Below are 72,089 nucleotides of genomic sequence, written 5' to 3' on the forward strand. Positions count from 1 at the left end.
ATGATGTGAGAGAAGGATCACCGATTGTGACTTTAGCTTCTTTTTTATTATTTTGAATCACATTCTGACCTTCTATAGATAATTCAAAAATAAAATCAGTAGAACTTTCCTGGGCAAAGCATACATCCTATTACGCATAACTTTTATCGAAACAAAGGATAAATCCTCAGCTCTAGCACAATCCCAATCCACACCCACAAACACACCATAGATATTCCCTAAACTATGAAAAATATCAATGTTCCCAGCATGAAGAGGAATACCGCTCATTCTAATCCAAATAGCACTCTTTAAGAAAAAGAAAGCATGGAAACTCTTCTTCCAAAAGTCTAAACTCAACAATTTTCCCCTAATTCTCTTTATTCTAATACTAAGAGCCCTATGAACTTCGCAATCAGATATGAGGATGAAGACAACACTATCATTCCCAATATTTTTAACATAATGTTCATAGTTCAGATTCCAAACCTGCTTAGTCCAATCTCCCAAACCAAATAGATCATTAGAAGGGGGAGAAAGAACCAGCTACCACATTAGAGGCTTGAAAAGAAGACTCACCTCTACCAAACTCACATGTCTATCTTATATTAGTAAGGTGTAGTTTGCATAGATATTTTAAGGCATCATCTAATCGAAGAACTATAATTAAGAGAGCCTTTTTCGGTAGGATCTATATGATCCGATCTACCTTCCTGTTTATAGAGTTGGTTCTTATCCTGAGTCAAAAGCTTTTGAAGAAATGATGGGGGGTGATTGTTCAAATTATATGTTCTACCCTATTTTTCAATATTAGCACCTCGATGCATCAATGGGTCTGATCAGAACAATTGGGTTGCGTCATCGTACTCTCTTACCTGACTTGTACTAGTAGAGTGAGCAAGTAAACTTCCCAAGGGACCCTACCCTCCATCGATAGTTGATTCTCCCAAGAACCGTTACATGAACCCTTGGGTAGAGTGGTCCACATCTCTATTGGTACTACCAGCGAAGGTCCCTCCTTTAATATAATATAAGGGTGTAGTCTCCATAGAATATATTATAAGGGTGTAGTCTACATTGGTTTGGTCTAAGAAAGGTGATGACCTGAAACTTTCCCTTAACCCGTTCTATGCCCAGGTAAAGAGGCTGGGTTGTGTTAGGTAAGCAGCCAGCATAAAATTTTGATAAAACTTATCATGAATCTTGAACCTATACCGCACTTTCGAAATCTTGGGTCGATAATCTTGGAAAATAGAGAGATTGATGAAGATATCGCGCACAAAATTAGTGCTGAGGGGCGAAGTAGAGATGTGCAATTAGAATTTTATATGATCTCTGCATATTAATGAAATTGAAGGGCAAGTTCTATAGAACAGTTGTGAGATCTGCTTTACCCTATGGAGCTGAATATTGGGCGAACAAAAAACAATATACCCATAAAATGAGTGTAGTGGAGCTAGGGATGTTTAGATGGATAAGTGGCAAGACAATAAGGGATAGAATTCAAAATGAACTCATTCGGGAGAATTTAGGTGTGGCACCAATATGCGATAAGACGAGACATAGTAGACCTAGGTGCGCTGGCTGTGTAGCGCCAACCAAGTACAACACCTGTTAGGAGGAGTAATTTAGTTCAAATGGAAAAATTTAAAAGGGCAAGGGAGAGACCCAAAAGGACGTGTTTGGAAGTAGTTCGGAAAGATATGGAGACTTATGATCTCATTGAGGGTGTGGCTTTTAAAAGAGCAGAATGGCAGATCAAGATTTGTGTAGCAGGCCAATTAATTGGGAAAACGCTATGATGATGATGGTGATGAGTCTGCATAGGTTGCAATCTTAAAAAATTAAATCAATGTGTACCTTCAAATTTTGTTACGAGATGCAATTTTGGTGTCAAAAATTCTTAAGGTGGGGTGAGAATCTATGTTTATATTTAACTATAAATTTTAAACTTTAAAAATAGTTCAAATCGAGCAGATCTATAAATGCATAAAAATATTGAAAATAAATGGTTTAGATAATATATTGTAAGGTGTACTATTTGTAAGACTTGAAATTTTTCTTCATAACTATATATCTTGATGTTGAGATTATCAAATAGATATTTTTCTAACATCAAAATGACATTTCTCGAAGGATTTTAGAGGAGTACCTTAATTATAAATTTTAACGTGTCAATTTTATATAAATTATTGCCATATATAGAAAGCTGCAGTTGAGAGCTGGACAATATTGAAAGAATAAAAAGAGAAGGCAAGTGCCCTAGAAATAAGGGGATTTTGTCTACGAGTATTTTATTGCAATATAGTTATTGTAGGAGATATATATATAATATTTGAGTTTTTCTTTTTCCTAATTTAAAGATAGAAAATTGTCTTTTTCTTTTTTTACTTTTCTTATTGAAAACATTAAAACTATAGTTAGCAAGTCAAGGAATAATAAAATATCGGCAGACTAAAATATCAGTAATAAATCAGTTTTATTTCAAAAAGGAGGTAAAAATGGGATTAAAAATACGAATTGCCAAAAAATAAGGTAAGTTGTAGAATCGTAAAAATTTCGGATTTGGTTCAAAAAACAAAGTGAAAAAATCAGATATTCAAAGATGTGACACAATAAAATTATTATATTAAAGCATTAACCAATAATTTTATACCCTTACTAGTGTTATTAAAGTAATACTTGAAATTTTTTTGTTGAAACTTCCAATAAATCCAACAATGATGCTTATTATGTTGTCACAACACAAAACATAGTATAGATTTATTGAGAGCATAAACTGAAACAACAACAACAATACTTAACGTTAGAACTAAATAGTAAATAACAAGAACTGTAAACCAATGTAGATGATTTTTTTAAAATAAAAACAATAAAAAATGCCCTCAATATAGGATTGGAGTTAATTAAAAAAAACGCAAAAGCCCAAATATGTAAATTAGTGGTTCATCCAAAATGCTATGTTATACACACCAATGAAACAAAGACAAAAAATAATATATGAAATTAATCAAACTTCTCTACGCATAAAAAAGCAACAAAACGCTTAAGCAAATTTGAAATATGCACTAAATTCCCAGCTACTTAAATCTTTCGTATTTTTATTTTTTGACAATCTCATACTGAAATATTTTGTATTATTGAATCTCTATCTCTTTCTCTTTATAAGGACGCTATGGATTTAAAGACAAAAATGGATTTAATCGTCTTCTAATTCTACCTATTATTTTGAGATATACGATTGTTTTCTTCTTCTTATTTTCGGGGGGAAATATATTGCTTGTATTTTTACATAAACTTTTTTTAAGGGAACTCTTTGGTGAAATTTTTTATGGATGTTTTTGTTAAATCAAGATTCTTAATTACTTGCATTGTTAATGTACTTATCTCTAAACCAAAATTCAAAATTCAATAATATTAAGTTAATGAAGAAATAAAGTTGGGAAAAAGTTTTTTTGGAAAAAGATAAAATAAGAATTTATATCAATTCCATTAAAAAAAAATGACTTTTTGAAGATCTTTTTAAAAAATTGAAATTCTTAATGGATTTCAAAAAATCAGAATTTTTTAAAAATAAATCGTGTTTTAAACGGAGGCTTGCTAACTAAGATTAAAACAATTGATCACTGCAAAAAAAATCGTCTTTTAAACGGAGACTTGGTAACTATGACTAAAATGGGGAGAATCATCTAGAGTGCCCATTTTTTAGGAATATGAATATTGCGTGTTGCCACGTTTAGAAATTCATTTTTTTTTGGGAGCTTGGAATTTTAATAGGAGAGTTTTCATTACTTTTAGATATATATAGGTACAAGGATTATCTATGTACTCATGCTAGAGATAGAAGCCTCGCATCTACAATAATGCATATCCTTGGGTTCCACCTATAATCCACTACACCTTCGGAACGTATACATCTAGTGGGTTGATTTGATGAGTTAAGAAAGAGCACCTGCTAAGACAATGGGTTATGGGCTTTGTTCAGTTAATTTAAGAAAATAACACAAGGTTCTAGGACGAGCAGAGAATGGAATGCCCAACCGTTCAAGTTTTAGTTCCTCTAGGATTCTAATTTCTCTCTAAATATACATATTTTTATAGGGCTCTAGATCAATTTAAAATAGTAAAATAAACATAAAAATAAATTTTGGTATTTTTTAGAAATTTAGATAATTTTCCTATAGAAAATTTTTTTAGACAATTTTGATATCTCCAACGACCGCCGGCACACCAGTGCACCAATGGCCGTAAAAGGCGGGGGCCCCACTTGCTTCCTTTTGACCTCCAGACCCACATTACCCTTCCCTATTGCCGACCCCCCTCCAGTGTATACTCTCCCTCTCCATACCCCCTGTTGGCTCTCATCATAAACCCAATTTCATAAGGCCACAGGCCGAGTAGGAGGCAACATGCTGCCAAATTCATGAAGGGACGTGGATCCCTCAACAAGGGATCCTGACGTACAAAACAATCCCACGAAACCCCTTTGCTAAGAAATTTAAAAATAATAGAAAAATAACTCGAAATTTGGCACTGATTGGCCCCCGGCCCAAGACATTGGTGGTGTCGTTGACAAAGCTTCCGATGACAATGTTGGTCCCAGGTCAGTTGTGCCATCCACTGGTTCCAGGTCACCAGTGTTGTCCACATGCCGGTCCTCAAGTTAATTGTCCCATCAATACTACCGGTTCCCAAGGCATCAGCAGTGACAATCCCGGCAGGTCCAATTGGGTGTTTTTTGACAGACACACGCACACTGAGAGGTTGTCTCAGAGTCCAAAGTTAGACGCAGGAAAGAAGAAAATGTCAGATGAAAAGTGGAGCTGTAATTCTGCAAACGGCCATTTAATCAGCTTCGCATCCAAACATTCAGTGTTCCAATACTGAGAGAGAGAGAGGGAGAGAGAATGCATTTGGAATCAGCAAAGCACAAGATAGATGGTCCACGAATAAGAATGTTCAATTAAGTTGGGGAAGGTGGTATAATTCGAGAACAAAAAGCATGATGCTCCCTCAAGTAATTTTCATTATGGGAGTGCCTTTTGCAAACAAACTTGTCTCCCGAGAAATTTGCAATATGGGGGTGTGACTCTTGCATAGCCACCCAATAAAAGGAAAAGAATAAAAGAGTTACATGCAAAAACAACGCCTATCACATTTCCTCTCAGCTATTCATGCCAAAAATCTTCATGACTTTCAAAATCCATGATACGAGAGTGTGTTCAGTGAGAGCCACCCAGAAGGGCACGGCTGACAATACCAGTGGCTTCAATGTAGCGGTCCACACATCTAGAAATGCAACTGCTTTCGCTCCCGCTTAGGCTTGAACCAGGCTTTGTGACGCACTTTGCAAAGCACTTGCTTCCTACAGTCTGAAGGAGTTCTCATTAAACAAGAGAATGCACCAATGCAAGGTTGATTTTGCCAACATAAATATGATTTGACCAGACAAAAAATTACAGAACTGGAAATGGAAGACGATGTTCCCACATAATCAGCACTAAAGTGAGCACCAAAATTACAACATTTCAACAACATATTCCAAACATGAAATCAGACACTGGTTGAAACTTCCTAGCCATGCATGTGCCTCAAGTTGTGGGGTTTGCGTTATAATGTGTGTGTGTGTGTGTGTGTGTGTGTGAGAGAGAGAGAGAGAGAGAGAGCATGAAGCAGATGAAAAGAAAACTCCATTACATCTCCAATAAGGGATGCATTTGGTAAGACCACCGATTTGCTTGCTGCCTGGCAAATGCATCTTCCCTCATTTATCAGAAGCAACACTCGCAAATAGAAATCTAGTTCCAGGTACATGAGCAAGGTAACAAAAATACCTGAGGAGAGAAATCATTAGAAGTAAATATATCGAGAAAAGATCCCAGATATGGGAAGAAGAGGGAAGAAACAGCAAATGCTCAAGGGCATAGAAGGAATCGCAAAGGGAAATGGAACATTTCAATAGAGGTAATAAATTTGCTATGAATAAATTTTGCTGTGAATATTGCAATTTAGATTTCAAAAGATGTGGCACGGAAACTCTTAGTTGCAGAAACTCTTTGCTAGTGAATGCACAAGCTGGAAACTTGAACAATTATGAAATTGATGAGCTGCTAAACATAACAAGGTTAATCAATACCAATATCTCAGGGCGATTCTGGGGTAATAGAGAAGTGAAAAAGGAGATGGTAGGCCAACTTGGATTTTGACTCTCTTGTTGACTTCTAAATATAAGATTATGACCATAATCACAAGCCAAATATGACATCTTGAATTCCCTCTGTGCATCATTGGCAGGGAAGCATATAAGACAGGAACTCCACTAGCCCTTGAAATTTGCCAAGTATTTTCAGTTTGCTCCAGAGTACTTGGGTTTTGTAAAAAAATGGCTATACCAGCAAAGGAACCGGGGGTGAGATCCTCCTGTGATTGCACATTTTTGCAGGTACTTGTGAATCTTGACTAACCTAAATAATTGCGCATTTAGTGACATTCAAAACAAAAAAAATACAAGAAAGAGTTTAGAAAAGATATCCTTGTTGAAATGCTGCAGGATTTTGCTATTTGAACGCTACAGGGCCAGAAATGTAATGTGTGAAAGTTCAAAATCCATACATGAAGACATGGTGCAAAGGATGGATATAATGAGAGGATTCAGATCAAAATTTCATCAACACCTTAGATTGCAATGGACACTTCATGCTCTCTCCTTCAATTGTTCCAACTAAATGTGTGAACTATACCACTCCTTTGTACATTCATATATAGTCTTCCTAACTGAAAATGCCAAGCATTCATCTGATATGGCTTCATGCCATGAGTGAAGGAGAAAGTGGATTGTAAGGAAACAAAACTATGATTAAGATCAATCATACATAGTTGTAATTTCTTTTAAACTGATTTCATTCTTAAACCGAATAATATTTCATATCAAATACATACAACTGGGAAGAGTAAACAATCAACAATCAACAATCAACTTTAAACAGGTTGAGAGCCAGTCGATTGCCCAATCCAACCACACCAGTAATTTATAAGGCATACTGGACAGCCACTATGTTTAATGGTACCCGATATTTGTAATCTATCCACTAAATGAGCTCCCAGAAAACCAAATGCATGCTCCCCAGACATAAAATTCCCAAATAGACTAAAGATATTTCAATCATACTCTCATAGCTTTCAGACTCAGAAGAAATTACAGGATCATGCCCTCTGGCGAAAACAGCAGAAAAATCCAATATAGTGAAGCAAATTAGCATACCAACTACCACTACGGGTTTTGATGTATAATTTCACCTTGCAAACTTTCCTACAGCTACAGCTACTTCAGAAGAAACTTAAGAAAAACATCATACTCAAATCCGTCTGTTCCAGGCAAATTGAATAATAAGGGGAGCTGCTAAATTCAAGTGGAACAAAACCAAGGAGCAGTTGTTCAACCAAAAGCAAGAAACAAGCTGGTTATGTGAACCCAAATTAGGTATTCCACAAATTCTTCAAATAAAGAACATGGAGGAGTGCATAAATTCCTTAATATTTTTATCAACAATATTTTCATTAATGATCATGGTACTTTACATTAACCCCTACTATTGGATGACATATCACCAAGAAAAACCAGATTTGTTGGCAAAGTTACCCACATCCAGTAGCTTTTATATTGGAAGCCCATAGAGACGTCCAACTGGAATGCGAAATTGTCTTTTTTTCCTTTTTTTCCCTCATGGAATGAGATCATTGACAATAGAAATAAACCTTGAAAATCATGTGGAGAATCAAGACCAGATTATAGAGTTCTAGGGCTTTGGAGTGGCGCCAAGCTAAGATAAACTCTTTTTACCATATTAAAGCGCATAAAAGTCTCATGGTGATGATCGTTGCCTATAATCAATCACCTATATATGGAGCACAACAATTCCCATCAAATGCATGGGATGATTGCTTTATATTGGTCTCAAATATTCCACCCATCAAATGAGTGGAATGATTGTTGTATATTAATCTTAAATATTCCATTAACCATCAATAATTCAAAGACCCAGAACTTTTCATGATAATTAATCATCCCAAACCTTTTGTCCTAAAGGTTTTCTCATGAACTATAATCAGAGAACAAGGAGAGGAATAATGTGCTGAATCCCCTCCAAATCATTCCCAATACAAACCATATAATTTTCATCCAACAACAAAGGCAACATGAAGAAACGAGAAGAATAAAAACAGCCATAGAATTCAGGACATAGACTGAATAAATCATAACATGCTTAAGGTGCCTAATTCAAATCAAATAGAGCCTTATGTGGCTCTTAAATGCAAAGGGAATCATGCAGGTAAAAGAAAGCCTTTAGACTTAGTAATGTATATATCCCCTGAGAACAAAGGAATTTCCCAAATTGAGAGGAAAAATGTGGCTTTTCTAGTTATGATCAAAGAAGGAATGATGATCCATTCCAACTTATTCGAGTTGATATCCCCCATTTTCTGATAACCCATCATAGATTCCAGAGAAGAAACCAGAAAAGTTGTGCACTGGAAACACGCGAAACAAGAGATGTACACAAGAAAGGTAGAGAGATAAGGGGTGATGCTATGGGGAGAAGAGAAACAGAAAACAAGAGGAATTGGCGACGAAGGGAGACAAACAGAAGGAAAAGGATAACAATAAGGCTGAAAGTCAATGTTCAGGAGCTATGACCCAAAATTCCATATTCGAATGTCCTTGTTAACTAACCTAAGGGTGGCAAAAGGACCTGCTGGAAAAAAATAAAGTTCTCATCCAGAAGGCCAGCAAAGAGCCAAAGTCACAGATTCACATATGGAGCACCAAGTAACATTGAGTGTACCAACCTTGAAAAGAAAGAACCCCCAACAAAGAATGTCAGACAACAATATCAAGCCAACCAGAAGATGATTTAGACCGCTTCTTGAAGGAATAACTTTCCACCGAGATGTCAGTTTGGGTGATCCAAAGCACCTATCGAAGATCACTTAGAAATAAGGCTCTTATCTCCAAGGGATTTTTGTCAATAGCGTTTTGAGCTTCAAATCCTGGTTGAAAGACTGCTAGGAAAATCAGTGAGAAATTTTATGTTCCTTAGTCTGTTAGATTTCTTTCTTCCATTTTTGTTAGTCTGTTAGATTTCTTTCTTCCATTTTTGAGTCCTAGAAACCCTAGGGTAGGGAACAACGGCAATCTTCTAGAAAGACCAATCTTCGTCAATAGCGTTTTGAGCTTCAAATCCTGGTTGAAAGCCTGCTAGGAAAATCAGTGAAAAATTTTATGTTCCTTAGTCTGTCAGATTTCTTTCTTCCATTTTTGTTAGTCTGTTAGATTTCTTTCTTCCATTTTTGAGTCCTAGAAACCCTAGGGTAGGGAACAACAGCAATCTTCTTGAAAGACCAATCTTCTAGAAGATTGTGGGCTCCAATTATTACTAAGTCAAAAAAAGCAAAAGAAAACTATTTCTTTCCTTATTTTGCAAGTTAGTTTCATAATTTTCTGCAACTCTAGCGAGGTTATTTTCATGTTTTGTTAGGGTCCAGTCTCCTAAAACTGTGAAGGAAGTAGCTGCCTGATTTGAAAGAATCTAGAAGCTCAAGAAGTTTAGGAAAGTAGAGATTCTTAGTCCTAAATTAAGTCGAACAAAGTGAAACCCATGAATCCCTATGGCCAAATCAAATCGAGTAATAAAAATCGGGTTTTCAATTGCGGTGACAACCACCATTAGAGGAAAGGTTCTTCACCTCTTTTTTCCGAGGGAGTGATTCTACAAATCTAGCTTTGGTTTGGGAGAGTCTCCCCAAAGGTTAGAGCCGAGCCGCTCATCATCTTTTGGTAGGGAGATTCCCCAAAAACTCAGTTTGTGGCTTAAAGAGGTTTTCCCCACCATGCTTGAAGTCCTTCTAATTTCCCTCTAGTATGGGACTTCCTTCCAAAACTATCCAGGTACTTATCGAAGTTCTCGACCCTTCTTCCATCCCTTCCTCACTCTACATGGAGGTCGAGGGTGGCATCACCTCCTTCGCCCCACCACCTTCACCGGGTAGACCACAGCACAGGCGCAACTATGGACCACAACCAATGGACTGTGGTCTCATGAGGTCGCAAGCCTTTGCCGCATCGCGACCATCCCAATCTTGTGGCCCCAAGGGAAACATCTAACCCTACTCAGGTGGACCACCCTTCTCCTGCTTACCTCACTTCAAACCTTCACATTAACACCATTTCCCTCCCACCATCAACGGCTACGTGTCACCCTACCCTTGCCCTCACACAACTGCCTCCTAACAATCAACCGCCTTCCTCCCGTGGGCCAGCTGGCTCTCAGGCAGTTGACCACCCACCCACTCTCTTTGTAGCCCCACCACGTGACCCCCCCATCTTCTCTTCACCATGTTTCCCCTTCTTTAACTCCTCATCGACATGTCATCCCCCCGATGGAGACCCATCTCCTGCAACCGCCACTTTGCTACACCGGCACGTCATCCGAGGCTACCCATCTTTCCCCCTCTCCATTTTGCAACATCCCAATCATCTGCTCACTTGAATCTCCCCTCGATGAAGTGGGCCAACCAGCACTGCAACTCTCCTCCTTTCCCTCCACTTTGCCTCAAGTGCCTTCTCCCACCCTCTCCCCTATTCAGCTAACCCCTTCTCCACCTCCTCCTCCTTCCTTCTCCGCCACTCCCCAACCTTTCCCCCCTAGCATTCCAACCTCTTTCCTTCATCCCCAACAGCCCAAGCCCCTCTAAGCCTCACTCCTCTACTATCTCGTCAGAGACCCTCCCTCTTTGCCCATCGCACCTCCTTCGCAACTGCAACCTCGACCACACCCTTCAGGCAGACTCCTCCCATTCAGTGCAACCACCGTATTCTACTCCACGCCCCAGTTGCAACCAACTGCAAACGACTATCTACGGGACTTGTTGTCCCACTTTTGCCTCCAGTTTAACATCGCCGCCGCTCAAGTCTTGCACACTGAGAATACAAAGCCGACTTCCCTGATCACAGAGGCACCTTCCTCACGCCAAGAGCCTAAGACCTCTCCCCCTCTTGATAGGCCTCGCGCTCTCCTCTCTCTTGCTCCCCCCCCCCCCCCCCCTTAAAAAACTCCCCCCACCTTCATTTCCCTTCCCGCCTTTCCTTGGGGTTCCTATCCCCTTCCACCCTTCTCGAACTATTATCCATTCCCTAACCCTAACCAATACCCAGTACCCCCCTTCCGGCTGCTCTTACCCCCCACCCCACCCCAATCCCCACAGTTCCTCTCTTCTCCCTTCTCCCCTCCCAATCCTCCCCTTCTCTACTTCTGGCTTCAATACCCACCCCCAACTCATCCTCCATCTCGCCTCTGCTTCACGTTTGTCAGTGGACTCCGACTTTGTTACTAAGTCTGATCATGCCCAGGGCAATGTTAATCAAGTGATGTGAGTGACGGGTTTCAAATTCGAAGGCCCTAAAGAAGCCCTTCAAGACTTTTTAAGAGTGAATCCTCTCCCTCATCTCAAAGTCACTCGAAGAGGTAATCGTGAACTCTCAAACCTAGTCTTTGGAATCAATTACGACCATTCGGCCAATCCTAAGTCGTCAGCTCACCCCCTCTCTTCATCCCTGGGAGGTTCTCCCCCAAGACGATCATCCAGACGAGCTCTTACCCCCCTTTCCCCTTTATCATGTTAATACTTTCCTCGAATGTGCGTGGGCTCGGTAACCCCACCAAGCCCAGTGCCATCCAAGATACCTCCACCCTTCGTGCATCGGCTCTCCTAGCCCTCATGAAGACTAAACTTTCAGCCCCCCCTCTTTTTCAAGTACAGCAAGTATGGGGCCGCAGGCCTTGCCAATCGGTTGCTCTGCTGGCATCAGGGGCCTCGAGAGGAATTAGGGTTATTTGGGACCCCTCTACCTATTCCGTCATCAATTCCCACTCAGCCATTCACTCCATCACAATTGTTCTTTCCAGAATCTCAGATGGCTTCTAGTGGAGTTCTCGGCCATCTATGGTCCAAACTCCGATGCCCTCAAGGAACAACTTTGGGAGGAGCTAGACCTTGTTGCCACCTTTTCCCCACTAGTTTGGTGTCTAGTAGGTGACTTTAATGTCACCAGATTCTCTTTTGAAAGAAATTCCCGATCCAGGGTTACCGCCGTTATGTCCCGCTTCTTGAATTTCATAGCTCGAAACCACCTCATCGACATCCCCCTCTAAGGGGCCCAATACACCTGGTCCAACCACTCCTCTGTTCCCTCACTCTCTAAGCTGGATCGATTCCCCTCAGCCCCAAATGCGACACAGCCTTATACTCCTACATACTCAACTACCCGTAGGGCCCAAAACCTTTTTGGTTCAAGTTGACATGGCTCGAGAAATCCGACATCTAACAACTCATTTCTTTTTGGTGGCACTCCTACCCCATAGTCTCTAGTAGGGCTGGGTACCAATTCCAGATAAAGCTCCAACTTCTTAAGGCTTCCCTTAAAAAATGGAGTAAAACCTTGCCCAACAATCTTCAAGCCCAAAAAAGCCCTACTCTTCTAGGCATCCAATATTGGAACCAGTTAGAGGAACTTAAACCTCTCACGATAGGTGAAAGAACCCTCAGATCCAACCCGAAACTTGAGTACCTCTCTCTCCTCAAGAAAGAGAAAATCTTTTGGTACCAAAGGTCAAGGGTAAAGTGGCTCGAGTTTGGCGATCTGAACACTTCATTCTTCCATAACATCGTAAATTGCAGAAGGCGGGACAAAAGAGCCATTCCCGAATTTTCTCAAAGGCTCTTCTCAGCTCCCCTTGACTCAAAACCCATAATGGGAGATCTTTCCTTTTTGACCCTCCCTTCTGTGAGGGCCGAATGGCTAGAGTGACCATTCTCTAAAGAGGAAATACTCAAAGCTATCCAAGACCTTGGCAAAGATAGGGCCACGAGCCCGGATGGCTTCCCAAACACCATTTTCAGCACCTTTTGGAGCTCGTTTCGACAGGATATCCTTGCGTTCTTTTAGGAATTCTGCAACATGGAGATAGAGCACAAGGCCCTTAATGCCACATTCATTACTCTTGTCCCAAAGAAAGACGGACCTAAGGAAATCAAGGACATCTACCCGATAAGCCTCATAAACAGTTCTTACAAAATTTTGTCCCAGGTGCTCACCTCTCGCCTTAGAGAAGTCATCAAACTAGTGCTCTCCCCACAGCAGGGTGCATTTGTGAAAGACCGACAAATCCTAGATGGGCCATTGATGGCTCACGAATGCATTCACTCGACGCCTCTTTCCAAAAAAACGGGGCATAATTGTTAAGCTTGATTGGGAAAAGGCCTACGACCATGTCAACTGGCTGGTCCTCGACAAAACCCTTCACCGAATGGGCTTTGGACAGCAGTGGAGATGGGTCATGGGCTGCATATCCAGCCCTTATTTCTCAGTCATGACCAACGGAACCCCTAGGGGCTTTTCTCCCTCATCCCCTATGCCAGGGTGCCCCCCTCTCCCGTTTCCTCTTCACCATAGTGGCCGAAGTGTTTAGCCACTCCATTACCATTCTCTTTAGTGCAGGCCTAATCCAAGGATTTAAGCGTATAACTCATGACCCCACCATCATACACTTAGAATATGTTGCCGACACCTTGATATTTTGCAATGCATCCTCTCAAAAAACAAACACCCTCTTCCTTTTCCTTAAGTGCTTTGAGTGGGCCACCAGCTGCAAGGTTAACAAGCGTAAATCGAAGATGATAAAGGTAGTTGATCCCAAATCAATTCAATCTTTTGCCGAGAGTTGGGGCTGTAGCACTGATATCCTTCCCTCAACATACCTCGATCTCTCGCTTTGCATTGGCAAACCTAAGCTCAGCTCTTGGGCACACATCATCGAGCAAAGGCTTGCTGCTTGGAAAGGTCGATTCCTCTCCCCAGCCGGTAGCTACTCTAATTAAAGCTACTCTATCTGGCATCTCCATATATCAAATGTCCCTTTTCAAGAAACCGGCAGCAGTCTTAACCCGCCTGAACCCCCTTATGAAGAACTTTCTCTAGGAAAGGAAAGGAGAGAAGCGCAGAATTCATATGTTCACCTCGCCATCTTGGCGAATTCGACATTCAAAAGCTCAAAGTTAACAACACTGCCCTGTTGGGCAAGTGATGGTGGCGCCATGCAACCCAATCCAACCACATTCGGCAGCAGGTACTGCTGCAACCAGTCCACTTCCTGGCTGCCTTCTTGCAGAGCAAACAGCAGAGCTTTGGGTGTGGCACACTCTTCTTAACACCCTCAATGTGTTCAAACAGAACACCCATCGGGCTGGTACTTGTAACAAATTCTGGTTGGATCCGTGGTTAGGACCCTCTCCCCCTTATGAATCTTTTCCCCTCCCTTTTCCTGTCAACCCTTAATTGGCAGGAAATTGTTGCTGAACTCTTCGACATCCAAGGATCGAACAGAGTGTGGTGTCCTATCTTTAGGAGGCATCCTTCAGACAATGAAGGTCAAGAATTCCTTGAACTCTCAGCACTCCTGGAGACCACCTTCATCCCCCTCCAGGGCAAGGATAGACTCATTTGGTGCCCATCACCCTCTGGCCTGTTTTCGGTGTCCTCCTTTTACCAAAAGCTTATCCAACCCCCCCACTTTTCCCTTGTACCCCAGATCTGTTACTGTCAAGGGTTAGTTTCTCTTGCTGCCCCTAAGATTCAATTTTTCAATTGGATTTCCCTCCACCAAAGGTTCCTCACTGCAGACCGATTATAGAGGAGAGGCCTAGCGTTACCCAACCGGTGCATTATCTGTTTCGATGCCAAGGAAACCAACAATCATTTATACATCCACTGTCCTGTCCCCTCCCTTCTCTAGAGTCTCCTACTCTGCCTATTCCATTGGCAATGGGTTACCCGCAATCTATCCCCTGGCTTTTTCCTCTCTTCACCCTTACCCTTTGCCTAAACCAGGTATTCTCCTCTCGACAACAGATGTTTTGTTTGATAAGATCAAATATCTGGTTATCTTTTTGGCTTCTATCCATAAGCTCCTCAAGGGAATCCGCCAAGAATGGCTACCCCTTCTACACCTATTTCGGCCCAGGGTCCTCGTGCCTCTCGCTAGAATCCTCTTGACCCGGTGCCATCAAGCGGAATTTTGATGGTTGCTCCCTAGGCAACCCCAGGCCGGCTGGCCAGCATTGGTGGTCTTTTGAGGAACTACGAAGGTCAAATCCTGCTTTCCTACTCCAAACCTATTGGACACTTCGATTCCCAATCGGCTAAAGCCCTTACACTACTTGAAGGCCTAAGACTCTTTGACCACAGTTGATCCTATACCCTCATTAATGTAATTAGATGGGCCCCTCTGCCTCCACCCCCTATCCCTGGTCTCTAGCACATATCTTCGAAGAAATTGCCCACCTCCGATCAGGTCTCTCAGTATCTTGGAGACACATTTAGAGTGAATGTAGTTCACATGCAGATTCACTCGCCAGTGACTGCGCATTTTTTTGCAGTCTCAGTCAACATTTCAGATTGGTAGAGTGTTCCGTTACCTCTCCTTTTAGACCCCACGAGATTTTGTACAGAGCTCCCTTATGGGGATCCTAATTTTTTGGATGTATAGAGCCCCTGATCATTCGGGTGGAGTTTTGGTAAATTTTTGTACCCTTTTCCATATTCAATGCAAAGTTAACATTCTAAAAAAAAATACAAAAAGAAATTAGTCCTAAACTCACCACATTCCCTTCAAATCCATAAATCCCCCTTCCTGGACATGCAATTTTCCAACCCCCTTGTACCCTCTAAACCTAATCCTAACTATTGTCCATCATATCTATCCTTCCCTATAGTCCTACCCTATCTAGACCCAAGGTTATCAAATGCAGGACACGGACCCAATGAGCTAGGGAGGTCATGCGATGCACCTCGATAGGGCCGTAATGCAAGCACATCACTTACAATGCGGTCAATAATTCGAAAAGAAAAAAAAAAACTGAAGAAAAAATTCGTAAATATTATGACAATACAAAACATAATATGAACATGTGATTTATGTGATAATGAACATTTAAATTCAATATTTGTCCCTAATATATATGATGTTTGAATGGCTAAGTATCAAAGACATTTCCGTCTCCATTCTCTAATATAATTAACAAGTAAAATAAACTGATCCAATCCCATAAAAAAACACGCATTATACCAACCAAGCATTTGAAACACTTAGCAACTAAGTACATATAGGAGTCCAAAGTACTTCAAAAGTACATCCAAAAGCCAAAAATTCATTACAATGAAATTAAAAAGATAACTACGCTCAATTAGCCTCCAAGAAATATCCATCTGCAACTCTTATGTCTCCCAAATTCGGAGTCCAGCCATCATCATCTCATTTGTGTTAACATCCCACATGCACATACGCATCTTCCACCTCAGTCTCAATGCATCAGCCTCCTCCTCCATCTCAAGAACTGATGCAAATGTGGACCCAACTCTCTTCCTTTTGAGTCTAGTTTTAGGCTTAAGATATTTGTCATCCCTTGAAGCGTGTTTGACATTTAGCCAATTCCAATTATGTACCCTCAAATCAACCACCTGGTCTGAATGCGAATCTAGAGTCCACTAACTTGTGCCATCAGGATCATCCAAGACTATAATGCATGTGCTTCTAGTACCATTCTATAAGCATTCATTGTTTTAGACATGTAACAGTTTCTTTTGGTCTAGCATATTCCTTCTTTTCTTATGGAGAGATGGTATAAAGAAAGGAAACACGGGAAAAAAAAGGGGCCACTTAACAAATGTGCAGTAGATTTCTAAAATCTAGATTCCAGAATTACCAAGCATAAAGAGACTCACATGCTCCAATTGTGCTCGCAAGCCGAAGAACTATAGTTAAGAATCAATACTCAAATGATGAGACATTGTCGATTTGGTGTCTCACTCCCATAAGATGTGCACCAGTCAGGTACATATTAATAATTTAAGGGTGAGATTTGTATAAGGTGCCCACCTTACACTACACAAGTAAGGCATACCTGTAAATTTTGTTGGAAGACGCAGTTCGGGTGTATGATAGCTTGAAAATCTATTTTCAACCCTAATTAGTGATTCAAAAAGCGGACTGCCCAGCTCGTAGGCGGTCCGAAAGGCCTAGGCACATCGCCAAGGCCTACGCGGCCAATTTGGGCAGTCAATCCTTGGGCGGTACGGAACCCACCTAGGCGGCCCCGCCCAGGGGTGGAAAAAAATTTGTGAGGGCATTTACTTCATTTTTTTTTGTTTTTAGGGCCCAAAAATTAGGGTTTTAGATTCATTTGAAACCTAAACCTTGTTTAAGCCAAATTTAGAGAGAGAAAACCACCAAAAAACTAGATTGTGGTGAATTTTTTAAGATCGAAGGGTTACTCAAAGTTAACCAAAATTGATCAAAACATCACCCATTGATATTATATTTATTTTTTGATGTTTTGCAAAGTTATTAGGGGGTGTTTTAGAAGATTTTGAGTATTTAGAAACATCTTTGAGATGGAAGTTTGAAGATTGAGCAATCAAACTCAAAGTAAGTGATTTTTTTATTGCTTTAGTAATTTGCATTATTTTTTAGATGTCTTCTTCGGGATCTAATAAGAGTGGTGATCCCGGTTGGAAATATGGCTATAACCCAGATCCTAATGATAAAAATTGCATAAGATACAATTTTGTGAAAAGGATACAAAAGGGGGTATAAACTGGTTCAAGAAACATCTTGCCGGCATCAGGGGGGATGTTGCCCCATGTAAAAAGACTCCTGATGCTGTTAAAGAGGAAATAAAGAATTTTATGAACTTGGTGAAAATGAAAAAAAATGAGAGATTTGCCTCTATAGCAGAGATTAGGCATGGGGTTCGAGTCAATTTTGATGATGATGATAGTGATGAGGAAAGGATTGAGGAGGGATGTCAAGAGGTTGAGCAATCCATTATTAGGGGAACGGGGAAGGGAGTTGTAATTGCTTCTAGTTCTGGTTCTGGGAGTAAGAAGCCTCCGGTTATAGGCCTTATGGATAGTTTCTTACCTCAGCCTGACCCTAAGATTGCAGGAGAGAAAACAAAAAAACAAACCATAATAGAAAATAGAATCAAGAAGGAAGAGAGAGATAGAGCTGCGTATTATTTGGTTACATGGTTTTATGAGGAGGGCATTCCTTTCAATACCGCTCGCTTGAGTAGTTTTTATGCTGCAGTAAAGGTAATTGGCCAATTTGGCCCTGGATGAAACCCCAACCCCATATGAGCTTTCAAAGCCTTTTTTAAAAAAGGCAGTGAGTGCCACGAAGGAAGCTGTAGAACTTAAGAAAGATGCATGGGCTCAATATAGGTTTTCTCTTATGACTGATGCTTGGAGTGATAGGAAGAGAAGAAATCAAATGAATTTGCTTGTGAATTGTCCAGTAGGGACTGTTTTTTTGAGGTTTATTGATGCCTCTGATCATATTCATGATGCCCATTACATATTTCAAGTGATAGAGAAGGGAATCAAGGAGGTTGGGGAGCATCTTGTTGTACAGGTTGTCACAGACAATATTGCTCCTAATGTTGCTGCATCTAATTTGTTGTGCGTAGCTTATCCTATAATGTTTTGGACACCATGGGCAGCACATTGTATAGACCTCATGCTTGAGGCTCTTGGCGGTGTAATCAAGATATCAGGTGCAGTGAAGAAGGCCAAGTATGCTACGAATTTCATTTATAGCCACCATATCACCCTCAGCATGATGCATACCTTTACAAAGAAGAAAGAGATTATGAGGCCTAGGGTCACGAGATTTGTGACCTGGTACTTATGCCTAGCTAGCATACATTCGAGGAGAGTTCAGTTGAGGCAAATGTTTACCTCGAATGAGTGAAGAGCATGCAAGTGGTCTAAGGCTCAGGTTGGGAAGAAGGTGAGAAATATTATACTTTCTAAGGCTTTTTGGCGAGGGGTGAATGGTGCTCTTAAGGTATTTTTTCTTATTATCAAAGTCCTTCGCATGGTTGATAGTGACAAGCCTTCTATGGGCTACATATATGATGCTATGGAGAAATGCAAAAGAGAGATAGCCCAAAATTTCAATAATGAAGAAACCCACTACAAGCCTATTTGGGAGATTATTGATGAGAAGTGGGATTGGCAACTACATCGCCCATTGCATGCAGCTGGTTATTATTTGAACCCAGCTTTTTTTTATATTGACAATGATATACAAACAAATGAATGGATTTAATGAGTGTATAGAGGTACTAGTCCTTGATCCTGATATGCAGGATATTATATGCGTTGATGAGCTGATAAATTACAAGTGCGTATTAAAGTCTTTTCGGAGTCTAACGACGATGAGGCAAAAGACCAAAATTAATCCAGGTCTTAAATATTATTATATTAATAATATTATTAAGTTCATCTTCATCAAGCTCAACTGTTCAAGTAATCAAGTATTTCTATTATTTATTTGTGACTTTTTTTATTTCTTTGCAGCCCATTGGTGGAGCCAACATGGACGTAGTTCTCCAAATTTACAAAAGTTGGTCATTCAGATCTTAAATCTAACGACTTCTTCATCCGGTTGTGAGCGCAATTGGAGTACTTTTGAAGGGGTAAGGCCATAAGCGTAATTTGGAGTACTTTTGAAGGGGTAAGGCCATAAGGGTAATTTGTATAATTTTATAAATAATACATGAACTATAGATATTAGCTTTTAATTAGTTCACTTTCATTTTATTTTGTTAGGTTCATACAAAGAAAATGAACAGGCTTGCATCAAAGAAGCTCAATGACCTTGTCTACGTCAAGTACAATCGATTCTTAAAGGACAGATTTGCTAAGAGAGATATAGACCCCATCAGATCAAAAAATATGGACAATGCTATAGAGTGGTTAGTTGATGATGATGAGGTTGAGAGGCATGAAGGATTGACATGGGACATGGTCATGGATGCTTTAGGGACATCAGCTGACCCTCCTAGAGCCACTAGAGCTTCTGCACAGAGAACAAGGGTGGAGAAAGAACAAGCAGATTAACAAGAGACGGAGGAAGATGAGTCGCAATATCTCGAGGAGGGTGACGACTCCGTCAACTCCGATGAATGTGATGCCAATGCAGGTGACCCAAGATTTTCTGATGATGAATGAATGTTGATTGTTGAATAATTATTAAATTTTGTTACTTTGAAGTATGAACTTTGATTAAAGCATTGTGTATTGAACATTTGAACTATTGAAGATTCTTTTGAGTCTTCAAGTATTACTTTCATAGTTTTATAATTTGGTTGGTTAGAATATTTTAAGTTTTAATTGGATATGGATTATGGAGTATGAACATACTTATGGATTATGGTTATGCTTATCGAATGTATGCTAAATGCTAATATGTAGTATGATTTGAATATAACTGATAGTCTGATACTCAAATAATTGCATAATCCTTATTTGGATTCAACTGGGCCGCCCAGGTTCTGGGCGCCCGCCTAGGAGCTGGGCGGCCTGGGCCCCCCAATCTGTCTAGGACCCGCCTAGCACTTTTTGAAACACTGACCCTAATTATGAAATTTAAAATTTCAAGAACTATGCAGATCAAGCAGATCTATAAACACTTTAAAATCTTGAAAATAGACCGTCCAAATAACTTGTTACAAGATGCACTATTTTTAATACTTGAATTTCTTTTTTTTTTTTTTTTATATGCATACATCTCGTGGTCAAGATGATCAATCGGAAGGTTTTCCAACTTTGGAACAATTTTTTCTATTGGATTCTTTAGGTGCCCCTTATTTCCTTAGTACCATAATTTAATACAAGTAAAATAAAGGAAAGAAAAAGTTACTTTTAGAATCTTTGTAATTTAAATTTTGCATTGTCATATTTTCATGAAATTTTTGGCCACCTAGTTGTGTGGTAACTGAATTACGGAGTAATTTTCTCATCCCAAGTCCCATAATTTCACACTAAATTTGATCAAATTCATCTTGTATACTTTTATCGACCAATGTCTCAAGAACATCTAAGAAGCTTCCATTGAAGTATGACCTAATCCAATTGTTAGGTGGATTCAAAACGTATCCAGTTTCATGGAGGGGCTGCCAAAGCTGTCGACCCCATCTTCTATCTACCATCTTTTCTTTAGCATTCCATAAGAACCAACTTGACCTCTTCCTTCATCGAATCATTGCCTCATGTATGTAGCCTGCAGCGGGCTGCACTAAATCACGAACTAACCGTAACGCTTTAACCAAAGGACAATAACTATCCAATGTAAAGTGAATTGCAACCCCAAAAAGATGTATTTAACAGAATTTGCTCAAACTTTCTCCATTTGGATACTTTAACCACTTATTTTTAGCCCAACTTTCAAAGGTGAACATGCCCCTTAAAGGATCTTTATGCTTGCTTATAATTTCTAGTCTCACATTCTCTCTCTTATTTGTGAACTCCATTATCATTCTTAGAATTAATGTATGGTTCTAGATGAAACCAATGATTCCTTTAGCTTTGTCAATTGCTCACAAGCGGGTCGAAACAATTTACTACACGAGGAGTTTGAAACATAAGCTTTCTCTTCATTGTCTATAGATGGCTAGTTGCTGAATAATTGGAAACATTGTTGGTAACAACTTGTACACCATGTTCTTCCCCGCTTGACCACTAGGCCATGCCGTCGAAACGATATAGAGAACAAAAACACCTTTTTCGCACACCCCGGGTGGGGGGCAACCTCATCAATAATCTAACATGACAAGTCATATGTATCATGTGAACGCCAAAATGCATCAACATATTTCAAGGAAGGAGTCCCTAGGTGATGAGAAAGGCGGCGAGAAATTAAATTTTCCTTCATATCAATCCTAAAACACACAATTCAGCAAGCAATGGATGAAAGAAAAGATCCCATTAATGGGGAGGAAGAGTTCTCCCACATTGTCGTTAAAAGTTCAAGCCCAAAAAACATAAGCTCCCACTAGGGCATTCCAAAAACTGGTTTATACAAGCCAAACTTAAAAAAAAAAGCAACAGAAAAATAAATAAATATTTAAATATATCAACCATTTTCCTGTAGCTCATTCTTCTCTCCTAGATTTCCTAGATTTAGGACTTCACGTGACTACACCCCCTCTCTCACGCCTACTCTCACCTTAGCTCCAAAGTTTTAAGAAACAGCTCCTAATAACCTAATATTCCCACTTGAATTCTACCTAAAAAGGAAGCAAGCTAACCAAAGGGAAGAAATCAATGCCATTCCCAACCCGTCCTTTCCTAAATTTGTGAAAAGCCCCCACTTTAAACGAAAGCAAAGCATACTAACTAAATCAAGAAAGGTCTCATGCTTAACATAAAGAAAGAGGATTATTGTAAATTACTACCCATGCCCACAATAAACAAAATTCCCTGTTCTAACCCTATGCTACAATTCCTAAAAAAATCAACCCCGTAACAAATAAAAAGTCTACCTACATCTCTGAAATTCAAATTAAAAAAAAATAAAATTTTTGAATTGGTCATCTCATGATCTGCATCATCCTCCCCTAGTTGGAGAAGACTTGACCTCAAGTTTTGAACAATTTCTAAAACAGCTTTTTCTTTAGGAAAATTTACATTTGTACCATATAAAAATATAGTACTTACTAACTAATCCAAAAATATGGGGTATTTACACAGAGGTTCTGCCAAACAACCCCCCCCCCCCCCCCTCTGGGGATTTTTTTTCATTTTCCAACTTTGGCCTCGGTCCAATGTCTCCAAATTGGACAGCCATTTAATTTTTTTTTTATTTTTTGATATTCATAGGGCAGAAGACGTCAAAAAAATCAAACCGCCCCATTTGTAGGGCAGTCCGATATCTAAAACATTGGACCGCCCTATACTTATACTATGATATATTCCAATGTTTGAAACGTTGGACCGCTCAACACGGCGAAATTTGGCTTTTCCAAGAAGTTCAATGTTTGGAACATCCGACTCTGCCCATGGATGTTATATTTTTCATGGATGGAGACATTTTAAAGTCGAGCCAAGTGCACCAATTTGCTTGCAAACCCAAAAGAGTGCTTGTCATTTTTTATGTGATGGAAACTCTTACAGAGACATTAAATATTTGATTGAGGAAAGAATCCAAACATTTGATTCTTGTTAGGCTCAAAGCAACAAGAACTCCATGTGTTTCAAATTGGTTGCCGAACTACTGAACTATGTAACATCACAAAAATTACATCCAAGGCCGCTTGAAAAAGAAAAAATATGTAGAGTCGAGCGGTCCAATGTTTCAAACATCAGACATCATAGTGTAAGTGTGGGGCAATCCGATGTTTTAAATTTCGGATTGCCCTAGAAATGGAGCAATTTGACTTTTTTGACCTCAGACTGTCTTATGAATGTCAAAAAATATAAAAATAAAATAAAAGGCAATTCGATATTTGAAACATCAGACTGGGGGCAAAGTTGAAAAAAATAGAAAAAAAATGGGGAGCAAAACCTCTGCGTAATACCCCATATTTTGGGAACAGTCTGTAATTACTATATTTTTTTATATGGTATGGACTCAATTTTTCCTTTTCTGTAATTAATGGTGAAGTCCTACAGCTCCACAAGGCCGTTCTTCGTGAGGCATAAGTCTAAACACCTTGAGCACGTTTTTGCCAGTTGCCCATTTAGCATATATGGTGGATAATGTGATGCTGACTTAGAGATCAAAGTCAAATTCCTTCATTGAAGAACATCACTTCACCCCAAGAGGTTTGGCTTGTTCTTAAGAAGCTTTGTCCCAAGTGTGGTCTCTCACCATCCTCTTTCTAGCAGAACTGAACAGCTACAGTCAACAAAGATATGTCCAGCAGATAAGCAAGCAGAAATTGCAGTGGTCGTGGTCCCCAATAAGCTTTCAAGAAATGAGGTTGATTTTTGGTGGAGACTCCCAATCTACGACTTGCTGATATCAGGAACCATTTGACGGAAATGTAGCTTTTACATGGTTGGCCTTGGAGGGAGTTCCATAAAATTCAAGGAAGTCATCTTCATTACATGAATCTAAATCTCTTTGCTCATATCTTTCTGTATCATAACATTGATCACATGATTCCTCCCTGTCCACGCCCCTAGGCTGGTTACATCACCTTGAGGCGGCTGTCAGCTGCCCAACCCTTCATGAAATTCACACTCCCATCAATGTTGTCATGCATCAAACCCAACTAGATGATAGCGCACATCATCAGCAAAATCATCAAACCCAACTCGATGATAGTGCACATCATCAGTAGAATTGCACAGATTCTAACCCTAACTCAAATCAACTTCATAGAAACCCTCACGAATTGGATTCAACTCCAAGGACCCTCTTTGCTCTAGGCACACCCTTACTAATCTTGCTCATGCAATAGTTCTAAATGAACATCGCTCAAGTTGTTGAGGCGCTTATTCAATAGGTTCGTCTCAACATTGCTATGACCACAACCTCCACAACTAGCCATCGTGTCCATTGATTGCCTTGGAACCATGCTCTAATATCAAATTGATGAGAAAGGAGGGGCGATAAATTAAACATGTGCTCTTTTCATTCCTAGAACACAACTCAACAAGCAAAGGAAAACTCTCATTAATGGAAAAAAGGAGTTCACTCACTCATCATCATCATCATCATCATCCAAGCTTTATCCCAATTATTTGGGTCGGCTCCATGAATTTTGTTTCTTCATTCTTCTCTATCAAAGGTCATGCCCTCAGTAATACCAGAAGTCACCATATCTTTTCTCACTACTTCTATCCATGTCCTTTTGGGCCTTCTCCTTGTCTTTTTAGAGCCTTCGACTTGAACCAAATCATACCTCCTAATCAGTGTTGTATTAGGCCTACAATGCACATGTCCAGTCCACCTAACTTTACTTTCCCTCATCTTATTGCCTATTGAAGTCACACCTAAGTTCCCTCATATGTATTCATTTCGAATTCTAAACTTTCTTATATTATACTCATCCATCTCAACATCCTCATCTTAGCTATGCTCATTCTATGGATATGTTGTTTCTTGACAGCCCAACACTTCCGTCCCCATAAAGCATGGTTGGTCTTATAGCCGTCCTATACTTCCCTTTCAGTCTCAATGGTACATACGGTGATCATATAAAACTTTAGATGCACATCTCCACTTACCCCATCCAGCTCTAATTTTATACGCAACATCTTCTCCTGGAATAATCGACCCCTAGATATCAGACATCCACTCTTCCATTTTCAAGGTCGACTCTTCCATTTTCAAGGCAAAAAAATATAAGCTCCCAATAGGACGTTTAAGTCTTCTTTTTTTTAAGAAATGTCGACATTTGTATTGCTGTAAGAGTGAGAGTACAAGTTTGGGTTATAGTCCGAGAGTGCCCACTAGACAGAACGCTTGGTAAAAAGAATAGGTCAAGAGACCCTAAACAAAGTGGGGTTATAAGCTTTGCCCCCTTACAAAATATACAGTGAGTTTACAAAAAAAAAACAAAGGCTCCAAAAGGTTGCCCATTCCCTGAGAAGTGTTCTCCTAGCAATGTACTCGGTGGCCCAATGCAAAAGAGGTAGGGGCCTAGCCTTCATCATGGGCCTTGGCTCCATCCTTCGCAAGCAAATCCACGAGCTCGTTTGACGTCCTCAAGGTATTCGTCCAAAAGACGAGTATATCCCTGCAAAGGTGTACAATCTCATCATAAAGAGGTGCAAGATACCATGCCCAAGTAATGATGTTTCGAGCATCCCCCTCGACTATTAGGTTTAGTCCCCAAGCACGATCAAAACTTTGCAGGTCTTTGAGGAGGGCCAATGATTCGACATACTGGGAGTCTTGGATGCCAAGGTATTCAAAGTAGGTGAAGAGGATGTTGTGTTGGTGATCCCTAAAGACACCACCTGCACCTGCATGGCCAGGGTTTCCCAAATAGCACCCATCGAAATTTAGTTTGATTGCTCCTTGAGGGGGGGGGGAGGTTTCCAGACGCTTAATATTTCCTTTTTCCTAGGCCTGTGCAGAAGAATATTTTGCCATTGACTTAGGAAGGAATTCGATGGGATACCCTTGAAAAGGCGGTGATTTGACGCCCAGAAGGTTATTAAGGATGTAACCTTATGAAAGTGAAATGGGACCAGGCAGACCTGTCCCTGAAAAATTATGGCGTTCCTTTCTTTCCAGAGTATCCATATGGTTGCTGCCATTGTCGCCTTCCATAGGATTTTGCCTGCTTTATGGCATGTGAGGCGTAATTCGAGGCTAGCAGGTCTTTGACCGTTGGTAGTGTTACCCAAAGGGTGCCAAACAGTTGCAGCAAGAGGCTTCAAAGGTCATGTGCAAGATTAAAATAGATGAGACAGTGGTTATTGGATTCCTCCTCGTACAAACACATGATGCACCTGTTGGGAATTGGGATTCCTTTCTTTTGTAGGTGATCGACAGTGAGTGCCTTGTGGGAGCCGACTATCCAATTGAATGTTTGTACCTTGGGAGGTGCGATAGTCTGCCAAACCTGAGAGAGGACCGATATGGGATTAAGAGGGAAAGTAGGCGGGTGAGTTTCTTATAGAAGGAGGTCACTATAAAATCCCCTGAAGGGATGAGGGACCATACCAACTGATCCCTACCTTGGACAAGGATAAAAGTACGGTGCAGGAGTGCCGAGAGTGAGAGAAATTCGTTTGTTTCCTCCTCAGAGAGGTTTCTTCTGAATGAGGGTTGCCACACTCTTCAACCTCCCTCCGGTATCAACTCCTCCTCTATAGTAGTGTCTCTATTCACTGCTATAGAGTAAAGAGAAGGATAACAGTCCCTCAATGGTGTATGACCTAGCCAGAGGTCTGACCAGAAGCGCACTCTTGTACCTTCTCTTGGGTGAAACCTGGTGAATTTTTTGAAGAAAGCGAGGGAGGAGGTAAAGGATCTCCATGCTCCTGATGCATTGGACCATGGTCTTCTCGTTGGCACACTTCTGGGATGTTTTACTTATTCCGTAGTACATGGGCCCAGAGAGTATCCGTTTGGGTGGCCAAACGCCACCACCATTTACCTAGGAGGGTCAAGTTTTGTTTTCTCAATACTCTGATCCCCAACCCCCCCAGGTGTTTGGGTAGACAGACCTTGTCCCAGGAAATAAGATGAAACTTAGTTTTGTCTGCCTGTCCTGACCAAAGAGTTCCTCATGAGTTGGTCAAGGCGGTTGGCCACTGAAGTTGGTATTTGAAAAAGAGACATAAGGTACACAAGTGCATTAGCAAGAGTAGCTTTGATTAGGGTGGTTCTTCCCGCTTGGATAGACATCACCCTTTCCACCCAGCCAAGCGTTTATCTACCTTGTCGATGACATGGGACGAGAGTCTCTTTTTTGGTTTTCCTAGTCCCAGAGGTAGGCCCATGTAGGTAGTTGGGAGATAGTCCACTCTGCATTTCCAAGAGGGTATGAGCTCTCTGATTCGATTGTTGTTTATAGCTATACCCATCATTTTTTATTTCTCCATATTGACCTTAAAACCAGTTGCCAGTTGGAAACATTTGAGATAGAGCCTCAGGTTTTCCACTTCTTGTGAATAAGCATCAAGGAAAACTAATGTAATGTCTACATACTACAGATGCGACACGGTAGGCCCCCGGCTTGATGTTTTAAAACCTGTGAGAAGACCTGCATGGTAAAGACGACCTAGGGAACGTCTAAAAACCTCAGTTGAGATAGCAAAGAGGAAAGGGGACAGGGGATCCCCTTGCCGTAGACCCCTCAATGAGGGAAAGTAACTTTTGGGAGTTCCATTGATGAGAATCGAAAAGAAAGGGTGAGAATAGCAACCTCTCATCCACTTTTTCCACCAATCACGGAAGCCCATTCTTGCCATTTTCGCGTCCAAGACCGACCAGTTAACATGGTTGTATGCTTTCTCCCCATCACTCTTAAAGATAAGACCCGGCATTTTGGCCAAGTGCCTCAAGTGAAGGCATTCGTGGGCAATCAGCGCTCCATCTAGGATTTGTCTATTTTTAATGCAAGCCGACTGAGAAGATGAAATGATTGAAGGAAGGACCTGTTGTAGTCTTGAGGCCAAGACCTTGGCCAAGATCTTATAGGAGGAGTTGAGCAAACTTATGGGACGGAAGTCCTTAAGTTCCTCAGCCCCTTGAACCTTAGGTACCAATGTGATGAAAGTGGCATTAATGGATTTATTGAGTATGCCCCGATGGAAGAATTCGGTGAAGAAGCTTTTAAAGTCCGGCCAAAATGTTTCCCAAAAACTTTTAAAGGGGGCCACGGGAAACCTATCAAGGGCCAGGAGCTTTGTCTTTGGCTAGGTCATCCAAGGCTTTCAAAATTTCGTCTTCTAGAAATGGATGGTCCAACCATACAGCCTGTTCTTCCGATAAAGTCAAAAAATCTAGGTCAGCCATGGCAGGTCTTGGACCACTCGGGGCAGAGTAAAGATTATGGAAAAATGATAGGATGGCGAACTCGATTTCTGCCGGCTGGTCCAGATAACAATTATTGACTTTTAGGGTCGAGATGGAATTGTCCCTCCTGCGACAATTTGCAATTCTGTGGAAGAAACGAGTGTTATGGTCCCCGACTTTGAGCCAATTGACTCTTGATCTTTGGAACCAGTAAAGCTCTTCTTTTTTTATGGTGGAGAGGTAATTGAGTTTGGTTTGGGTTCTCCGGTCAGCTTCAATGGTTGTCAGAGGGCGGGACTCTTCAAGGCAATCCAAGTCTTGAATAGAACGTTTAAGTCTTTTTCTTATACAAGCACATTAAAAATAAGAAACAGGAATATAGAAAAGTAAATAAATATCTTAAGATATCTCTAGTTTATCTTTAACTCACACATTCTCTATCAAATTTCCTAGATTTTGGGATCTCACGTGACTACCACTTGACCCCTTCCTTTCAAGCCTATTTCCTCTCCCCAAATCCATAAGTTTTAGGAAATAACTTCATCTTACCTAATATTCCCACATGAATTATATTTAGTTTTGTTTACAATTGTTAAGGTTTTATATTTTTATTAAGTGAATGGGTCCTTCCATAAGACCGTCCATTACATATCAATGTGCCTCATCACCTTGAAGCCATCAAGGCAAATGACATTGTATGAAACACCTGCTTGGTGAAACCATTTAGCAATGTACTTGCAAACCTCATTCCACTAGTCCTTCTTGTATTAAATTCCTATTGCAGTCGATTTAGTTTTCTTCCTTCAACCTTGGGGTTCGAGGTGCATAAGGAATCCATCGACCCCTTTGCACGATTTCTTTTTGGCCCCAACACCAATATCATTAATTACTCATCGCCCTCATAATTCTATGACCACTTCCAACACCAACAAATATTCTAACCTCGTCCGACAATTCTTGATGTTTCAGTTCACTTGTCCTTTGTTCGGTATTAGCACCTCCCGAGAATTCAGGCAGGATGTTCCTCTTACTGGAAAATCCATCCAATGTAAGATTTCCTACAATTTCCTACAATTTCCTACAGATTGTAGGACAACGTTGCTTTGATCATTAGAGTTGGAAAGTTTTGCAAATTAATATGTTCGATCTTTGTACTCGAAGAAGAAAACATTTTTCCAAAAAAAAAGGAATATAAGACGATGATACTTATAGAGAATTTGTTTAGGTTTCCTTATCAAACCCAAAATCAAAAGAAAATTTTATTTCTAGGTTTAATCTCGTTACCCCTTGAAACCATGATAACCAAATAAATCTTCGCCCAAAATCCTTCAAAAGATAGCACAAAATTAACACAAGGCTTGTTGCTTTGGCAAAAAATTAACACAAGGCTTGTTAGAAGCTTCGAAATTTAAAAGAGTTATATACATCCTCCAAACAATTTTCTCCCTTTTCAAGAGAAAAAAATTGCTTTTCCCAACACAAGCATTATTTCCACACGAGTAGCGCCCAAATATATCAGTGCATCACATGGCATTGTTATCAAATGCATCTGGGTTAAGATATTATATGATCACATCAATGCGGAAGAACACTAAGGCACAATAAGTACACCTACATATGCAGGATTTCACAATGTATCCACATAAGTAGCAGATCTACCACACATGCGGAGCATTATGCGCCTGCATATGAAGACAGCTACTCGTGGGCAAAAAAGTGCCTACGAGAAGGAGAATTTCATCAATAATCCCCGAAAGGGGGGAAGGTTTTCAGGGTATATAACCACAAGGGGGTTGTAGGGCAGAGCCCAAAAGAAAAAAAAACTAGAAATTTCTGAGTGTTAGTTTGGATGTACCAAGATTTGAAAAAAAAAATTGGATATAAAGAAAAAACAGAATTTCATTAACTTACCCACTGAAAGGGGGGGAAGGTTTTGGGGTTATATAACCACAAGGGAAGTTTGGGGGCAACGCCCCAAAGAAAAAAAAATAGAAATTTTTAAGTGTTAGTTTGGATGTACCAAGATTTGAAGAACAAACGATTAAGATAGAGGGTGGGGATAGGTTGGATAACCTCACCAAATTCTCTCATCCAGAAAATTTTCCTTTGACCATTAAAACGAACATCCAAGAAAATGTGACCAGAACCCCAATCCTTTGTAACTTCTTATTGCCCTAATTTATTCTTTGCAACCTCGTCCTGTGACCTAGGCTTTTTTCACATAAGCTCATTATGCCCTTATATCTTCTGTATACTATGAGTAGAAGGGATTCATCCTAGAAGATGGCCTCTTCCTGATTATCTCATAGCAAATCTTGATAGGACAATAGTAAATCACAATCTAATTTCCTTGAAGGTGATTGCAAGAAAACCCCATTCAGGAAGAAGGCCCTTCTCCTAAACTTATGCCTAACCTTAACTCCAACCCTGATCCACCATCTCCAGTTCCAGAACCCCCATGCCCCATTTCTCCCCTTAACTAGCCAAAAATTGGCTAAGGCTTCGACATTTGAGAGAAAAGGAAACAAAGTATTAGCATATGGGAATAGATGTTCCTATTTTGCCCTTCCTCCTCATCCAAATCTTGATTTCTTGACGCAGTATAAAATTTACCGGCAAACAACACCAGCAAAAATAACCGCGTTTAAGACAGAAATAAAAATCATGAAGGAAATCACAAGAAGAAAAAACAAAACGTGCGAATACAAGTATTCCGACATGGGCCTATAACCCAAGAGAATAAACAACACCTACAAAGGGACATCTCTCTCTCCACGATCTCAAAGATCACCTTCTTTTCTAACAAAATTCAATTCCTCAATTACAATTCACGATTCACGTTCTCCTTTTAAAGGAGTTTACAGTCACAACCCTAAAGATAACTACTAAAAGAAAATAACTAACAAAAATAATATTACTCAACTCCTACTCCCATTAACCCCACTTTCTTATTTCCCACGCACCAACAACTATCCTTTAAAAAAAACCATCATTATCTTTCCATCCTAAAAAGGAAGTAACCCTTTCTTTCTCCCAGTCATATCTCACGTCCTTCATAGATCTCTTCTTTCTCTCTGAAATTTTCTTTATTACCTAATAAACCATACTTACATAAAAGATCTTCAACTCTATCTAATATTCAATAAAAAAGGACGAACTTGATAATACTAGTCCTTCTAAAGATAACCCATAATATATCGCTATCTCTATCTTCCTTATCCAAAAGGAGAAACAGACTTCACCCACAAAAAGATCTTAACAAAAAGATATCAACTTATTCATACCCTTAAAAAAGACAACTTAACTTCTAAAAAAATACGGATTATATCAACTAGCCCAAAAAAATCCTATTTTTAAAAATTAACCCTAATAAAAAAAAATAAACAGTCTACCCAACCTCTAAAAATAAAATTAAAAATTTGTAGCATCCAAATTTTGATGGGCATAATTCTCCCCGAGTTGGAGAAAACTCGTCCTCAAGTTTTAAAATGCGATAAAATCAAATTTTCCTCGCATCCTTCTTCCTAAAAGATAATTAGGACTCCCTACTTCATCCTTTATACCTACGTGACTCATTATCTTTCAACCCAACCCAAAAAGATAACACTCCCTTTAAAATAGGAAACAAAATATATTTCCTAAAAACTAAAGAAAAACACGTTGTACCCCAAACTAATGCAAGAGATAAACTTCCCTAAGTGTCTAAATTTGTATCACGTAAATCCAAAATCCTAGTTTTTTGTACCCACATAACTCTACACAAAACCTAATAAGATAAACCTTTGCATATTGAAAACAAAACCTATTCAAAGGACTCTATCATTAATCATTAAAAACGATGATCATAAAAAACAGACTCATAAAAATTAGACTTATCAAAACTAATCCCAAAAAAATCCTATTTTTAATAATTAACCCGAATAAATAAGAATAAAAAGTCTACCCAACCTAGAAAAATAAAATTAACAAAAATAAATTTAAAAATTTGTAGCGTCCAAATTAGACCTACACGGGCCACCAATGATGCATATCAAAATTTGGATGCTACAAATTTTTAATTTTATTTTTAGAGGTTGGGTAGATTTTTTATTTTTATTTATTAGGGTTAATTATTAAAAATAGGATTTTTTTGGGTTAGTTGATAAAGTCCGAATTGTTTTGGAAGTTAAGTCGTTTTTTTTTAAGGGTATGAATAAGTTGTTATCTTTTTGTTAAGATCTTTTTGTGGGTAAGGTCCGTTCCTCCTTTTGGATAAGGAAGATGGAGATAGCGATTTATTATGGGTCATCTTTAGAAGGAGTAGTATTATCAAGTTCGTCTTTTTTTATTGAATATTAGATAGAGTTGAAGATCTTTTAAGTAAGTATGGTTTATTAGGTAATAAAGAAAACGTTAGTGAGAAAGAGGAGATCTATGAAGAACGTGAGATATGAATGGGAGAAAGAAAGGGTTGCTTCCGCTTTGGTAGGGAAAGATAATGATGGTTTTTTTTAAGGATAGTTGGTGAGTGAGAAATAAGAAAGTTGGAGTTAACAAAGGTAGGAGTTGAGTAATATTCTTTTTGTTAGTAATTTTCTTTTAGTAGTTATCCTTAAGGTTGTAAATGTAAACTCCTTTAAAAGGAGCACTTGGATTGTAATTGAGGAATTGAATTTTGTTAATGAAAAAAGGTGATCTTTGAGATCATGGAGAGAGAGAGGCCCCTTTGTGGGTGTTGTTTCTTCTCGTGTTATGGGCCTGTGTCGGAATTCTCGTATCCACGCATTTTGTTCTTTCTTCGTATAATTTCCTTCATGATTTTTATTTCTCTCTTATTAAAAATTGGATTAACAAAAATAAAATAAAAAATTTGTAGAATCCAAATTTTGATCTGCATCATTTTCCCAAATGTTGCTCTCCATCTTGATCCAAACCTTGAATATCCTAACCCTACTCTCAATCAATTACCTCCTAATTCTGCAACTAAGAGTCTTCATCCTGGTTTCCCAAGGAGACAAGAGTTACATGGAGAGACATGCCCAGTAAGAAAAAATCTTCTTATATAGCCAAACGAGCACATCAAGCAAATAACTTTTTTTTCTACTTTTTATGGAAAACCACACAATCTAGGAGAGAGAATAAAATGACAAGGTTTTTGACTTAATGTGAAAAAATTTGCAAGATTTTTTGATAAGAAATGTTTCGAATCTTACATCCAAACTGACTATAAAAAATTTTATTGAACTTGAAGATTTTGATAAAATTTAGAGATTCTTTAGGCGAACATTGGAGTTTGTTTTATGCATTATTTTGAAGGATTTCAGGTGAAGATTTAACGAGCAATCGAGGGTTTCTAGAGGTTGAGGAGAGTAAAACACAAATAAAAATTTATTTCAATTTTGGGTTTGATTATGGGAAGTTTGGAACCTTAGGGACTTTTTTTATTGAGATTTGTTGATGCATCAAACAATGTATTGATGCATCAAACAATGTACATGATGAAAATTACTTGTATTTTCCAACAAAGGAAGCTCTCACCAGTATTACGTGTAATGCCTAAAGTAACCAATGAAATTCCAAGAGACGTTAGGGCATATATTGATAGCTAAAAAAAAAAGAATGAAAAGCGAGCATTAAAGCAACAAGAATTGTTAAAAAATGTTCGATTATTTTGATGATAAAGAAGATGCAGTGTATTGCATCTGAAGTTGGAAGTGGCACTAAGATTACAAGGGAGAGAGTGATAAAATACCGGTGTGGTACTGTTGGGCAAAAAAGACCTCGACTTACGGGCCCAATGGAAGCAATTTGCATAATGAACCCCGAGGTTGTAGTGTAGGGGAAAAAATATTCAAATTGAAAATCGATATAAGAAAGAAACAAGGAATAAGATCTGTAAGTATATTTCAAGTGGAGTTACCAAGCTGGGTATTCATTCAATGTTCTTTATCTTGATACTTTCAAGGTTATGGTCGAGGCAATTATGAAAGTTGCTTATGAAAGATTTAGTGAAACACATCAAGAAAATTTTGAATTCCCAAAAAGATAGAAGGGTGAAGTATAGGGTGACAAACATGTGTGATGGACTTTCTAAAGGAAGGTCTTGGCTAATTATTTAGTTTTTTGGTAAGGGACCGGTAGGGACTTTTTTAGAGATTTGTTGATGCATCAAACAAGGCACATGATGCAACTGACTTGCATCTTTTAATGGATGACAATGTAGACCCAATTGAGGCAAAGCATGTTAAACAAATCGTCATAGACAATGGTGCCAATTCTTCTGCAACTGGGCATCTTTTGACAATAAAGAGGAAGCATATTTTCGGGACTCCTTGTGAGGCACATTTTCTAAAACTCATGCTTGAGACATGGGGAAGATACCCACGGTTAAAGGGACAATTACCAAGCTAAGTTTATCATTGGTTTTCGCTAGAATAACATTTTCTTTAGTCTTAAGCATGATGAGGGAAATCATGAAGAAGAGAGAGAAAAGTGAGAGAGGACTAACCAGACTTTCCACAACATATCTCACTCTTCAAAGCCTATGAAATCAAGGGGATGCCATAAGGAACACGTACACCTTAGAAAAGTGGACTAAAAGAAAGTGGTCAAAGACTCTGGATGGGACAAAATCAAAGCAAATCATGCTAAATATATCTTTTTAGGCTGCAGTCTACTATGCATTGGATATTTCTCCCCCATTAGTGAAAGTTTTCCAATTCATTAATGGTGATTCAAAACCCCCCATGGGGGGCAAAAAAAGAGATCAATTTGGTTCTCAAAAATGATGAAAGCAGCCTACACTTGATATTGTGGATAGCAAATGGCTCACACAACTTCACCGGCACTTCCGTGCAGTTGGATGTGTTTCTAATCCATCTCTTCACTACAAGCACCTGGCCATTAAATCAAATTGTACGATAAATGGAGGGTACTTAGATGTACTTGAGGCGTCGGTCCTTGATCTAGCTATACAAGATTAGATCTAGAGTCATGAGATGATCAATTTCAAGTTTGCATTAGCGAACTTTGGACAAGATATCGCGATCAAGAATAGGGGTACTACACACAGGTAACCAAAAATATGAAAATATTGAAGTCTGAATTTCAGTATTTGTTTCTTCTTTACATTATTTTAATTCTATTAAATGTCTAAATATGCAGCTGGATGGATGGCGTCTTATGGCAACGAGACACCAAATCTTCAACATCTTTCCATTCGAGTGTTGAGCCTCACATGCAGGCAATGTTTTAAAATGCGACCGCATCGCCGCATATGCGGCCGCATCATGCAGGATGCACTCGCATCCGCATCCCATTCAGGCGCATATGCGCTTTTGACAGATGCGGCCGCATATGCGCCACATCATGGCCGCATCCCGCACCATGGCCGCATCTTGCCCGCATCTGTTTCCACGAAATTGTTTTTCGATTTTGCCCATCAAGGAGGGGCAAAATGGTCTTTTTTTTGTTCCAATGTTTAGGGAAACTGTTTGGGGGGTTACTATACCCCCTACTCGAAGATTTCCAGCCACTTTTGTGGCTTTTTTTGCATCAAATCGAAAGAAAATCTTCGATTTGGCGGTTGTTTGATACTTGGATGTTCATTTGATGCCTTTATTGTTGATTTGGGGATGTTAAGGTGAATTTGTGATAAGAAATTGGGGATTTCAAAGACCATGAAGAAATCGAGCACTACTTCACAGAATCGGTAACTTTTTATTCCTTCTTGTACAATAATATTGTTATACTTATTTTTGGGGCAATGTCTTCTTCCCAATCTTCTAATAACAAGGATCCGGCTTGGAAATATGCTAAACTAAAAAATCCGAAAGATAGAAATTGTGTGATATGCTTGCTCTGTAGAAATACTATAGGTGGTATTTTTTGACAAAAAGAGCATTTAGCCGGAATTTCTAAGAATGTAAAAGCATGCCCACAAGCTACAGATGATATAAAAAAGGAGATTAGAGAATATTTGGATAGATTGAAAAAAGATAAAGAGAACAAAAAAAGGAAAAGAAAGGAATTACTTGATGATATGCAATTATTTGATGATGTTGATGATGATGATGATATGTCTGAAGTTGCTATGAGGCAAAGGGGTACTCATACTCCAACCTCAAGAGAGAGGGTTATAAATATTGGTAGTAGTGCTGAGAGAAGAACACCTCTCTCTAAGGGGCCAATGGATTCTTTTTTCACCCTTAACCCCGAAATTGTGGTTCAGGAGAGAGAAAAAAACAAAACAAACAACAATTGACAATAAATATAAGAAAGAGCAAAGGAAGTCGGTATGTAAGTGGATTGCAAAGTGGATTTACATGGCCGGCATTCCTTTTAATACTATAACTCTGGATAGTTTTGCATGTATCGTCTAGGCAATTGGGCAATATGGCTCAAGGCTTATTCCTCCTTCACTACATGAGGTTAGGGAGCCCTTGTTGAAGGATGTTGTATTTGATGTGAATAAAATTTTGATTTCTGAGAGAGAAGGGTGGGAGAAATATGGGGCCACTATTATGTGTGATGGTTGGTCCGATGGAAAATCAAGGGCATTCATTAATTTTTTGGTTAACTGCCCAACAGGTACTATTTTTGTTAAGTCTATTAAATGCATCAGACAAGTCACATGATGGTATATACTTATCTAGCTTGATGGATGAGATTGTCGATTTTGTTGGGGAGCAAAATGTTGTACAAATTATCACTGACAATAGTGCCAACTATGCTGCAACTGGGCATTTCTTAACTTTGAGAATGAAGCATATGTTTTGGACACCTTGTGCAGCTCACTGTGTTAATCTTATGCTTAAGGAAATGGGTACAACATCTTTATTTAGTGGGGTGATTTCAAGAGCTATGTTTGTTCTTGGATTTATTTACAATCACACCATAGTCCTAAGCATGATGAGGTCTTTTACAAAGAAGAGGGAATTAGTGAGACCAAGTATCACTAGATTTGCCACGTCATTTCTCACTCTTCAAAGCCTAGCCAAGCAAAAAAGTGCCTTGAGGACCATGTTTGTTTCAGAGCAATGGAGTCAAAGCAAATGGTCAAAGCATAAGGATGGGAGAAAGGCTGAAAAAATTATTTTGAATACATCTGTTTGGAGTTGAATAATTATTGCATTGAAGGTGGCTAACCCTTTAGTGAGAGTGCTTCGACTGGTTGATGGTGATGCGAAGCCCGTCATGGGCTATATACATGAGGCAATGACTAGGGCAAGAACTGAAATAAAAGATGTTTTAAAGGATGATGAAAATATAAACAAGGCTATGCTTGAAATTATTGATAGGAGATGGGATACCCAGCTTCACAGGCACCTCTATTCAGCCGGTTATTTTCTAAACCCATCTTCTCACTACAAGCACCCATTCATTGAGTCATATCGTGTAATAAATGCTGGGTTCTTAGATGTGCTGGAGAGGTTAGTGTCAGACAAAGATATCCAGGATGAGATCCAGAGCCATGAATTGATTAAGTTCAAGTTAGCCGTGGGAAACTTTGGGAGAGATATTGACACTCAAAATAGGGACCCTACAGATCCAGGTAAAGGCCAAAAGCCTAAAAATAATCTTACTTGTCTCTTACTTTATGTATAGTTCCATTGTTTATTTTATACCCTTAATTTTTAACTATATTCTAAATTATAAAATATTATACAGCTGCATGGTGGGCATTATATGGAAGCGAGACACCAAATCTACAACGTCTCGCTATTCGAGTGTTGAATCTCACATGTAGCTCATCTGGTTGTGAGCGCAATTGGAGTGCATTTGAGCATGTAAGTCCTTTACTCCTTATTCCTTAATCCTTATTTCTTGAATTTCAATTTTCTAATCTAAAATCTAATTTATCTGATTTCAAATTTCTACCACAGCTCCATACAAAAAAAGAAATAGGTTGAAGCAAAAAAAGTTGAATGATTTGGTTTATGTGCGGTATAACGAGCGGCTTAGGGAGAGGTATGAAAATCGCACGAAGCTCAATTATATGAAACTGATGATGATTCCATAAGTGAGTGGACCGTGGATCTAAGACAAGAGCGTTTGTTTGAGGGTGAGGATCTTACATGGCTTGATGTCGAGCTAGCAACAGGGGTTAATGAAGATCTACCTAACACTAGAGCACAAAGGAGTAGAGGAGCTGCTGGCTCTAGTCGCACTCGCACATTAGCTTCAGAGGTCGAGGAGGAAGCTGACTCAGAGGATACCGATGAAGAAGAATACATGGAGGCCGTCGAGGATGATATTGATGATGCGCATGACGACTCTCAAGATGACTTGTCTGATTGATATTTGAAAAAATGAAGTTTAAATTTCAAAATTGACTCTCAAAATGGATGATTGTATTAAATTATTAACTATTAACTCTTCTTGAGCTTGACTTTTGGTTTGTATTTTGTAATATCACTATTTTGTGCTTTTGGTTGTACTTATGGTTGTTCATGGTTGTGCTAATGGTGCAAATTTGTGCTTATGATTGTTGATTGTTGAATGCTTTATGAAGTTGGTTTCAAGTTTCTAGTTTCTATCAGGGGATAGTGGATAACTGGATATAGAATCTCTGACAGCTAATAGTTTTGAAGTTAATCATTAAACTAAAATACCTACTATCACATATATCACCTTCATATTTTTTTTCTATGCATTAACTTATTTTTTTAGATTTTTTAGAATTTTTTACATTTATTGACAGCATCATCGCGATGCACCCGCATCCAGGCCGCATCGGCCCCCCACCGCATCAGGGCAGCATCTTGCATTTTATTACACTGCATGCAGGTCATTTGGTTGAAGATGCAATTGCACATTTGAAAATTGAACGTGCAAGTCTTTCTACAATTTCCTAAAATCTAGATTGTAGAAAAATAGAAATCTATTGAGCATGCTTTTGCTAACTAACCATTTTTCTCCTTTGCGTGTTTCCTTTCTTTCTATCACAACTTTGTAGTACAAAAAGGAAAGGGCTAGAACAAAGAAAACTAAGTGATATTGTATATGTGTGATATAATGAACCATTGCTACTAAAATCTCCTCATTAATGTGGGGATCCCATCACGGTCGAGCTGTACTTCGTCAAGATCTCCGTGGGACTGAATTCCTACTGTTAAGGATCTCGTGCATAACTACATCACAATGAAGTTAACATTTATCAAAAAAAAAAAAAACCACATCATAAAGCTATAATTGCATCAATATGTGCCTCATCATAATATAATTAAATGATAATGAATTAATGAATACATTCTCCTTGAGTCTTAAAATAATATCTATTTTTAATTAACTTTTTATTTACTAATACAAGTCTTTTAGAATAGTTGGAATTCTTTAAAAGTTTGTTTTAAAACGTATCTATTAATTAAAAACTTGTATGGAATGAACACCTTTAGGTGAGGTACTAGAAGCACATGGATGTCAACCTTATTGTCATTGATGAACCCGATGGCACAAGTGAATGGACCATACATCATGTTCAAGGGTGAGGACTTGACTTGGTTGGAAATCGAACAAGCTAAGGGGGCTAGAGAAGACCTAAGGCCTACTACTAGATTACAAAGGAGAAGAATTAGTCCATGTTGGTTCCAGAGATCAAGGAGGAGGCAAGTACCTCAAAGGAAATTGAGGAAGAAGGATATGTAGAAAAGATGGGCAATAACACAAACAATGATGGCTTTACAGCCTCAGCTTCGAATGAGGAAGATACATATGGTGGCTTATATGAGTGTGTTGTCTTTATATGTGTGTGTGTCATGAACTGTTGCGTTTTTGGAGTTTGGACATTATGTTCTTATGCAGTGCTTTTGGTCTTTGGATGACATGTGATGACCATTTGGTATTTACATTTTCGATATATGCTACAAGCTACAATATAACAGTATTTTGGTTGCTAGGTGCTAATATGTTTTCTAAGTGCTCATTGGTCACCTGGTATATGTTTTATTTAATTTAGTGAATGGGATGAATTATTTATTTCACATGTCAATTGTATTATACTATTGTTAGAGAATAGAGATAACACATTATGTTACACTTTGTCAGGCTATCACCGACTCAGACAACCAATATATTAAGGATAAATACAAAATTAAATTGTGTAGTATCATATATTCATAGTATTCCATTGTATTATATTTTTCTAATTTATTGACACATCGGAGGTGATCTGCACATGTTAAGGCAGCGTCGAGCATCATGGCACATTAAACCCCTAGATCTTTGAATCTGCCTACTGCATTTGGTAACTATGTCACATGATGTGATGTGCCTAAGTATGCAGACCATGAGCTGCCTAGGAGGGGACATCTAGCAAGCCTAAATGGGCTATATGTGGTGCAACCAAGGTTCTCACTGCTGCTATGCAGTTGCATAGAGCAGTATGTAGCTGCATCTGATAACCATGTTTTAGTCCTCAAATTTCCCAATCCTAATTGAACTACAAGACCTCGATACACCCAAAACCCTGTTGTCCCATTTATTTGTTTTTTTAAAGACCCAACTTATGTTTTACACTTGTGCAGGAATCAAACTCCCTTTGTCCTAAATTAGCAGAGATATCTTGTTTGGCAATGATTAGCCAAACTTCAATCACACCCCAGAATGATTTTGACATCATGCCTGCATGGTGCTTGAAATTCCAATGAAATCCCTATGGTTACCAAAAGATCTCCATCAAAATTAAGCTTAATGATAGAAATGTGTTGGGAGCATCGAGGATATTTTCTGGATTTATGAGCTGGCGTATTTCATTGTAAAAACCCATTCTAGGTCATGTTATTGATGAAGTTTCGAGGTTAATCACATTATGTATTGCTCAATTAAAAATGCGGCTAATCCAAGCAACAAGAAGGAGGAATGAGAGAACAAATACAGTTTCTTTCAAAATGTATGAAATGGTGTACAATTGAAATTTTTTTTTCTTTTAATAAATCCCATAGAAGATATGATCTAGCCTAAAGACAAATGATTGTACTGTATTGTGCAATTTTACTATGATGATTCTTATATAGGCATCATGTGTGCTCTGAAGAAAAGATAGGTAAAGCCAAGAGGAGTCTCAACAATGAAACGAGCTCATGCCATAAGTTTAAGCTGAGAAGTATATACAATGGGAGTAAAAGCCAAAATAGAATGTTACATAAATGATCATAATTCATAAAAACATTTTTTGGCACCAAATATAAGCTCAAAGAAACTGTGACTATATATAAAATATGAACTGATGCTATTCAGGGCACTGATGATGGTGGAGGGAACAAAAGAACGTAAGAGAGCAGTCCAAGAGAATTTGGTTCCATCATGGTAGTGATGCGTAGCCTATACTAGACAATCATCGTTCACAAATGATTAACTCTTACTAAAATTAACAACTGATCTAAATCAATAACCCAAACAACTGATCATTTAAAAGAAAAATGATAGCCCTTACAAGTTACCATTATAGCCAAGAATTGTATAAAGGGGAAATTTACCAAAATATCTCAACTAGAGGCAATTGAATGTGCCAGCATAAACATATAAACCAAGGAATTAGATCTATGGAAAGAAAATATGCAGATCCAACAATGCTTGAAACAGGAGACTATGTGGATAACCAACAAGATTAATGGCTGCTTTGATCTGAAGAGCTAGGAGAATATAACTACTGTGTATAATAAAGTCAATATCTACTATATGGAAACACTTAGCTTCAATAAATCCACTTAATTATCATAACTAAGCCATTTATCTTGTTATGAAGCAAAAGGATAATATCAATTATGGAAGAAACTTGTATCGATTGCTCACACCTATACAATGTTCTGATCCTTATACTTGGTATCCTTTCAATGCTATTAAAATATATATATATATATATATATATATATAAAAATAATAAAATAATAAAAATAAAAAAAAAACTATCAAACAAAAATGATGAAAGAAGGCATGACAATTGGTTTTGAATTCCATGCAACCATATGTAAAGGCATGATAATTGGTTTTGAATTCCATGCAGCCACATGTATGTGGTCACTGGTGAAGATATATGAAAGGAATTCACCATTTCCTCACTATAAAGGACTTCTATTGAGCAATCTAACTGTATTTCTACCAAGGCTCAAAATAATGAAATAAAGGAAAGAGAACATAGCAAACCAAGTCAAAATAGATACTTTTCTACTAGTACCCAGAACAGATAACGCAGTACCTTTCATTAGGTTACAATATTAATAGCAAGCAAACAACCCCTGCCTATGTAGGCATAATACCGTAAAACAATAAGACCCATGTTTTTTTGTTTTTCCTTTGCCAAGTTAAAATTGCGAGCAAGTACATTATCCTCACAAACAACATCACCATAATGCGTTTCTATATTTATCAAATAACCAAAATACTCAACAAACATTTGCAACAACTAGCTGCGGAAAACCACTCAATGGCAGCAATGCACATTGAAAGAAGACTACGAGACCTTTCTACGTTTAATTGCATGAACACTACTCATGTTCTCACACTTCACAACTCATAATAAATAGAGCATTAGTAATCTCCAATTCAAAGAATGTAAGTTTGCTGCTCACTAAGTATTTGATGACTCCAGTAGTTAATTACATAATGAAATTCTTCATCATTGAAAGCTACATGTCCACCCTTCTACTTCCACTTAAACAAATCAAATAAGAACTCATATCCGACGACAAAATCATGACATCTGCTAATAACTTCTACATGCTTTACATCCATGGATAACAACTACATCGCTGTTTTAAAGAGAAAACAAAAGCCACCATTTCAAACATACAAATTTAACTGGAAAAACAACCGTGAAACAAAAAAACACATGCATTGACAAAAAATACCAAAAAAGGAGGCAAAATGAAAGAAGCAACCAAAAGAAAAAAAAAAGCAGAAACCCTAACCATCATCATGAAACTCAAGGTTCTGAAAATAAGAACCCTAGATAGATATATGGAGCTACATAGAAGGGGACAAAGGAGCATCCAACCTCGAGGAATTCTTGCGCATAAGCCTGAGCTAGCTGGGTCTTGACCTGGTCCATTAGAGCCTCTGTGGAAGGGGGAGAGGACGAGCCTGATGAAGCAGAAGAGAAATCCATGGCTCAAAATCTATGTTTTCCTAAGAAAATATGTTAGAGAAAGAAGAACCCGGCTTCTGCCCTGGCCTTAAACTCTTCCGCCATTTCAAGGCGCTAAAACCCTACGCCGTAAGTATACGAGGTGAGCACGAAGGCCGGTGAGGATGCAGTTCGGAGTTTAGATATGCGCAATGCATCTCGACCGTCTAATATGATGGTCGGTTAGATCTGGCCCATGATTTTATAAGCTTTACAAATTGGTTGCTCCCGTGGACTATAGGAGACAAAACTTTTTGTCTGGAGGATCCCTAGCGTTCAACCAACGGATCGACGGTAATGGGATTGAATGGGACCGCTGTTGGGTCCTCCGACTGGGTTTGCCACCGATCTCTACAGTCATGAATCAATCTAAACCATAAGTAAATTAATTGGACGGTAAGAACCAGACATGGTTTTGGCAAAATGTGTTAGATCATGGTATAACTTTTCCCAAGAGCGTATTTCGTAGGTCCGCGGCTTCAGAAAGCCACACCTCAAATCTCGAAGGATGCCACAATTTTGGCATAGAATAATAGACATGATCATGGATTTGGAAAAAACAACGAGTGTCCCTTACTTATACTAAGGCATACTAAGGCGTGAAAGAAAGACATATATGATCTTTTGTCGGGCAAATATAATTTTTTTTTTTATAAAAAATAATCACTCTTTATAATTTTGGCAACAATACCACTCACAGATGGTCTTATTACAAACAATAGAAATTCCAAACATAAATAATACATCAATAATATAAATCTCAACTACTTAATGTCATTCATACAACCTAATATTGTGCTCGACAATATAAAATAAAAGAACAAACAAATAACAGAAAAGATACCAGAGATTACCTGAACAGGGCTTTTTACACTCCACACCGAGTCACCACATCCAATGGCGCGGGATTTGAGGTCTAGCTTCAATCTCGAACCAAGATTGCTGATTTTGGCCAAACTATATAATCACTCTTAAAATTTCTACTAAACGTTAACCCCCAAAACTAACTAGGCTTCTCTTTAATTTTTATCTTCTCAGGTCTAAAGAGGAGAGAGAGTACTACTTAGGGTTTTTGAGAGATGAAGTTAGAGAGAGAAATATGGAGGAGCGAGAGTAGGGCATGCCCCTCTAGGAGAGAGAGGTGAAAGAGTGAGAAGAGAGAGAGGTTATGTATAGAGATTGAGAGGAAAGCACCCTTATTTATAGTGGATATTTAAGTTTAGGGTTTTCACATAGTTTGTCTATTTTATGAGATTGAATCTAGACCGTTGATCAAGGTGACTTGTGGGGTGAGAGATCTGAGCCATCCATTCCATAAATGGGTCATCAACATTATGGAAGGTGCTTTGACCATTATCCCTCTTTCCTTAAACTATTTTTCTATCAATATATTTAAATAAAATGAATATCATGCATTCCATAAAATTGCATGATCCATGTCATATTTTCCATAAGGATATGTCAATAATTATCAAACAAATAAATACTACCAAATAAGATAAGGTCAATATTTCCCTTCCAAGATTTGACCACATGCCACAAATCAAAGTTACTATATTTAATAAACTTGAACACAAAGTAACAAGAGAATCCAAGGGGTGGGGAGTGCCTCCCCTTTGTGGCACATGTGGGCCCTCACCCACATGCCACATGGTAGGCCAATGTGCACTTTGGGCACCCTTTGGAATTTTATAAACAATTTTAAAATTAAACATTTTAATATATGACTTTTCACAATATTGTAAAATTAATAATTGTATTTTTATAAGTCCAATAAAGTATTGAGAGATTCATAAAAATTCAAATAATAAAACTAAAAACATTTCAATAATAAAATGAATACAATTAATATGATGGGAAATGATCCATATGGTTTTAGGAATTTAATCTGTAATAATGGTGTACTCCACCTTCAACTGTGAACTACAGACCACACTAGCTTTATCGAACCGACCCAGTATTTCCCATGACTCACAGTCCAAACAGGGGTTCATTAGCGGGTCACCAAAGTCAGATCAATGAATCAAGGGGTCGCAATCCCAGTCCGTGGATTACAGGTCTTCCCCTAGAGACGAGTCAAGGTCACCAGGACCTAATGCGACCACATCTCTATAGTGCATAGGGATATATCTCACACATGCATACGCTTGACCCAAAGGTGGATATCTGGTTTTTCTAAACGATCTATCGATATGCATGTCATGCGATGGAACATGGATGAGGTTTTAACCCCCGTCTCAGTAGGCCTACCATCATACACAAGGGTCACACAGTCCTTTGGCTCACTCATCTAGGCATAAGCTTCGACTTCATCAAGAGCTAACTCAAAACCCTCCTCGGTTTAATTCTTTATGCCCAGGTACCTTGAGTTTTCCAACAGACTGGCCTAGATCGATAAGTACAATCCGGCATAAGCAAACATCATTTGCTCAGTATGGTCCTCGAGGGATCACACTCCCACTGAGTTTATGTTTTACTATAGTAAAAGTGTTTCAATACACACTCATAAGGCCTTTAAAGGCCACATAAACCCAACAAGGCGCGCCTCATAAACCATTGAAAATGCTTATTCTAATACTGAAAAACCAGTAACTTCATCATCTCGACCACGATATGACCATTGAACAACAACTTCATCATCTCGACCTCGAGATGTACAGATATGGAAATGAGAGAGAGAATTTAAGTCTTAAAAATGGTACATCTTGTAACGCATTATCTAGGCCGTCCATTTTCAAAATTTTCAAGTGTTTGTAGATCTGCTTGATATGCACCGTATTTTGAGTTTGTAATTTTATAATTAGATATAAATTAGGTTTTTAGGTATAGTTGAAATTTTCGACACCAAAATTACATTGTTTGACTAGGTTCGGAGGTTTCCCATACTTAGACTGTTTAAGTGCACCCAAATAGAAAAAGATTTTGATTTATAAAAGGGCAAGCTTTCTATGCTTCCCCTACAACATAAAACTTATATACTTCCCCTTATACAATCATCCATTCTGAATGGGGCTAGGATTGCCCCAATCACAATGTCATGTCTTTACACTATTTTATTTTTCATTTTTTTATATAAACTATTTTGGCAACTAATTTTGTACATTCAATCCTCTATTAAACTCACACTGGCTAAAAATATAAAAACAATTTTTCTAATAAAATAAATTGGCCAAAATACCTTTGAAATTTTCAAGGGGTATTTTGGTTATTATATTTTATCAAAAATTTATTTTTAATATTTTTTAGAAGTGCTCCCCAATGAGAAGATGGCACGTACCAAATTTCATATTCATACAATTTGTATAAAAAAAAACTAAAACTAAAATAATTTGAGACATTAGATCTAAGATCAATAGTGAGTGGCTCTTTTGATCAAAATTGGACAGCTGGATGGTAAGAGAAGCATAGATCTTCTATGTTGTAGGGGAAGTATAGACACCTTTCCCTTTATAAAATTGGTCCATCGTGCAGTAAGTTTTCTGGGTCTTGTATTTCAAAGTCTTTACAAATCTGCAAATCTACAGTACGTTAGAACTTTAAAGTCCATCAATATATCTACAAGGCATTAGAAGGGTTTTTGGCAATTAGACTCAGTTTTCCAGCCGAGGTTTAAGGTCCACTTTCCAAACTTTATAGATTACAGCTCTATGAAAACCGCGACCATTTTCTTAAGGAACAAGTTTATATATACGCGTGGGGCTCTAAATAATCAAATTAAGATGTACCTATCCAAAGATACTCAAATCGATCATCTCGACTTCAAGATATATAAAAATGAGAAAAATAGATTTTGAGTATTGAAAATAGTACATTTTGTAATACATTTCTGAACTATCAATTTTCAGGACTTTCAAGTGTTCGTAGATCTACTCGATCTACATTATTTTTTAACCTTTAAATTTTATAATTAAAGATAAAAAAAAATTCTAGGCCATTTCAAACATTTCAATACTGAAACAACATCTTTCGACACCATTTAAAGGTATGCTTTGGATTATTTTAGGCTCAGCCTTATACAAACCACACCTTTTTTCTTAATGGTGAGGTTTGTATAGAGCCTAGGCTCTAAACAATCAAATTACAGCCTACCTTCAAATAGTGTTGACAAATGTGGTTTCAATACTAGATATCTTTGTTATAGCCTTAAAATATATATTATATTTATTTATAAAGTTTAAAGCTTAAAAAATAGTGTAGATTGACAAATCTACGAATACATTAAAATATTTAAAATTGATGGCCCAAAAATGCGTTACAAAATACACTATTTCCAAAACTTAAATTTTATTTATTTTTCTCATATCCATATATCTTGATGTTGAGATGATCAATTTGAAGATATTTGGACATCAAAACAACCTCTTCCGAAAGTTTTGAGGTAGGCTCAAATTTGATTGTTTAGAACCTCGGCTCCATATAAACTTTTCCCTTTTCTTAATGATGAGGGGTTGGTAGGGCCGTGGCTTTAGATGATATTTTGTAAGGAGGTATTGGTAACACCTCAAATACCCATCAAGAAAAACAAATCTAGTGCCAGGAAACATTTTGATGGCCTCCAACTAATTGCTAATTGTGTTCATTCCAAAGGTCATTGAGATGGATGGTCCAAATTCTATTCAAGATGGTGGTGGATTTGAAGAATTGTCTGAGCTCCAAGTATTTTTCCCTTTTTAGAGAACATGAAGTGGCAATATAAATGATTTGGAACTTAGTTTAGGAACCTCCACTTCAAAAGTGGGTTTTGAGTTATAGGCTAACACCATATTATCATTTCTATTCTTAATGGGCTACCTAAATGTTCTAGTTATCAGCTACAAAATTTATCTGTTAACCATTGTTTATGTATTAAAGTGAGGAGTGTTTCATGCGGCTTCGTGAGATAAGTGTTATTTTATGTTCATTTTCTCTTCGTTTTTTTTTATTTTACTTTTCTCTAATTTGTGATTTTTCTTCCCTTATATATATATATATATATATATATATATATATAGGAAAAGTCTTCCAAACGCCTATAGGCGAAAATGAACTGTGATTTTGTTTACTCTCATCACTATCCAAAGTTCATCATACATTTACGATTGTCCAGTAGTGTTTTATTTTTCATTTTTTTTTCTCCAAATTAGAATGTTCTGAAATTTGGAGCGTGTGTAAATCTTAGTGAGGCGCACTTAATAAAATATAAAAAAAAAAATCGTGAAAACAAAATTGACCAAAATACCCCGAAATTTTTCGGGGGCATTTTGAACAATTTTTTCATGTAAAATATTTTTTTTGATATTTTTTGTAAATTTTCCTATTTTTTATAAATACACGCTCCAAATTTCAAGGTATTCCGATTTGTATAGAAAAAATGAAAAATTAAATACTACTAGACAATCGTGACCGTGCGATGAACTTTGAACAGTGATGAGGGTATGCGAAATCGCTGTTCATTTTCGCCTATAAGCATTTTGTAGTATCTTTTATATATATATATATATATATATATATATATATATATATATATATATATATCAAATGCCATTGTATGCACATTAGACTACAACTACATATAGCCTAACAACCCAGATTCAATTTGGGTCGATCTAACGGACGCGACCTCATTATTCATATATGAAATTTTAGACGTCTATTCTTCTCATTAATGCGCACTGCGCATCTAATAAAAATATTAAAAATGCCTACGCTAGTATTTTCCATATATATATATATATATATATATATATGACAAAAGCTAAAGTGTGCAACCTAGCTTAGATAAGCTAAATGCGCCAACGGCTCAGATTGAATATGGGCCGATCTGATGATCACAGATGTCCAGTAGTGTTTGAATTTTAATTTTTTTTTTACAAATCCAAATCACTTGAAGTTTTAGATGTATGTTCTTCTCATCAAGGTGCACATAATAAACATATATATAAAAAATTATCCACAAAAAATAATTAACCAAAACACCCTTGCAACTTTACAGGGGTATTTTGATCAATTTTTTTCTTGTAAAATATTTTTTTAATATTTTTCAAATATTCATCTATTTTTTATGAACACAAGTCTAAAATTTCAAGTGATTTAGATTTGTAAAAAAAATTAAAATTCAAATACTACCGGATCTCTGTGATCGTCAGATCGGCCTAGATTTAATCTGAGTAATTGGCGCATTTAGCGTATCTAAGCTAAGCTATACACCCTATCTTTTTCATATATATATATATATATATATATATATACACATATATACACGCAACACCTATAGACGAAAATGAATCGTGATTTCGCTTATGCTCATCACCGTCCAATGTTCATCGTATGATTACAGTTGTCTTGTACTGTTTCATTTTTCATTTTTTTCAACAAATAAGAATGATATGAAATTTGGAGAGTGTGTTCATCAAACATTAGATAATCTAATAAAAATATAAAAAAAATAATTCTTGAAATATAAATTGACCAAAATACCACTAAAACTTTATGAGGGTATTTAGGTCAATTTATATTTTATAAAAAAATATTTTCATATTTTTAGTAGGTGTTCTTCATTAAGATGTACATACGCTCCAAATTTCAGATCATTCTGATTATAGAAAAAATATGAAAAATGAAACACTACCGGACAATCGTGATCGTGCGATAAACTTTGGACGGTGATGAGCATAAGCGAAATCACTGTTCATTTTCCCCTAATGGTGTTGGGAAGACTTATATATATATATATATATATTGGAAAAAGTTCTTGTACGCCCATATGCAGACCCCTACAGTAAACGTCCAACGGCCCAAATCGAATCTGGGCTGATTTGACGGTCACAGTTGTCCGAGAGTGTTTGAATTTTAATCTTTTTTTTTACAAATCGGAATGATCTAAAATTTGGAGCGTGTATACATCTTAGTGAGGTGCACCTAATAAAATATAAAAAAATAATTCACAAAAAAAAAAAAAATAATTCACAAAAAACAAATTGACCAAAATACCCTTGAAATTTTTTGGGGGTATTTTGGTAAATTTATTTCATGTAAAATATTGTTTTGATATTTTTTGTAGATCCGTCTATTTTTTATGAATACACTCTTAAAATTTTAGATCATTTCGATATGTAGAAAAAATAATAATTCACAAAAACAAATTGACTAAAATACCCGTGAAACTTTTTGGGGGTATTTTGGTAAATTTATTTCATGTAAAATATTGTTTTGATATTTTTTTGTAGATTCGCCTATTTTTTATGAATACATGCTCCAATTTTTAGATCATTTCGATATGTAAAATAAAAAATAAAAAATATAAAGCTACCAGACATTCCTGATCGTCTGATCGGCTCAGATTCGATCTGGGCCGTTCGGTGTTTACTTAGAGATACATGAATCGACATACCATAGCATCTTCATATATATATATATATATATATATATATATATATATATATATATATATATATATATATATATATATATATATATATATATATATATATGGAAAAGTTTTAAAAACGCCTATAGGCAAAGTGTTATAGTGTTTCGCCCCCGTCACGTATGTTCGTGATGGTTTTGCCTAAAAACCGCCACGAAACTACAGGAGTTGTGGCGGTCACCCCATATTTTTGCTTCAAATTTGAGTGAAAAAAATCCCATCATGGACTTGCTGTGTCCGTAATAGACCGCCACGGACATGCTAAGTATGTGACGGTCTTTAATCCAGTTGTCCGAAAAAGTCGGACGGCACCGAGCCTATGGGCACAAATACTGTTCATTTTCGCTCATAGGTATTTTATAGTCTCTTCCATATATATATATATATGGAAAAAGATAGGATTAGCCCACTAGCTCATATTAACATGTGAGCCCAATGTCCCAGATTGAATCTGGGCTGATCTGATGATCACGGATGTCTGGTAGTATTTGAATTTTAGATTTTTTTTTACAAATTCAAATTATTTGAAATTTTAGATGTGTGTTCTTCTCATCAAGGAACATCTAATAAAAATATAAAAAAAATTATTTGCTAAAAATACAATGATCAAAATACCCTTAAAACTTTTTGGGGGTATTTTGGTCGATTTATTTCACGTAAAATATTTTTTTGATATTTTTCAAAAATTTACCTATTTTTGATGAACACACATCTAAAATTTCAAGTGACTTGGATTATAGAAAAAAAAACTAAAATTCAAATATTACCAGACATCCATGATCATCAGATCGGCCTAGAATCAATCTGGGACGTTGGGCTCATATGTTCATATGAGCTAGTGGTCTAATCCCATCTTTTCTAGCTCATATGAACATATGAGCCCAACGTCTCAGATTGATTTTAGGCCGATCTGATGATCACGGATGTCCGGTAGTGTTTGAATTTTAGTTTTTTTTTTTCTACAAATCCAAATCACTTGAAATTTTAGATGTGTGTTCTTCTCATTAAGGCGCACCTAATAAAAATATAAAAAAAATTATTTGTAAAAAATACAATGACCAAAAAATTGAAATTATCTTTAGTTTATTATGTGTTTGATAACACCTCTAATATTGTCCCAGTAAAATAAATTTATCATTTTAGAGCATTTCGCTACAATTATAATAAAAATATTTGATGATAATAATATGTATGAAATTTGAAAGAAAAGTTAGTAGTTCGAATTTGAAAAGAAATATTTCATTTACCAAAAAATCGCTCTAAAAATATCAATTAAGATTAATGAGAATCAATTTGCGTGGAATTGACAATATATGTAAATTGATAATGAATTTTGTTATTTTAAATTTTAATGTACATTAGAAGTTCCTATCTATTTTGCAATTTGTGAACTTTTTTGCATATTTATTTTCTATTATATATAGTTTGAAACTATATTTATTGATCTCAATAAAAATCTGTTTCATAATAGATATTATCTTTAAATATTAAAGTATTGTTTAAAAAGACAAAAACGATAATATCCCAATACAAAGAATTGTCATTATATGTGTTGAGTTTCTGTAGCCATTAAAAGCCATATGATAACTTGTATTCAAATATTTGATATAGTAAAACATAAACTCAAAGGCAAGCTTTATATGTTTCCGCTACAGCATAAAACTTATATACTTCCCCTTATCCAACCATCCATTGTGAATGGACGGATAAGATTGTCCCAATCACAATGTCACGTCTCTATACTCTTTTATTTTAATTTTTTCTATAAACTAATTTGATACCAAATTTTGGACATCCAATATTCTATTAAACTCGCACTAGTGAAAAACATAAAAAATATATTTCCAATAAAATAAAATGATCAAAATACCCCTGAAAGTTTCAAGGGGTATTTTGGTCATTATATTTTATTGAAAAATATTTTTAATATTTTTTTATAGGTTTTCCCCAATGAGAAGATGACACGTACCAAATTTCATATTCATACAACTAAAATAAAAATAAATAAAATACTTTAAGACATCGGATCTAAGATCAAATGGTAAATGACTCTCTTGATGAAAATTGGACGGCTGGATGGTAGGGGAAGCATAGATCTTCTATGTTATAGGGAAAGTATAGAAACATTTTCATAAACTCTAATGGGAGTATGGTTCTTTCTAGATCATAATAGACAAATGCTACTTGCCGATACTCAAACTTCAATCGAGTTGGAAAAATCATACCTGAGCATAGACAATGAGGGACTATGTGGCCATTGTCTGTGATGGTAGGCCTCTACGGAAAAGGGCCAAAGCCTCATCACCAAACCATCGTATGACATGTACATATGATAGTCGTATCAGATACGTGAGTTACCATTGAGAGTAAAACATATACATGTGTGAGATATTACCCATATAAACCATAAAGCTGTAGTTATAGCAGGTCTGTATGATATTGGACTCGTCTCTAAGGGAGAACTTGAAATCTATAAATTGAGATTGTGTTATCTTGTACATTGGCTGACTTTGGAAGCTCAATCATGAACCCTTGCAGAGGTATGTAGGTTATAAGAACTGCTAGGTCAGTTTGAGAAAGCAAGTGTGGATTATAGTCTACATTAGAAGATAAAGTGCTTCAAGTGATATTCTAATTTCTAAACTTAGTTCGATCCGATTCCCATAAAATTATTTTAAATTAATTATTTTGATATTAAATAATTTTTAAATTGATTATTTGAATTTTTATGAGCATCTAGATATTTTATTTTTGTAAAATGAATGTATAAATTAAGAGATATTCAATTTTCAGTATTTTAATATATTCAGAGAGAAATAATATTTATTTTTACTATACTAAAAGTCCTTTTATAAATTTTATTAATCACTAATTATATGGGGCACTCCTTGAGCTATGAGCTTACCATAAAATATATCATATGGGGAAATTGTGTGGGCCCACATGACGCCACCAAGGGTGGGCACGCCCCACTCAATGGAAATCTTAATTACGAAAATATGGTCAAGCCACCAAGGCTTACAAGTCAAGTTGAAATAATATAGTATGATTTGAAATAATGGAAGATTGATTTCAATCAATATATTATGTGTAAGAATATTATGAAAAGTTAAAATAAGATTGATAATATTTTACATATTTCATTATTTGGAGATTAGGTTTAGGAAGCTGAAAGATAAGGTTCTAGGACATTTTTTTTAATAATTATGATTGATTTAAGAATTGGATGGCTTAGATGTCTCACCTCACACGTCTCTTATGATCAATGGTCTCGATCTAATCTCACTAAGGATGACTAATCTTAGAGAAACTCTAACCCCTAGAAACTCTATAAATTGGGACCCTCTCTCCCATAAATCTCTACACCTCTTATCTCTTCTATCATTGCTCTCTCTTTTTGTCTCTCTCCTAGGGTTGCCGCCAACCCCTAAGCTTTCTCTCATTTAAGATCTCTCTTTCACCCCTCTTAGTTTAGAAAGAGAAAAGGCGCACACGCAACTAGGCCAAAAAAGGGGGGCATGCCCCATACACTAGACAGGTCTAGGCCTTGCTCCATAGTCATTCCATACTCTCATATTGTTAAAGGTTTAGCCTTAGCTTTCCATACTTGGTAGATTTGAGATAGACATTTCATCATATATGCCATTGGAAGAGGAGACCTAGTGTGGGGTGTACTAAGTCTGGTTGAGGTAATCCTCCAACATCTTATTTTGTGATTTGCAGTATTTTATTTATTATGTTTTTTTATTCCCATAAATATTGTGTAGATTTTTATTCATTTAGTAAAATATTTTATAATTAGTGGCAACAAATAAGAACTTCTTTTGATTATTTATTTGTTTATTTTGAATGATTTTATTGTACTTGGTCCTTTGTCAGTGTTTTAGTCGGTGAGAAAAAGAAAACTTAAAAACTGTATACAAAGTGCTATATCACCTTGTCCAACTTTTATTATATCAAAGTGAGGTTTGTGCTGCCATTAGGAGGTTTTATTTCTTTTATTTAAGTCTTGTATTTGCTTTGGGAAGAGAAATATGGTTGCACGTAGTTTTATCTCTGATATTTTAAATACTGAAAGGTTCGATGAGACAAACTACTAATGGAAGCGAGATTGACTATGTGCTTTATGAGGAGGGTTTGCATGATATACTAACTAAGCATCGCCCTCACCATCCTAGAAGTGATTTATCTCAAGCTACAAGAGATGTACACGCTTCATGGATGCATAAGAGTATGCATGCTAGGCATGTCTTACTTTGCTCTATGAATGACTCATATGCATCTAAGTATAAGTCAATCAAGATTGTAAAAGACATGCACGAGAGGCTCGATAAGGAATATGCAGATCCTTCCCTCATGAGGCAATCAATGGGTATGAAGAAGTACAACGATCTTAAAATGGTTGAAAGAACAAAGATATTAAAATATGTACATACTTTTCGAGCACCTGCTCAAGAGATTGAGGCTATCAAGATGCGACCCTTGGAACCAATGCAAGTGGTTCACTTGCTGAACACTCTCCTTAATTTTTGGGAGACTTGCGTCACATCTCTCTTTGTCTGAGAAACGACTCCTAAATTGAAGGAGTTCATCACGTTACTTAAAAGAGAGGAAGATAGGAGGAACTTGCATAATGCATCAGTACTAAAGGATGCAGTATACATGGTAAAATTTCAAACTTTCTTTAAGCCTAAAAAGGGGAAGGGTAAGATGAAAACATGAAGACATGAGAATATATATATATATATATATATATATATATATATATATATATATATATATATATATATATATATATATATATATATATATATATATATAGAGAGAGAGAGAGAGAGAGAGAAAACAAGAGAAAGAGAGAGAAACTAGAACTTGCTTCATATGCTAGAGAGTGGGCCACATAGCTAGGGATTGTCAGTCCAACAAAAATACTAGGACCAACAAAGAATTTAAATGTGTGGTATTTGAGACATATTTAGCCGACCCCCGAGAACATCTTGATGTATTGACTCGAGAGATATGGCTCATGTGACAAACACCAAGGATGGCTTCCGCACTTTTATTCTCGTGGGGTTGGATGAGCAACGTATATTCATGTGGGACAATAAAAAAAATGATGTTCTGGGTATTGGTGATTATGCTCTTGAGATGAATATTAGAAAGGTCTTCATCCTAAAACAATTACTCTGTGCTCTTGACATGAGAAAGTGCATGATTGTGGCTCTTAAGATGGCTAGGGCCAGTTTTATCACCAACCTTTTATGAAGAAAAAGGTGATTGTATAAAACTGCAATGACATTATCATGACCGGTCAACTTGTAAACTGGCTCTACTCGATTGAAATAAAAAAGGATATGGCTTATGTCTCGTCTTCAAATGATTTAGATGTTTTCTTATGGCATATGCATCTAGGGCACGTAGGGGTTTAAGAGAATGGAAAGATTTAAGAAAAGATGGAATCCTTCATAATTATAAAGGAGAGTTATCAATAGTGTGTGAGTCGTGTGTGCAAAGAAAATTAACAAGAAAAAATTCCACCGGGCACAAAAAACTTCTAGCGTATTAAAAATCATTCATAGTGACATTTGTGGTCCAATGAATGTGGTTACCAAAAACAGTAATAAATACCCTATCACATTTATTGATGACCACTCACGATATGGCCATATATACTTGGTGCGCAAAAAATCTAAAGCCATAGAAAAATTCAAAAAATACAAAGCTGAGGTGGAAAACTAAACAAATATGGAAATCACAGTCTTAATGACCGATAGGGGTGGTGAGTACTCCTTTGAACTCTTTAGGGACCTGGAGCATGACATTATCCATCAAATACACCAAATCCTGCACATCAGAGCAAAATAGAATTGCCCAGAGATAGAATAAAACCTGGGTAGAAATGATGAGAAATATGTGGGGCATGCATAGCTCTCCCTAGACTTTTGGGGAGAAGTAGTATTTACGACATGTTATATCGTGAAATAGACTTCCACCAAGGTTGCTCCTCTTGCTCCGCACGAGATATTCACTGATAGTATTCTTTCTCTCAATCACTTAAGAGTATGGGGTTGCTCTGCCAATGTCCTGATCTCATACCAAAATAAAACAAAGCTAGATCACAAAACCATCAAGTTTATACTCATCATCTACCCTGACCATGGTAAGGGGTATCGATTCATCAACCTTGAAAGTGGGGTGGTTATTGAGAGCCAAGAGACCCATCTTTTTTAGGTTGAGTTCCTCGAAGCAAAAGTGAGTCTCAAGCAAGCAGACCTCTATGAGATGGCTAGTGACAAGGTTGAGTATTGAGAATCCGATTCCGAACCTAAACATAAAAGAAGCAACTGAGTTAGTAGACCACCTTAATACCTTGAACACTTTACCTACCTGCGGAACACTTTGAAAGGATTGGGGATGAAGCACATCATGAGCCTAAAACTTACTAATAAGCCATAACTGAAAGAACCATTGGTTAGAAGCCACAAAAGATGAATACACTTCCATAAACCAAAACCTTGTCTGGGAACTAGTACATCTACTTCGAAATCATAAGGCAATTGGATACAAGTGGTTTTTTACGAAAAAACTGAACTCAGAGGGGAAATTAGAAAAATATAAAGTTAGGTTGATAGCCAAGGACTTCACCCAAAAATAAGTGGTAGACTATGAGAAAACCTTCTCTCCAGTTGTAAAGTTTTCATTCATAGAATCCCGATAGCCATAGTAGCCCACTTTTGACTTTGAGGTCCATCAAATGGATGCAAAAACAATTTTCCTAAATGGGGATTTAGATGACGAAATCTATATGAAACGACCCAAGGGATTTGAAGAAAAAGTAAAGGGGAACCTTGTGTTCAAACTTAGAAAATCCCTCTATGACCTAAAACAAACATCACATTAGTCAGCAAGTTTCAAGAGACTCTATCTCTAATAGGCTTCTTCCCAAATGGGAAAGACTTGTGTATTTATAAAAAGTGGGATTGATGTTGTGTTCATTTCTATATATGTTGATGATATGTTAATTGTTAGTAGCTCAATTGCTCTCGTATCAGAATCAAAGAAATTCATTGCATAACACTTTGATATGAAGGATCTAGGGGAGGCTTTATATGGGTTGGCTATAAAGATAATAAGAAATACAAAAGAGAGAACCATTCAACTTTTTCCCAAGCAACTTACATCAAAAGAGTACTGGAAAAATTTGAGATGGATAAATGTAAGCCCATGGCGACCCCTATAGATAATAAGATAGAGCTACACAATCAAGTGTGCCCTAGAGACGACAAAGAAAAGAAAGTCATAGAAAGAGTGCCTTATAGAAGCGCAATAAGGTCCATCATCTACGTCATGACATGAACAATGTTTGACTTATCCTTTGCCATGAGCATGATTAGCCGGTTCCAACGCAACCATGAGATTGAGCATTGGAAGCTGGTTAAGAGAGTTCTAAGATACTTAAAAGCAAGGTTAAAAAAAAAGATCAGCGATCCGGATCGTCCACCCTAAAAACCATGTCGGATTGGTGGATTGGCGTGTTGGATTAGAGAATCGGTCGAATCGGCAAGTTTCATCTTAATTTTTTTTCAAAAAATCTCTATAAATTTTTTTAGGGTTCATTGAGTTTCTAAAAGAAATTAAGGGTGGTGCATTATGTACTTTCATTACTTTGTAAAAATAGGTGAATATTGAGACAATGTTTTCCTGTTTGAATGTCTGTATAATTGTTAATTATAATATAATATTATAATATTGCATCAAAATAATTTAAAAATATTAGAAAATACTTTCATATTATAAAATTTAAAAAATAATTTCCCTTATAAAGTGAAATAAGTATCACATCAAACATTTATTAATTCTCTTTACTCGTCCAAAATTATCGCAGCCTAACTAATTATAGCATTATACATTAAAATTTTATTATTAGATTATATTTTATAATAATTACATTATGATTTTTCATTATTATATCAAAAATATATAAATATTGAGAATATGTTTCATGTTGAGTATTTGTTGTCATATATATATATATATATATATATATATATATATATATATATATATATATATATGAAAAACTCTTCCCAACGCCTATAGGTGAAACTGAACAGTGATTTCGCCTATCCTCATCACCACCCAAACTTCATCGCACCGTCACAGTTGTTCGATAGTGTCTTAGTGAGACGCACCTAATAAAAATATGAAAAAATAATAATTCGTAAAATATAGATTGATCAAAATACCCCGCAATTTGATCAATCTATATTATACAAATTATTTTTTTCATATTTTTTTTAGGTGCGGATCACTAATATGTACACACACTCCAAATTTCAGATCATTCCAACTATTAAAAAACAAATGAAAATTGAAATATTACCGGACAACTGTGATTGTGTGATGAAGTTTGGATGGTGATGAGGGTAGGCGAAATCACTATTCATTTTCGCCAATAAGTGTTTTGTAGTATATATATATATATATATATATATTGAGAACCTATCTCATGTTGAGTATTTGTTGTCTACTAAATTCAAAAAGACATCGATGGATTTTATTTTCTCTCTCTTCACCCGCTCTTCGTGAACGATGAAAAGAGTAATCTTTTGCGAGCACGGATAGCGGTGGATTAGCCGGCCTCAGCCTCAATTAAAAAATTTAAAAAGTCATTATAATTTCTCAAAAATCTAGTTTTTTCAGTTTTAAAAAGAAATGGTGGTAATTGCATTAAAGTTTTTCATTATTGTGTTAAAAATATACAAATATTGAGATAAAATTTGGCATGATATGTTAGTCATAAAGACGTATTTTATGGTAAACCAACAAAATGTGAGATAGCTTTGAATTCCATTTTATTTGTGCCCTTAGATCTCGTTGCTATAACAATTAGCTGAGATGAATTCAAGAGAGAAAGGGAGAGAGAAAGAGGCGACTGCAATTTGTATACTCTAGATACTCCTTGCGGTGGGGTTTTCTCTTCAATTTGATTTTGGATCATGGGCCTATGGCTAAGTCAAATCCTCCATGCAATTTTTGGGTATCCCTAGCCAAAGGGTGTTGGGTGAGCTTAAGCTTAGGGTGGACTCGTGGTTGGTTTCTTTTATGGCCCAAGGTCACACTGAGTGAATTTCTGAATTGGGCAGGGATTTAGGCCTATCTTCAAAGATCACTTGATTGACCGTGTCGCTTGGCGAGGTCTTATCTGATGATTCTTCTTTTCGGTCCCTCCCCATACCCCAAGGCCATATTGGGTGACTTTGGTCTGGGTTGGGATTACCAAGGTCATACTGGGTGACTTTGGTCTGGGTTGGGATTAAAAGGTTGTTGATGATGTAGACTTGGCCGCCTTTGTGGTTAGGTGAGGTCTCATCTTATGATTCTTCTCTTCGATCACTTGTGCGCCAAGGCCACATTGGATGAGCTTCTGGCTTGCGTTGCGTTGGGCTATGGGCTGGTTGATGAGGTAGAGTTGCCTAACCTCCTGGTTGGGTGAGGTCTCATCTTTGTGGCACAAAGCCTGAGCTGGTGCTCGACTGTAAGAGGGCCACGCATTAGCCAATTCCCCTTTTTCTCCCTCTTAGAGTGTGATTCTTTCTAATATTTAGACGATTCAGAGCGGTATGCCCCATGACTAATGAAGTGTTTACATTCATATGTGGTATCTTGTTATTAAGCCAACCTTCACTTGTTTGTTGAGTCCTCATCCAGCGAGCTTGACATTCTTGAATCTCTTGACGAAGCCTGTGAATGACTCGTCGACTTTCTACCTTACGACAATGAGTTATCCAAGTGATATTGCATGTGGTTTGTCCACATGAAGATGTGCAACAAACCTAACGAACATTTTGTGGCATGATGTTTGGATGGTCTCTTGTAAAGTCACTGTAATATGTTAGTGCGTCTCTTGCAAGATTGTGGGCGAACAAGGCCCTAAGTAGGTTAGGCCGGTCACAGATTGTCGGAACCATGAGAAAGTAGCTGGTTACATGGAGATTGGGATTTCCCTTTCCATTGAACCAGTTATGGAGTGTAGGTAGGATGAAACCAAGAGGGAGATCGTCAAATCCATCTAGATATGACTCAAGAAACGCATGTATTCATGCACTCAGAAGCATTTAAGTGTATTTGGGAGGACCTTGACAATCCTCTCTACGGCCACTCACAAGGAGCACCGTGACAATCCCCTCTAAGACCACATGCATAGCTGGATTGGCCTGGAATGGCTGGATCACTAGGCTGTTCCCCACCATGAATTGGCCTGGAATGGCTGGATCACTAGGCTGCTCCCCACCATGAATTGGTTGATAATTGGATGTTCATGTGGGCCATCTATGGGTTGTGGAGGAGATGCTAGTGGTGCTAGTTGATGGACCATGGCTTGTGTTTCGTAGGAAGGTTTTTGGTGGTCCAATTGGCTACTTGGTTCGTTATTGAGTGACCATGGTTGCTAGCTGGGGTTGAGCTAGCTGCTGAGCCAAGCTCGACTTGCCTATTAAGGGCTTGTCGGACGGAATTGACCGAGGCTACTTTGATATCACCACCCTCGATTAGGGAAATAGTTGGAGGTCGAGGTGGAAGTGGGAGATCCCAAAAAGAAAAGACTTTCTAGTTCCCAACAAAAAAAAGAACTTCTAGTTTTCGTGGAACATTTACCTTTCAAGAATCCAATTGGCCTTAATTTTGAAGCTAGGACACAAACTGTAGCTTTTCTAGGACCCAAAGTGCAACATCTTCAAGATTGTATTGCTGGAATTCTTATTGCATTTTTTGAGGATGTCCAAGAGGGGTGACACTCTTGCATATAATCATACACCTAGCGTGCTCAAGTTTAGCACAATTGGACTCTCTTTTGTTCTCATTATATTATTGAATTTCCTCTACCATTATCTTTTGACCATTTCTAACATTTCATGTATTTCTCTTTTGTTCTCTTTCTCTGGAAAGACTTTTTTTCATTAGCCCATTTTGTGCTTTTTGTTCATTTTAAGTTCTACTTTTACAATAATTTTCTCTTCTTGTATATTATTTGAGAAAGTATATGATAATATTGATTATTTGTGTCACAAGGAGGTCGCAAACACTATTGACGATTAGATATAAAGTTGGGTGTCTTAGGGAGTGTCCAAAGGAAAATTTCTCGAACGATGTGACACACCCATGATTAAGAATGATTCTGACCTTATTGTATCATAGATAAGTATTCTATATTCTTTTTACAATTGCCATCATATTATAGAAAGTAACAAGTATTACCAGCTAATAATTATTATTGTATCATAGATAATGGGTCTCATAAAATATTGTGTTCTTTTTTACAATAGCCATCATATCATAGAAAGTAACAAGTATTACCAGCTAATAAATATTATATTTCCTTTGTCATTTAGATTTTCTTAATAAAGGAGTATGAAGTTATGCTCGTACCTTTCTGACATGGACGCGGTTAGCATGCGACCAAGCCTGCACATGTAGAAATGCGGGCTTGGCAATAAATATATGTTTTAAATGTAATTTGATCCTAATTTTTAGAGAATATATAATTTTCAACATGGAGATCATGAATATGAAAAAATAAATCAATTTTGAAAACTAAAAATAATGATTATATTAAAAAAACATCTGGACCATTAGTTACAATTGTTTTTAGATGGACTACCTATTTGCATCCATCTTTAAAATGGATGCTTTATACCTTTGGACTGCATGTTGTACAAATGCGGTCCAATCTGCATGAAACAATTGTACTTTCGACATTTTTGAGTATTTTATGCTCTAAACCGCTCTGTGTATTATTTAGGAATGTTTATGTATAGACCAGTTTTTCCCTTTTATTATGGTATGCTCCACACTTTTTCTAAACTTATTTGGAGACCACTCACCTGTACACCCCACCTCCCCTAGGGGGCCTTTTTTTTTCATGTTCAACATTTCCAACACTCGAAGGTGGGAAATTCACTTTTTTTTTTTTATGAGGAATGTCCTATATGATAAACGCTAAACACCCCTATCTCAAGGTCTATTTGATATTGGTGATGTTGAATAGTCTTAAAACCCACGGTATGTTTGATATTAGACGTCTCCAAATCGTGCTTTTAGGTTGTCCGATATTGCTAATACCAGACACTCGTCATCGATAAGAGACCTGTATGGTATTAAAAATACGAGACAAACCAAACGAAAGGTTTTGGGGATGTTAATCTGTCTGATGTTGCTAACACCGGATACCTCATCCCTCGTCAAGAGACCTGTCTGGTATTAAAAATACCATATAGCCCAATAGCAAAGATTTGGCGATGTCTGACATCACTAGTGTTGAATACACCTTAGGCTTTAGGGCTAACCGATATCGTCAATATTGAATAGAAAAAGAGAAGGGTGTTCAGCATTTATGATATCGAACAAGCTTAGCAAAAAATAAAAAATAAAAAAATAAAGTGCATTTCCCACCTATCCAATATAAAAAATGTCAGCAAGGGATGAACAAAAAAAAAAAAAAGGGTGCGCCAAGGGGGGTGCGTTTGTCGTCTCAGTATAATTTTGAGTAAAACGTGGAACGTACCATAATAAATGGGCGATCCGTATGTAAAGTTTATTGTTATTTTTAGTCTCGAGTAATATTCTACAATCCTACAATATGAGCTGCCCTTACCTAGCTAACTTATCCCAGCAATGAAAAAGGAAGTTTAACCCCAATCCCAACTGGAAATAAAATTATATACAATGGCCAAAATTTACTATAACCTCTTCCGGTAAAAGTTTTGAAGTAGGATCTAATTTGATTGTTTAAAGCCTGAGCTCTATATAACTTTTTTTTTTCTTAATATATCCCTTGATATTTTAGGCTTATCCAAATCTCATACAAAAAGTTTCCCCATAAACAAGCACAAAGGGACCTCAGAGATAGAGAGAGATAGGTGGTCCAAAGGAAGAAGGCATGCTTAGGATATAAAGGGATAGGTGGAAAAGGAAATGAGTGCTCAAACGTCAAACATAAGCAAAGAATGGCAGCACATAAAAAGATACCTTTGTGGGGCCTAATATGGTACAGCACCTCCATCCCCTCCATTAATGTGAGGCCCACCAGGAGTACTTTCTTGCTTATAAACCAAATGCCTTGTCATGGGCCTCGAACTACCTACAAGAAAACAACACGTAGAGAAGAAAAATTTATAAGAACTTGAAATCTTATACTATAGAAATATGGTGCACCTCAAAAAGTTAAGCACAAAAGAGTCTCAAAAAGTTAAGTACAAAAGAGTGTTTAGAAGTTGTTTAACCTGGTTAATCATCTCAACCTCAAAATGTATGGATTTAAATAAAAAAAAAAATTTGAATCCAAAATAATATGTCATGTAAGAAGTTATTTTGACCGTTCAGTTTTTTAGATGTGCTCAATTTGCACTCTTTTTTCAAATTTTAAATTTTATAATTAGAATTAAACCTAAATTTTCTAGCCATCATAAGTTTTCTAACATTTGAGCTATGCAAAATTTAAACATGCGTCTTACTTGTATAGCATAAGGTGGTACGTTATACAAACCTAACACTAACACACAAAACCATCCTCTTGGTTTGGTTGAAATGTCAACCATGCTCTTCTAAGCTTGTGGCTTCCGATTCCTCATCATTTTCCACCCTTGAGTTTCTACTTTTCTCCCTTTAGTCTTTTTTTGTTCGCCCACGTGGCTTTCTTTTGGTTTTTATACCACGCGAAACAATTTGGCCAAATGGATCTCAAAACGTAGTTAAAAGATTAAAAAATCAGACCCGCGTTAAATGAGGTTGAACGAGAAACGACAAAACCGTAAAAGTATGTTTGGTATTTTTTGTTTGTCGGGGGTAATTTAGTGGGAAGATATTGCCCTACCTTCTTTCTTTGTTTTGAAGGTGTGAATAGGTAGGGTCAACACGATTGGAAACCACGTGGTAACTATGTTGTTGTGCGAGTAAGCTCCAAATTCGATGGATTGATTTTTGGTAAATAAAATATGATAAAATAAATCATAAAATACATATACATAAAAATATAAAGATTTACGTGTTTCATCTAAAAAAGGCTACACCTACGGACACAGAAAACTGAAATCTACAATACCAATTAAAATTACATAATAGATTTTGGGACATAGAGTTACCTCTCTAACCAGCAACGAAACCCAGTCGAACAAATACTTTTAAATCACTTTCCTGGAGGATTCCATTTGTCGTTATTCCTTCTCTTAACTTCTGGCAATTATACCGACGACACTAGATAGAGACGCGATAGCAACAAAAAACTGATTTTCTCTCTAACAAAAAATAAAAACTACCCAAAATCTATATGGAAACCATTTCTCTACAAAAAACCAACCTTTAAATATTTAATAGTCTACATGAGGTACCATCATTATAATGTTTCCCTCCATAGGAAGCAGTTCAAGAGAGGACTAACCTCTCTCTCCAAAAGAAGAAACCTTTCCCATATGGTGACCCAAATAGAGTATACCTATCATCTTTCATCTCATATATATAAGATTAGGAATCCACATTAAATAGAAAACTCCATATAGATGTTACATATATCTCAAAACTAAGAGATATATTCAAGAATCTCAATCTTTTTGGATTTTTATTTTCTTTAAGAAACTTATATCAATATCAAACCTATATACTATGAGATTTTTTTATGTAGGTGATTTTGGATATCATCAAATCCAACAATTTCCACCCTGATATCAAAATCACATGCTCACCACACATCCATTAGATAACTTTATAAAATTTTCATCTTTTGCCAAATAAATTCTGTCATCATTCTTGCTGAAAAATAGTGTTTGCCATCATATTTCTCCACCTCGAACTTTGCAACCTCAAACCAGGCTTTGATACCACTTGTTATGCGCGGAAGCTCGAAACTCAATGGGTTTATTTTTGGTAAATAAACTACGGGAAATAAGTCATGAGACATACATACACAAGAACACCAAGATTTATATATTTCACCCCAAAAGGGCTACATCCACAGGCACCGCAAATTGAAATTAACTATACCAATGAAAATTACATCATAGATTTTGGGACAAAGAGTTATCTCTCTAACCTTCGATAAAACCCACTCGATAAAACCATTTTAAACCACTCTCTCGAGTGACACTACATTTCTTTCTTCATTCTATTACTTTTGACAACTATTATCGACAACATCAAACAGAGATGTGAGAGCAACGATAAACTTTCTCTCTAACTAAAAAAGGAAGCCACCTAAAATCTCTATGGGAACCGTTTCTCTACAAGAAACCAGCCTCTCATTCTTCAATAGTTTACAAGATACACCATCACGATGTTTCTCTCCATAGGAAGCTGCTCAAGAGAGGCCCCTGCCTATCTCTCTAAAGGAAGAGATATTTCCCATGTGGTAACCCAAATACGACACATCCATTCTTTTTTCTATCATCCCATATATAGAAGGTAAGGAATTCACACTAAATAGGAAACTTCCTATAGATGTTATATATATCTCTAAACCAATAGATATATCAAGAGTCCTAATCTTTTTGAATTTTTATTTTCTTTAAGAAACTTATATCAATCTCAATCCTACATAATATGGGGCTTTCTTATGTAGGTGATTTTCGATTTCACCAAATCCAACAATCTCCACCTTGATATCAAAATCACTTGTTCACTGTGTCAACATCTATTGGATAACTTTACAAATTCTTCATCTTTTACCAAATAAACTCTTTCATCATTCCATTTGAAAATTAGTGCTTGCCATCATATTTCTCCACCTCGAACTTTGCATTCGAAACCCAACGAGTTGAGTTTTTTCAAATAAAGTATAAGAAATAAATCATGAAACACACATACACAAAAACATAACGATTTACGTGTTTCACCTCAGAAGGGCTATATCCACGGGTACGACAAACTGAAATCTACTATACCAATAAAAGTTACATCATAGATTTTGAGATATAGAGTTACCTCTCTAACACTCAACAAAATCCAGTCGAGCAAACTCTTTTAAACCACTTTCCCAACCAACACTACATGTTGTTCTTCCTTCGCTTTACTTCTAGCAACTATTATCCCACCAACACCAGATAAAGATGCGAAAGCAATGAGAAACTGATAATCTCTCTAATTAAAAAAGGAAACTATCCAAAATCTCAATGAGAACCTTTTCTCTACAAAAAACCAGTTTCTCAAACTTCAAGAATCTATAGGAGGTACCATCACAATGTTCCTTTCTATAGGAAGCTGCTCAAGAGACGTCCCTGCCTCTCTTTCTAAAGGAAGAGACCTTCACCATATGGTGACCCAAATAGAGCACACTATTCTTTTCTCATTCATCCCATATATATATGGCTAGGAATCAACACTAAATAGGAAACTTCCTATAGATGTTTCATATATCTCAAAACCAAGAGCTATATCCAAGATTCCTAATCTTTTTGGATTTTTATTTTCTTTAGGAATGGTTTTCTTATGTGGGTAATTTTGGATATCACCAAATCCAACATAGGTATCAGGGTGCTACGACCATGTCCCAGCCCCTTTCCTATGTATGTTTGGTTACCACCGGGATGATGTATCCATAATTTGCATCTTTATTTCTAAAATAGTTGCATTCTTCTTTGACATGAGTGATATAAGGAGTAGTTCTTTTTACATAAATTGAATTCTTTTTTTGGATAATTCCGAAAGGAAGACATGCCCCTACCTTGTTTTACATATGGATTAGGGAGTTATCCTCTCTCTTTTTCTTTTTTTTTTTAAATTTATTTATTTATTTATGGTGTCAATAGGTGGTGTCTGGATTGGAAACGACAACTTGATAAGTAGTTATGATGTGCTACCGCCACGACCCAGCTCCTCCCCTCCATAAATTGAATTCTGTCATAAAAGAATCACCAAATTTGGCTGGTTCATTTGGTAAAGTTTATGGATTGGTCCCTCTAAACACTTGGAAACTATGCATGCACTTTTCTAAAACAAAATTGACATGACCAAAGCAGTAGCTTCTCTATAATATCATCTTTTTTTTTAACATGCTTCTCTATCATATCATCGTAAAGCGATTGACATTTCACCATAAAACTTTCCAAACTGGTTATTTACAGTTTGAATTAAGAGGGGACTAAGTTTGCACTAGTAAATTGTTAGACGTTTAAACCAAATTGAAGGTTGATCAGCTCAGTCTATTCGAGGGAATATCAGCACGAAAAATTGTGTTTTAAACTTTTCTGGAGCTTGTAGCTCTAAGCTTGGTCGTATCTAAGGGTTCTTCTCATCGTGACCCGATCACATCTTGGATTTTGTAAATCGAGGGCGTTAAATGCCTCAAAAACAGTAATAGCACCTTGTGCGTGGTGGTCATTTGGTTTTTGGTAAAGTTGAAGGTTGTATTTAGACCTTCGTGATACATTTTAGACATTGGTTTTTCATTAACCTTTGTTATACAATATCTTCTTGATTATGTATTCCGATAGTGGTTATACAGTTTTAAACGTGTACCCATTCTCAATGGAAAGAAATTAGCTTTTGAGGACCCAAAATAACATATTTTTTACACTCTAGGAAAGGGCAAAGAGATAGTACAAAAAAAGGGAAAATCAATATAAATATATCCTTTTTTACGAGGTATTTAAAAAGGGTGTGGTTTGTATAGAGCTTAGGCACTAAACAATCAAATTAGAGCCTACCTTTAAATAGTGTCGAAAAATGTGGTTTCAATATTGAAAATCTTTGTGATAGCCTTAAAATATAATTTCATATTTATTTACAAAGTTTAGAGCTTCAAAAATAGTGTAGATCAACATATCTATGAAAACTTGAAAATCTTGAAAATTAATGGTCCAAAAATGCATTACAAAATACACTATTTCCAAAACTTGCAATCCATTTTTTCTCATGTCCATGTATCTTCACGTCGAGATGATCAATTTGAAGATATTTGAGCATCAAAACAACCTCTTCTAGTAAAACTTTGGAGGTAGACTCAAATTTGATTGTTTAGAGCATCGGATCTATATAAACTTTTCCCATTTAAAAAATGTCCCTGAAATTTTAAATTTTATATTTTACATTAATGTCCTTTTTCCCTTTTATTTTTCCCCAAAATGCCAATTAGTTCAGTACTCAGTTTTGAATTTTGCTAAAGTTGGCTTCTGTAGAAAATATTAGTATTAATAGTACTGAAGATATTGCTTTTAACAAAAGTCGGTACTAAGCGTACAAGAAAAATATGAAAAACTAAAACGAGTGTTTGGTACTCTCAATACTGAGCATAAAAAAAAAAGATAATACTTCGATATGAGAGTACCAAACATAAGATGTAAAAGAATAAAATTATTCTGCACTTGTAATACCGAACTTAAATAAAAATACGAATATGTTCGGTGTCGTGAGTACCAAATAGTATTTTTCACAAGGGTGCAATTGGCCTACGGATGCGTCCGTAGGTGTAGAGGTACGGTGCCCTTCAAATTTTATCATGGTATATAATTCTGATGTAAATTATTATTAAGATTATATCAAAATCTATTTTTATGTCTAATTATAAAATTTTTAATTTAAAAAATGGTTAAAATCAAGTAGATCTATAAACATATGAAAATCTTGAAAATGGACGGTGCATAAAATGTGTTGTAAAATGTACTATTTCTGAGACTTAAAATCTTCTTATTTTTCATAGTCATACATCTTGATGTCGAGATGATCAATCGAAGGGTTTTTCAACATTAAAACTACATTTTCCAATGGATTTTTGAGGGGCATCCGTAGTTCTACATTATAAGGTAGCATCCTTATATAAACTTTTTCCTTTTCAAAATAGGGAAAGCTTTTTATGTTTTCCCTATAATATAGAAGTTCTATCTTCATCCTACCATCCAGCCATCCATTTTTTATCAAGAGAGCAACTCTCCGTTTGATCTTAGATCCTACGTTTCAAAGTATTTTATTTTTAGTTTTTTTAATACAATGTTTTGAATATGAAATTTGGTATGTGTCATCTCTCATTGGGACGCACCTATAAAAAATATTAACAATAATTTTTTAATAAAAAATAATGATCAAATACCCCTTGAAAATTTCAGGAGTATTTTTGTCATTTTATTTTATTGAAAATAATTTTTTTATATTTTTTTTAGTACGAGTTTAATAGAGGAATGGACGTACATAATTTGGTGTCAAAATAGTTTATAACAAAAAAATTAAAAATAAAATAGTGTGGAGACATAACATTGTGATTGGGGCAATCTTGGCCCTCCATAAAAAAAATGAACGGTTGGATAAGGGGATGATAGAGCTTAGAGAACCTAGAAAGCTTTCCCTTCGCAATAATGAACTTCAAAACAGTAAGAAGAAAAATAATATTTATGTAAAAATTAAAATTTTGAGGATACTTTTTAAATATCCGTTAAAAAGAGAGATATTTGCATTTCCCCAAAACAAATATGGGTTGTAGTCTGCCTAAACACAATGGTGTTTATACTAACTGCACTATTTGATGGGATAAAGGATTTCGAAGTGTACCAAAAGAGTTGATTCCAAGAAACAGCGACAAATATCCATAAAAAATATTAAAATTACATATAAATTATTTATTACAAATAGCCCCAAACCAGAGTGAGGGCGATCATAATCTAGGTTGAGAGCAGTTTAGATATTTATAGTGAGATATAGGGGTAATTGGGGCATGGACCTAGGGAACAATTAGGGAGCCCTCGTCTTTTGGGGCTGTTGATAACATAATAGTTACTGAGTGAGGATGCATTATTGGGATCGGCAGCCACTGGACTGTCGCTTTTCTCGCCAGCTTTTTGCACCTGCAACTCTCCATTCGAATACATCACAAATTACAACAACAACAAAAAAAAAGGGAGAAATAAAATTTGTAGAGAGAGAGAGAGAGAGTAGAACCTACCATTATTTCATTCCAACTCATTCTCTGTGCCCACATGCTTTTTCATTCCCCCATTTTTCTCTTTCCTCTCCCTCTCTCTCTTATAATGTGCCCTCACTGGAGCATACTGTGCTTCTACTCCTTCGCTCGAATGAGAGGATACTTTTTTGGGAAATTATCACAAATATATTTTAATTTATGTCTAATTAAAAAAAAACTCTCAATTTTCATAATCCATACCATTTTTTCTCAATTTTGGCTTTTTTTTTTTTTACCAAAATAGCCTTAGGTAGTCATTACCGCAATACGACTATCGTGAATGGTATTTTGGTGAAAGAAATGTCAAAATTGAAGAGAAAGGGAGTGGACGAGTTTCATAAAATTTGATGTTTTTTTTTCAATTAAATGACAATTAAAGTATATTTCTGATAATTTTCCTATTTTTTGTAATCCAATTTTGAAAACCACATAAGAATTACTGATAATTATTTGTTAAAAGAAAATTTTGAATTTAAAGTTTATGATCTAGCCCTTTAAAAATTACCTCCCATCTAAAAAGTATCTCTAGCATGTGTTTTGCCCGAAGGAGTGAATGGATAGTATACTCCCTGATGTTGAAAATGTTTTGGCCTCTCTATAAAGTCCAACAAAAAATACTACATGGATAGAGAAATAAAGATAGATCACGGGCAACTGGGTGCATTAAATGCCTGGGTTCTAGAGCCCTCATAGCGTGGTCCTGCCTCCCTTCATATTAGGCAGATACATGGTGAGAGAGATGTATGCATACACATAGAGAGAGAAAGTAAGAGAGAGAGTAGAGTGAGAGAGATGTATGCATACACATAGAGAGAGAAAGTAAGAGAGAGAGAGTAGAGTGCACGCCTTCTCAGATCTCCCTTCCTCATGTGTTGCCAGACATTATGTTATATGAATTTGTTGGTTTTTCTATTTTATCGTTTATCTCTCTCTATCATACTTTTCCGAATTTTTTTTAAAAAAGGTACAAATAAGGCCCATTAGATTTGGTAACGTCGTTTTCCTTAACCCTCCACATTTATCGGCATGTATGTACTCTTCCTCTATAATCATCTCAAAAGGCTTCAATTACCGCAGTGTAGTTTCCATTCCGGCCGAAAATCGGATAGAGCCTGTCTTCACCACTGCATTAAAAAAAAAGAAAAAGAAAAAAAAAACCACCCCAAAAATCCCTATTTTGTCCCAAAACATCCCTCCCCTGAAGAAAACCCTTAGTTCTCGCTTTCTCAAATAACATTTTTATGCATCTCTTCCCTCATTTTACTATTGAAATTTCCAATTCTCATAGAA

At 36.8% G+C, this 72,089-nt stretch overlaps 1 protein-coding gene across 1 annotated transcript; it reads right to left on the reverse strand.

Moving 5' to 3' along the window:
• Nucleotides 1-4,916: 4,916 nt before the first annotated feature.
• Nucleotides 4,917-43,579, reverse strand: TIM13 (translocase of the inner mitochondrial membrane 13). Its single transcript, XM_011625885.3, has 2 exons — nt 43,333-43,579; nt 4,917-5,351 (listed from the first exon to the last, which is right to left on the reverse strand). Exons 1-2 carry the CDS (start codon nt 43,441-43,443, stop codon nt 5,202-5,204), a joined length of 261 nt encoding a protein of 86 aa, XP_011624187.1. The 5' UTR covers nt 43,444-43,579; the 3' UTR covers nt 4,917-5,201.
• Between the last annotated feature and the right edge of the window lie 28,510 nt (nt 43,580-72,089).

Source organism: Amborella trichopoda, chromosome 9, assembly GCF_054954075.1.
Source record: "Amborella trichopoda isolate Santa Cruz 75 chromosome 9, AtrichopodaSantaCruz75HAP2 v2.0, whole genome shotgun sequence".
Classification (NCBI taxonomy): Eukaryota; Viridiplantae; Streptophyta; class Magnoliopsida; order Amborellales; family Amborellaceae; genus Amborella; species Amborella trichopoda.

Bases quoted from the DNA above. Each gene is read 5' to 3' on its own strand.
- TIM13 (XM_011625885.3), bottom strand. From the start codon at position 43,443: ATGGATTTCTCTTCTGCTTCATCAGGCTCGTCCTCTCCCCCTTCCACA. The intron at 5,352-43,332 runs GTTGGATGCTCC...GAACTCCTTCAG, and splicing joins ATGCGCAAGAATTCCTCGAG to ACTGTAGGAAGCAAGTGCTT.